The 71,200-nt window shown below is 46.8% G+C and overlaps 1 protein-coding gene and 1 long non-coding RNA gene across 3 annotated transcripts in view; one reads left to right on the forward strand and one right to left on the reverse strand.

Moving 5' to 3' along the window:
• Window positions 1-21,532: 21,532 nt before the first annotated feature.
• Window positions 21,533-29,851, forward strand: Smim20 (small integral membrane protein 20). Of its 2 annotated transcripts, XM_078021163.1 has the most exons (4): window positions 21,533-21,762; window positions 22,436-22,482; window positions 28,384-28,440; window positions 29,213-29,851. In XM_078021163.1, the coding sequence occupies exons 1-3, from the start codon at window positions 21,654-21,656 to the stop codon at window positions 28,399-28,401; spliced, it is 174 nt and encodes a 57-aa protein (XP_077877289.1). In that variant the 5' UTR covers window positions 21,533-21,653; the 3' UTR covers window positions 28,402-28,440; window positions 29,213-29,851. The 2 variants fall into 2 exon arrangements, with proteins under 2 accessions (XP_077877289.1, XP_005318969.1); XM_005318912.5 differs by lacking the exon at window positions 22,436-22,482 and having other exon boundaries at window positions 21,541-21,762.
• A 40,321-nt stretch (window positions 29,852-70,172) lies between these two features.
• LOC144366644 (uncharacterized) overlaps window positions 70,173-71,200 on the reverse strand; it is a 5,471-nt gene continuing 4,443 nt past the window's right edge. Inside the window, exon 2 of the long non-coding RNA XR_013425743.1 lies at window positions 70,173-71,200. This exon is cut by the window's right edge and continues 1,321 nt beyond it. This is a non-coding gene — a long non-coding RNA (uncharacterized LOC144366644).

Genomic DNA, 71,200 nt, shown 5'->3' on the forward strand with positions numbered 1-71,200 from the left:
GGTTGCTTGCCCTTGTTCTAAGTGTCTTTCCCTGCATAGAGATGCAGGTTTTATGTCCTTTGAGAGTCAGGAATGAGGTCCACCCTTCCCAGCCTCCAGCACAGCACCCTGCACTTGGAGCAGCTCACATCCATCTGCTAATTTATTCCCTCATTCTTCCTCTCCCCTGATCCAGGATAGAATGTTCTAGAGAGATTTCCTCCGGGCCAGGGGTAATCACCTATGAACACCTTTGTGTTTTAGAGAAAGGGACAGGAAGGAAAGGAGAAAAGGAGAGAAGCATAAGGAGGAGGTGCAGGCGGGGTGCTGGGGAGAACGGTGCATGCTCAAAAGGCAGCGGTGGAATTAGAGCTGACCTCCTTCTGGTCCCTGCCTCCCGGGGAGCACCAACCCCACCACCAGTGAGCGGCTCTGAGCGCCCGACCAAATGCAGGCTAACTCCACTGATTGTCTGTAACACGATTATCCCTCTTAATCAAAGTGATGTCATTCTCTGATTTCAAAAAGTGAAGGATGGCAAAATCAACGATGGTTGGAGTGGGCTAATGGTTGCGGGCGGCCGAGGGGCTGCGGGCTGCAGAGCTGCTGCATTTCAATGATGTGCACCGGGATTTCTTCGCTAACAAGGGTGCCATAAGTCTTAATTACCCAGAACTAAGGCCTCACCTTGCTGCGTGTCCCCTGGGAGTCCCTGTGAAGTCAGTGGGAGCTTTGCCTGCAGTTCAGCCCCGTGAAAAGTTGCCTGCAAATGTTTGCAAATTGCCTTGAGTGCCTCTGAAGGAAACAGGAGGGAATTATTTATTTTTAGACTGTTGGCATAGCCCTGTCCCTGGCTTGCCTGTCACAGACTCCAGTGTGACTCAAATCCCCATTCCCTTTGCCTCTGATTAATTCTGAACTGCGGGCTTCTTCTTCATGGTTGATGGAGACACCTTGGAGGTCCTGCCCCCAGCCAAGCCATGGAAATGTCCTGTTGCTCCTGCCTCGGACTTAGCAGACACCTCTAAAAAGCCTAATGCATTTTCCATTAGAGAGGCTGATTAGGCCTTCCCTTCTCAGCAGTGGAAAGCAATCTCCCCCTTGCAGAGGACATCAGGAGCCCCTCAAACAAACCAAACCTGTTTCCCTCCAAACGTAGATGGTGGTAATGCCTCTGGGCTCCTGCACCCATCCCCCCTGCTGTGATTGTCACCTGCTAACAGAACACAGCTGTTCCCTTCTCTGGAGACTTGCCCTGGGAGAAAGGCGTCACTCACCTGAAAATGCCTGGGAATGGGGGTTGTCTTCCCTCCAGAGACAGCTCACGGTCACATCTGCCTGATTGGAGGGCACAGAGGGGCAAATCTGCAGCACCGTGCACTCTCCAGAGCTCCCCTGGGACCTGGCTGAAGCCAGACAGCATGGTAGCCTGCCCTGTTTCCCTGGTGCTTTTACAGGCTGGCCTGAGAGTGCTCCCTCAGGAACCCGCCTGCCAAAGAGCCCTGCTCAGACTCAGGGTCTGGGCAACTCACTCAAAGGGGCCTCCCTAACCACCCCCTGCAAGCAAAGTAATCCTTCAAAACCTAAAGGCTTCAGTGCTTTCCACCGCCCAGACTCTAGAGCCTGGTTCTGTTTCTCCTTCCAGCCTCACCTCCACTGGACCTGGGGCCTCACTTTCTCCAGACATTCCCCCACCCCTGCCACCCTTGGACCTCCCTGCTGACCCGTGCCACAGATCCCACCGTGCTAGAGCTGTGGCTTCCTTGTCTTTCTTCCCTCCAGGTTGCAAACTCCCCCGGTCTTCCCACAACCTACTGCGCATCTGGCGCACATGAGAGCTTCAATAATTATCTCTTGATTGATGCAATTGAACCCATGAATGACGGAACCAGATACTTCATAAATGTTTCATAGTAACAGCCAAATTCCAACTTCAAATTAATATAATATCAATATTTGTCTCCTTGTGGGTTAAAGCTCTCCTAAATAGAAAAATTCAATGGGAATATATTAAAATAATTAAATGCTTTCCATACAGGCATGTATGTGGCTTGGTTGAGATGTCCAGTACAATTATGTCCAAATGGATGCTGATGCTCCCAGTTTTTGTTTCTTCTGGACCCTGAGCTGACAATCAGAGCCTTCCCAGCCCCCACTGACTAGGAGCAATCCTCTATTGAATTTGAAACCCCTTGCATGCTCCCAACGACAATAACCAAACAATCAGAAAACACGGTGCAATTCCAAGTGGCAGAACAGCTCTGCTCATCTGAGGAAGAAACCCTTGAACGTCAATGAACCGTGCTTCAAATCTGCCATCTCACTGCTCACTCTTCAGAAAAAGCATCACCCTGCGAAGAAGTTGCTCTTGAATGTAAACTTGGTGACGGCCAGAACCCTTTGAGGTTCCGACTTGCCCGGTGGTCCTCACTTTGGCTTTGGGTGCCTGGCCGGTGGAGGTGCATTAATTCTCCGCATGACAGCAGGCTGAAACACAAGCGGCATGAACAAATTACCAGTGATAGATATGCAAATGAAACGAGGACAAATATTAAAACAGCCCTATCTCGCTGTGCTGCTACAGTATCTTGTCCAACATTCATGGAAATATTAATCCTTCTGGAATGCTTAGTAATGCATATAGGGGACCGTTCTTGAGGAAGCTAATAATTATCCCTTGTTAGCGAGATCAACTAACTGCAGTCTTTCACTGCGGGGACAGAAAAATATTGTGACTTGCTATGCTGAGTGAAACACGGCGGCAGAATAAATTAGATCATTTAAGCTAACAATAATAAAGACACACAGCTCTACCCCCCTTCTACATATAATTGACAAAATTAACAGAATATAGATGCAGCATTAATAGAAGAATGTATTCTGGATGATTGGTGAGACACAAAGGGACAGATCATCGTCCACAGCTATGTCGGTAGAGCTAATATTTATTAGACAACCACTGTGTACAGTACGACTCTTATCAGGAACAAGGATAATAATAAATTACCAGCTGTCAACCACATGTACAATAACTTCATTAGGTGACTAAGCAGCTCCCTTATTAAGTCTTTGCAATCTATTAAATGTCTCATTTTGAAACAATGAACCAAGAGGAATTTATGAATTGTAGATCCCCAGTATTAACCCAAAGGCTCAGCCTTAAAGAGAAAAAAAAAATCTTAGGGAAAAAAAATTTCATTTCTGCCAAGGAAAATCTAAGAACATAAGTTAGCAGGCTCTACCAGATGCCTCCGGCTGTGCCGTAACAGAGATGAGACAAATATCTAATTCTGCAGGAAAAAATTTATAGACTAGACTTTGAATCAGGCAGAGTCCAAACACCTTTCCTGCCAGGTTCCCAATCAAATGTGAAAGAAATAGCCATGTCCTCACACATCCCAGATCCCCCTCTGCTCTCTGGGTCTGATCAGTATCGTGTCCATCACTTCCAAGGGTGTATCCAGACGTAACTCACCGACCCCATCACTGGCTTCATTTGCATAGTGGATGCGGTCGAGTGTTTACAGAGCTGGCTGTCCTCAGGTCAGTGTACGAACAACTCTCCACCATGTGGCTTCGCACTGCCTCCCGTTAAGAGGTGGGATCTCTTCCTCCTTGCCAGGAATCTGGGAAGGTTCTTTAAGCGCTTTGACCAAAAGAAAGCCACCAAAGTGATGTTGTGGCGACTTCTGAGCCTAGGCCTTGAGAAGTCTTGCAGTATCCATTCCTATGCTCTCAGAACACAGGAAGCCCAGGCTGGCCATCTTGAAGATGAGAAGCCTCACTGAGAGAGAGAGAAACCCAGCCAACAGCCGCGGTACCAACTGCCAGCCGGGCCAGGCCATCTTGGACCATCTCGTTCCTGTTATGCTGCCAGGTGAGTAACTGACTCCAGAAAAGACCATCCAGTTTCTCCCAGAGCAAGCTGCTGACCCTCAGAACCACGAACAAACAATCGTATCCTGAACCGCTCCAGTCGGGAGCAGATTGTTAGGCAGCGATGAGGATCAGGTAATGGAGAACGTGGTGGACGCTGTGGCGTTCTGCGCGATGCTTAAAACAGTGAGTCCGCTCTAAGCCCTTCTGCGGAATGCCAGCCTCCAGGACTGCTGAATAGTGAAGCGAAGGAACTTCTTCTCATTGCTTCCCCATCACCTCTCAGAGCAATTCACACCGAGACTGAACAGTTCAACCTCCCCTTGCCGAGGGGATAAATAAAAATTAAGGGCTCAGAAATGCCCGTTTGGGGGTTGATGGATAGTTTGTTGACAGTAGATGTGTTCCGAGGCAGCCTCGGGTCTGCGTGAGGTCTACATGGAGTAGTGCCAGCTTTGACATTGCCGTAGCACCAGTGCCAGGGCCCTGGGCCTACAGGAGCGTCCCTGGGACCACTGGATGCTGTATTAGTAGGAATCACCAGAGAAATGAGATCGAGAGAATGGATACAGATACCCACAAGGGATGGGTTCCAGGACCCTCCCCACCACACCCCAGGGATATGGAAATCTACAGAGGCTCAAGTCTCTTATGTAAAATGCCATAATATCTTTATATAACCTACACACTCTCCCTTGTACTTCAGGTCGTGTCTAGGTATTGCTTGTAATACCCAGTACGATGTAAACACGATGTAAATAGTTGTCAGACTATATTATGTAGGGAATGGTAACAAGGAACGTCTTTACAGTACTGACGCCGTTCCTTCCCTAAACATTGTTGATCTGTGGTCGGTGTGGACTGTATGAAACCCGTGGGGCGGGCTGGCGGGGCGGAGAGGCTGCCCAGGGTTTCAGTTCAAGTTCAGAGGCAGTCTGTGGGTAGGATTTCCTCTTCTCCAAGGGAGCCCGGTCTTTGTCTCTTGAGGATCATTGGCTTCACTCAAGGTCTCCTGGTTTATGTGTTCACATCACCTAACACACGGAGAGTCTTCACAGAACCACCGAGAATCATGTCTGACCCCGTTTCCCGGTACCGTGGCTCAGCCAGGTTGATACATGAAATCAACCATCCCAGGTGGTCTTGGGTCATACTGTGCCCCCCCAAAAAAAGATGTGCTGAAGTCCAGCCCCTGGGGCTTCCGGAGGTGCCTGGTTTGGAGATAGACTCTTTACTGAGGAAATCAGGTTAAAACGAGGCCATGGTCAGATCCACTATAATTGTGTACCCTGATGAAGAGGGGAATGTGGGCAAGAGCAGACCTGGCAGAGGGCAGACAGCGTGAAGACACCCAGGGAGAGATGCTCGTGACCTGGAGAGATGCTCGTGACCTCGAGAGATGCATCGGATGGCGGGGAAGCACCCAAAGCCACCAGAGGCAGGGAAGGACCCTCCCTCCAGCTGCCGTGAGGGCCCAGCCCTGCTGACTCCTTAGATCCCAGCCTCCAGAGCCGGCGACAGACTTCATTTTAAGCCTGGAGCATGGGGAACTCTGTTAGGAGCTGGGAGCCTGCGTCCAGGTGGGGTAGGAGAGCACAGTCACCTGTATGTACCTCGCTGGGGCATGCAGCTGGGGAGAGACCTTCTCCTCTCGAGCCCACGCCACGGGCCTTCGATGAGCCCCAGGAGACAAGCCCAAAGGGCGTTTGGAAAGCTCCTATTTCCTCCCAAGAAGCAAGGACATTCCCTAGATCTCTGGGCCAACTGGGTGGGAGTTTGGGGTAGAGACCTCTGCCTGGGCAGCTATGGAAAGACTGAGCCACGTCCAGCACATGGCCACTGGCCCTAGATCCCAGCTCCTTGTGGGGAGAAGCCCCCCTTAGGAGCAACCTAGCAGAAGTCACCCTGAGCTCCCCAAAAGAGCCACTGCCTGGGCTCCGGAGGCAAATGAACCCGCGCCCCTGCTGGCTGGGTCAGCCAGCTGTTGATGATAATGGTTGTCTTTTTATTGAATGCTAAGTGCTTCAGTTACACCATCCCCTTGACTCATTCTAACAGCTCATTTTACAGTTCAAAGGACTGAAGCTCAGAGAGGTTAACTGAATCCCCAAAGCTACACAGCCAGCTATGATTCTAATCCAGGCAGTCTAATCACCAAGCACTCACGCCCAAATTCTTAATCACCATACCTGATAAAAGCATGCCAGGGACATCATGACCCACTTTCAACTCTTGTACTTAGTTAAGCCAACCAGCAGGCCAGAAAGTACCCACACTGGTAGAAGTGATTTAAAAGTACTCAAAACAGCAAGATTAGGGCTTTGCCCTGGGGGTATTGACAGTCTAATTGGCAGGAGGACACCCACTTGGGGATAATATCGAGTGGCATTGCCCCCTTCTTAGGCAGTATGGAAAGTTTAAGTTCACCCACGGGGAAGGCTTTAGCTACTAGGGACTTCACCATTTTTAATGAGTTGGCATTTTACCCTCCAAATACATCTGCAAGTGAACGCATTTTATTAAGAGAGTTCTCCCAGCCCCGAAAGAGAGTGGAAAACTAAAGGAAGTTGGGCCATTGCTTAAAATGCTAGGCGGCAGGTCTGAGTCGTAGCTAATCACTACCCTAGGCAAATCACTGACTAATTCAGATTCTCCCTCCCCTCACTCGCTGCCTCTGCTACCTACCGGACTCGCAGGAATCGGGGTGAGGGCTGGTCAGATAAAAGTGCTGTCACCGTCAGCAACCAAAGCCCGAGCGTCTGCCTTCACCGAGTTATTAAGACAGTACATCAAGAAATGGCTTCCACATTAATCACAGAGGAGAAGTCAGGAGACCTGCATCCTGGAAACAGGACAGCCTCAGAACGGAGAGAAAGGGCCGCGCCCTGGTGCTGGCTGCCCTCTGCCTCCACACACCTGCTGTCCAAACATCCAGAGCAAACAGTGGGGCCCAGAAGCCACTGGCACCAGGCTGCGACTAAGGAGACAGCTGTCAGACGGGGAAGGCCCGGGGTCAGGTTCGCTGGGACCTGGCAGCCTCACGTGGCTCAGGGGACAGTGGCCCAGAGGATGCCACCTGCGAGGGATGGGCGGGAGGGTGGGACCGTGGCTGCAGAGGTTGTCTGGGGACTGCTGAATCTGGCTCAGCCCGGGCTCCAGGAGGCCTCGCGGTGGAGGCTGAGGAGTTTCCTAGGGCTGCCGCGAAACAGTGCCACAGACTGGCTGCTCAGGCTGCAGACTGGAAGTCTGAAAGCCGCCATTGGTGGGGTGGATCCTCTGAGGGCTCTTAGGGGAACCTCTCCAGGCCTCTCTCCTAGCTTCTGGAGAAGACCAGGCGTCCTTGGTTCTCTTGCCTTGGGGATGCCTCCTTCCAAACCTGCCTGTTTTCACGTGGCCTCTGGAGCAGCCTAGCAAAAGGCTGCCTGGGTCTCAATTCCCCTCGTCTTAAAGGACACTAGTCACACGGGAGTAGGGTCTGCTAGAGCTTGGGACTGAAATGCGCCCCCCAAAGGCCCCTGTGTGTTGCAGGCTTCGTCCGTCTACAGGAAGGCACTCCTGGGAGGCTGTGGAAGTTTGAAGAGGTGCAGCCTAGCAGAGTGTCATTAGGTCACTGGAGATGTGCCCTCCAAGGGGACCGTGGGACCTTGGTCCCTTCTTCTTCTCTTTCAACTCCACCCTTGGCTCCTGCCGCCATGTGCTGCCTCACTACAGGCCCAAAGCCATGGGCCAACTGATCGTGGACTGAAGCATCAGAAACCATGGGCCAAAATAGCCCTTTTCTCTTTATAAGTTGATGATCTGAGATATTTGTTATAGTGACAGAAACTAACACAGGGCCTATCCTGATGACCTCATCTTGACTTTACGACATTTGTACAGAACTTGTTTCCAAAGAGGGTCACATCCACAGGTACTGGACATTAGGGCTTCAACATGTCTTTTTGGCAAAATTCAACCAGGAATAATGACCCTAACTGGGCTATTAGACCCCCTGGACTGAAGCATGGTTACTATTTTATTCATCTCATATTTCCAGGGACTGGCACCCTGCCTGGACAAATAACTAATGCCCAATAAGTGCTAAAGTAATGAACGGGCAATATCTGTTTCATGGGTTACTGGGTAAAAAACCTGACAGCAAAATCCTGACTCTGCTATTTCCTTCCTCGATGGTCGCTGGCAAGTCATTTAGCAGCTCAGGACCTAGCTTCCTCCTCTCTAAAATGGCTACAATTTGACAAGAAGCCAAGAGGATCTCACATATAAAATGACTGGCACATAGTAGGATGTTCAGCAAATGGGAGGTATTAGTTTAAAAGGAAATTCCAAATTTAACCTTGCTTTGCTACCCTCTATTTTTTTGGGGGGGGGCCATATTCACTTCATCATATTAATTTTTCAAGGTTTAAAACAACCCCAACACATATTAGGCAAATCTAACTATATTAATCATATAAATGCTTTCAGTTTGCAGTAGCAAAACCCCCATTTCAATGCCATAACTTGCATAATGCCCTACGACACTAGCTTCAGGCAGGGCTTGATCCAGAATCCAAAATATAGGATTTCCTCTGCCTCTTGGGCAGCCGTTATCAGACTGAAGTCTTCCCCTTCTCACAATGCCAGGGGAAGGAGATGCCTTTTTTATTGCAACATCAGAAAAGATCCAAGGAAGATCCTGGCTTGAATCATGCACCTATCTCCGCGAACTGGTTATTATGGCCAAGAGCCTAGAACGTGTGAACTGGTCCATTCTGGGTCATGTGAATGGGGAAGAACAGAGTCAGACTTCTGTGCAGTGGGTTCCCTGTGGAAATGAAGAGTTCTATTTCCAAAAAGGGTACTAGAAAGATTTAAATAGGAAACGCTCTGACCCTTGAAACTGCCCACAGGCCAGAAAATAAATGAGGCTAAAAACAATCATGTTTCTGGAAAAGTACTCAGAGTAATTTTCAAAGTAAAAATAAAAATAAAAATGGAATCCATAACTTACAAACAGTGACTTGCTGCTTCAATATAAAAATGTTTCTCTGCCTCTGTGACCCTTGTAGCTGGGTCAATAACTGCGGGGGAGTGGGAAGGGCTAGCGGGTGTCACATGGACTGAGACAGCCTATCAATATCTGAGTGGAGGTCCCAGCAAGGGAGACCGGAACACGGCCGAGCACGATATTTCTTGTGGATATACTGAGGTCCCTCCAGTTATAAGTGGGGGAGCAGAGAAGGGAGTCCAGGGGCGGGACACCCACGTGCCCAGGGGCTCCTACCCAGGAAGGAAGAGCCCTGTCCGAATCCACTTAGCCGGGCCTCTGACTGGTTTTCCACTTGTTAGTTTTTACTATGGTTTTATGAAAAATAACCCATAACTCAGGTTTAATTTCCCTTGGGGAGACGGCTTTGAAATAACTATCAAATCTTTTTTCTTTTCCCCTCTTTTTTTTTGCTACTCTAAGCAAACTGGGAAATATTTCCCCCTGAGGGACCAAAGTCCAGCTATTCATGCAATAATCATTTTAACACTATTTGTTTCTTCTCCTTTTAAAAAAATAAATTCCAACACTGTTAGTGTACAGTCCTTCTCATTCTATATTTCTGTTAGTTTTTTTTTTCATGAGAGACTCAGATAACATGCCTATATTTCGGTTTTTGGAAAAATTCGACTTAACATCCCAGCCAGGGATAGACTTGCTAGCATTTGTTCAGTGTTTGACCACGGGTTTGGAAGTGTCATTTCATTGACAACCACAAGAGGCATCGTGCCCACTTTATAGAGGAAAAACTGAGTCCCAAAGAGGCAAAAGCTTATGAAATTGTCCCAAATAGACTTGAGCTTAAATCACCTGACCAAAGAAAAATACCTGACATTTCCTGTTCTGAAACCTTATGCAGTGTCTCATTTAATCTTCTCAAGAAAACCTGTAAGCTAGATAGGACCATCATCCTCATTTTACAGATAAATCAAGGTTTAGAGGATTAAAATAAATCAGTAAGTCTTATACCTAGATCTGTCTTTCTGCAAGTCTGCATTTTTTATCTACTCTTATTAGTTACACATGGGAATCAAATGTACTTTGACATACTATGTGTATAAGGAGTATAATTTCTCGTTCTTGTGGTTGTACCTGATGTAGAAGTACATTGGTTGTATAGTCATATATGAGCATAGGAAAGTCATGTCTGATTCATTCTACTGTCTTTCCTATTCCCATCCCCCCTGTTCCCTTCACTCCCCTTTATCTAATCCAAAGTACTTCTATTCCCCTACCCCCACCCCTGCTTGTGTGGGTTACCATCCACATATCAGAGAGAACATTTGGCCTTTGGTTTTTTGGAACTGGATCATTTCACTTAGTATGTTTGTCTCCAGTTTCATCCATTTACTGGCAAATGCCATAATTTCATTTCTCTTTATGGCTGAGTAATATTCCACTGTGTGTATGTACCACATTTTCTTTATCCATTCATCTGTTGAAGGGCACCTAGGCTGGTCCCTGGCTTACCTATTGTGAACTGAGCTGCTGTAACCATTGATGTGGCTGTGTCACTGTAGTACGCTGACAGAGAACTTGTCCCCAGGTCTCACTTGATGAGAAAGCTTCAGATCTGGGGGAGGTCATAGTGAGGGCAGGACCCCAGACACTGAATAGATCGTGGGCAGGCTGGCCTCACCTTCGGGCCAGCTCTGCGGATGGACTCTCAGGCTGTGGTCGCTCAGGATGCTGAGGTAGCCTGGATGGGAGCCCAGATGCTGGATGAAGGTGCCCAGTTGACAAAAGGCCAGAGTGAGCTGCCTGCCAATCCGACCTGCTGCACACTCGGGGACCCTACGTGCACCGAGGTCTTGCAGGCCAAAAGAAATGTCTGGTAAGCAGGGAAGTCCCAACAAGTCCATCTTCCACTGCAGCCTGTAATCGTGACCGGGCTCGTGCCTTGCCTTCCCCTGTGGGGAGGGAAGGATGTGGGGCAGGCCCCCCAGGCAGCCCCGGCATCCCAGCAGCCCGCGGCACCCTTCCCCCACCTCCTGGAAGTGACAGAACTCCCACTTACAAGTTAATCAGAATCCTGACAGTGAATGAGAAAAAAAAAAATACTGTTAATTAAAATCTCCAAAGATGCCAAGGGTAACAGAGTGCAGATGCTTGCTTCCCGGGCTAGTCCTACGGGAAGACCAGGCCTCAGCGAGCAGCGTGAGGATCGCAGGGGCTGTGATTAGGCCTGAGAGCATGTAGCTGCCACAAGCGGTTAAGGAGGGTTTTTAACCTTCCTGCAATCACAGGCTTTGGAGAGAATTATATAATTAACGAGGAGCAGGACTTTCCCTTCCTTCCACCCTCTCTCGTTTGTTTGGACAACTTGAGAAGTGAGTATCTGCAGTGATTCAACAAACATTTGTTGAGCACCTACTATGTGCCAGGTACTCTTCAAGGTGCTGGGGACCCAGGAGGGAGGGAGACTCATTGAGCTTACCTACTACAGTGAGGGACAGCAGTGGACAGTTATAAAGGTCGTTGAAGGGTATTGGAATAAGAAGACAGAGGAGGGTTAGAAAGCGAAGGGAGGAGAGGACTCCTTTAGACCTGCGGCCAGGGCGGGCCCTCAGACGCCCCTGTCTTCTGCTGCTGTAACGGAATAGCACAAACTGAGCGATCCATAAAGAGTAAAGATTTGCTGGGCTCCTGCTCGTGAAGACTAGGAAGTTCAGGATTGGGAGGCTGCACCTGGCGAGGCCCTCTCCTTGTTAGGGACCCTCTCCAGAGTTCCCAGGCAGCGCAGGGCATCGCAGGGCAAAGCCGAACACCTCTGCTCAGGTCTCTCCTCCTCCTCTTCTGGTAAAGCCACCTTCCCCCTGGATCAGGGGGCCACCCTTATGTCCTCCTTTAATCTTCACGACCTTCCAGAGGCCCCGCCCACTGACTGCTTCACGGTGGGGATTGTTTTGGGCTTTGGTGGGGACTTGAACCCCAACTGAACAGGTGCTGGCATAACAGGTGAAACCAGGCCAAGGGCCAGAGCACTCCCTGGAGAGGAAACCGCAGGGCAAAGGCCCAGAGGCCAGGGCAGACTTCAAGGTTCCAGGAACAGCAGGAAACCTGTGAGGTGGGGAGCAGATGGAGATGGAGAGGGAGGCAGGGCACATCTCCTAGAACCTTCTAGGGCAGAGCAAGATGTCGGAACACGATTCAGAGTGATCCAGAAGCCTTCGAGCCAAGGGCCCTATATCTGATTTCCATTTCTTAAAGGGTACCCTGGCTGCAACAGGGAGAACGGCCATGGGTGTGGGTGGCAGAGAAAGAAGGCACAAAAGTATTTCAGGAGGACCCACAGTCCATGTGATGATATTGCACCTGAGGTAACCCTGGTGCCATTTTTGATTGATCTGAAAATACACAGTAGTTGGTATTTTCAGAATGGATTTCCTCTAGTTCTTGGCAAAATTCCATCATTACAGACTTTCCGGGGTCTCGAGGCAGTATTTTTAATACGTTCGCATACCATGTTAGCCTCCCAGGGGCTATGGAGTGGGCTCAGAGAACTGGCTATAAAGTCTTAAGAATGTCGGCTGGACAGACTGAGCAAGTAAACATTTTCCTAACCCCAAAGATGCATAGAAGCTGTGTAACTGCCATTTAAATACGAAGGACGCACTTGTTTTGTAATGTCCAAGCACAGGGCCACTATTCACAAATGGTGTCCTTCAGGGATGGTGTGGGTAGGGGTGGGGCGTGATCCTTGAGTACGGAAGCCACAGGGGAGAGGGAAAACAACAAAAAAAACAAAAAAACAAAACCCATGCCTCCAGTTTTTTCACGACTGTTCCAATTTACATTGCAGAGCTGAAGTTATTTTTCCCACTTTGTGCCCAACGATGCCCGTATATTCATAAAAGGACAGGAGAAGAAGAGGCTGTTTAATGTAAAACATGTTGAGATTTTATTTGCTATCTCCTTGGACATGAAGTTTCCACTTATCTTAGTATTGCCTTCTTCACAGAGCGTGGCCTTGTGTGCGCAGATTGATACTCTCACGCTAAAAACAGAATCTTCTAAAACTACCACCTCACCAAGTGGGGAGATGGCGCTTGTTCCTAATGGCAACTAAATCTAGATTCACTTCTAGCTGGGAGGAAGGAGGCCAGAAATACAGAGTGGTTAGGCCCTGGCCCCGGTAGATGTGCTACGTGAACCATAAGCCTCCATCACTTATCTTGGCAGAGAGAAAATTGGAAGTTTGGAGGAAAGTTTTGCATCAGGCGCTGAGATCCAATAAATACTCCCATTCCTTGTGGAGCTCCCAAACGCGGCACAGATTAGCGGACTGCCTCGGGATGTTCAGCACTGAAACTCTGGACAGGGCCTGGACCGCAGGCGCCTGGAGCAAGGGCTGATAACTCCAGCTCCCTCTCGCTCTCCCTATTGTGGTCTTTGTTCTTCCGCCCAGTGACACTTCAGTAAATCCATGTAGGCTGACTTGTGCACACAGCCTTGGTGCCTGCTATGGCGTGAATGTTTGTGTGTGCCCCCTTTTCCCCAGTTTTCAGAAGTCTTAGCCACCCCCCCCCATATGATTCAACTGGGAGGTGGCCTTTTAAGAGGTAATCAGGGATGTGGGTGGAGCTCTCAGACCTGGATTAGTGCCCTTAAAAAAGAAAACAGGAAAGAGCTCTTTTACTCTCTCTCTCTCCATCTCTGCCTGATGAAACTACAAAGAGACAGTGGCCATCTGCAAACCCTTTACCCAGCGTGGGATCTAGCAGCACCTTGACCTTAGACTTCCAGCCTCCAGAATGGTGAGAAATAAACCTCTGTTATTTAAAGGCAGCCAATTTTGGAGATTTGGTGTTGCAGCCCAACTGACGGGGACAGTACCACAATGTGAGAAAGCAGAAGAGCGAGAATAAGAACCCAGGGTTCAAATGCTGACTCTGCCACTTACTTATGAACTTTGTGGATCCGGGCGAGGCTGACTCCTCGGTTCTGTTTCCCCATCTGTAAAACAGTGCTCACGTCTGTCCTTCAGGGTGGAGATTGGAAGCGATCGTGTGTGATATTAGTTGAGGTCACCGTGCAGGGCGGAGAGACTTCATTACTGTCTGCTGTTTGTGTGGTTATTACATTGGAAGCGTTGGATTAAATAAAATACGGTGTCTCATCTGGGGCTTAAAACCTTGTGAGACAGACACTAAATAACTGCTATACAAGGCGAACAGTCACAGTCACCGTAACTGGAATAATGGAAAAGGCACCATGAGCCATAATAGAGTGAGGACAGAGGCCAGGTTCCCTGTCCCTGCTCCCCTTGAGAGGGGGTGTCTCCTTCCCCTCCCCTTGAAACTGGTCTGGTCCCTACAGCATGCAGTGGTGGTGACTGTGGATGACCCCCAGGGCTAAGCCATCAGGCTCCTGATTCTCTGAGGTGCCCCCTCTTAGAAGCAAGCTGCCTTCCTGAGACATGTCACCTATGTGTGATACAGGTGACACCTCAAGTGAGCGTCAACCATCAGTTGCAGGAGTGAGCTCAGTTGGCCAGTCCAGCCAGCCGAGCCCCCAGATGACTTCAGCTGTCCCAGCACCCAGCCACACTTTGTGTTTTGGAAGAATGTCCAGCCAGTCAACAGAACTGTAAGAGACAATACATTATTGTCACTTTGTTTGTTTGTTTGTTTGTTTGTTTTGCACCAGAGATTTAACCTAGGAGCACTTTACCACTGAGCCACATCCCCAGCCCTTTTTTATTTTTAATTTTATGAGACAGGGTCTTGCTGAATTGTTTGTGCTCCTCCTGCCTCGGCCTCCCGAGTGGCTGGGATTACAGGCGGGCACCACAGTGCCCAGCAGAATTGTTGTTCTTTTTAAGCAGTTAGTTTGGGGCAGTTAGTTATGCAGCCGTGGATGATCCAAATAGGAGTTTAGGAAAGAAGAGTTGATATCACATCAGGTAATAATGGGATGGCTCCTAGGGAAGTGGGATTTGAGAGCGTCCTTGGATAGGAAGGTGACTCTTGGAAGGCTCTTGGGAGGAAGTTATTCCAGAAAGAAGAGTGAGCCTGGAAACCCAGAGGCTGGCCTCAAACAGACATGAGCTGCCGGGGTGGACCATGTTCGCTGAGAGGAAGGAAGGAAAGCTGGGAGGTGGTCAGGCCAAACCGCGTGGCTCTCAGGACCTTCTCTTTTGCTATCAGTAAGCAAAACCTATTCTTGCTCTTCTGGGTGAAGGGGTCTTATGGGAAACAACGGGACATGATGGGTTAGGGAAGCAGCGAGCTGTGGAAAGAACACAACCCACAAAGCATCTGGACCTGTCCCAAAGACGCCAGAACCAGAAGGTTGCTGTGGTCCCCTGGTGGCTCCCATCTCAGGCACCAGGAAATCCCAAGACCTTCACGTGGTTCGTGAGGCCCTTGGCAATGGGTTTCCTGCCCGGACCTACTGTCCTTCGGTGTCCCCTTTGCTCACTCCCCTGCGGTCACCATGACTCCTTGGTCATCTCTGAAGAGCAAGCACATTCCTGACTCCACGCTGTTCTTGCCCTCATAGGTCTCTCCATCTGGGTCCTAAACATCCACGTCACCATTTTGCTTAGCTCAGAGAGCGGATTAGCTCTTCTCCATCGGGTACTCTGACATCTCCTAAAGGCTGGCCGCCCCCCAGCCCCCTGGCCTGCTCCACTTTCTTCCCAGAAATTAGGACTCCCTATTATTGACCTTTGAAATCTCTACCGTTGCCTCCCCAGCTGGACTGTGTACTCCGCGATGGTGACGCCTTTGTCTAGTGCCTGGATCAGTTCTTGGCATGGAGCAGTGCCCGACACAAATGGTAGAAAACCATGAATGAATACATGAATCACAGGCAGCCGAGGGCTTAAGGTATCCCGTTACTCTCCGGCAGGAGGAATTTGTGGATCTTCATTTTAATTCTCCTCCATCGTTCTCTGCTTCCTGCTATTTCCAGACAATCCCGCGCCATCAACTCAACGAGAGCTCTTCCCTCCCAGCTCCTGCTGACTCATAACCCGGCTCTCTCACAGCCCCTGCACACTGCTCCTCCTCTCCCTGCATCTGTCCAACTTCTGCTCCTGCGGCCTCCTCCTCCTCCTCCTCCTCCCTGGCTTTCCAGGTGAAATTCCAAGATGGAGACTCCGAGTGCATGGGCCACTCTCCATGGAGCCCGAGGTTAGGCCCTTGGACAGTGTTGTGGGTCAGATGCCCATGCCTACTCAGTCAGCAGTGGCCCAGGCCCAGAGATGGCCGCCTAGCTGTGGAGAAGTACTATTGCACTCAGCAGAGGTGCATGGAGGAGCAGGAGTCTTCATGACCTGTGGGCTGCAGCCTGGCAGCCATGCCGAGGGAATCCTACCCTGGAGAGATGCTTAAGTCTTCTGAGCAGGGCAGTCATGGAACAGGTCTGTGTTTTCAAAAGATGACTTTAGCTACTGCTGTGGTTTAGATATGGTTTAACTATGTTTCTCGAAGAGTCAAATAGAAGCGTGGTCCTCATTGTGGTGATGTTAGGTGGTAGTGAAAGTTTGAAGAGGTGAATGGTCATTGGAGACATTGCCCTTGGAAGAACTGATAACTCTTGAGAAGTGAGTTTAGTAATAGTTGTAAAAGAGTGAGACTTGCCTCTCTCCACTTTCTGGCTTCTTGTTTCACTATGTGGTCACTTTTAACAGGTCCTCTCACCATTGTGACGCTCACTGGAGCCTAAACTGAATTTTTAGTCTCCAAACTATGAGGTAAATGAATCTATTTTCTTTATCAAGTCCTCAGTCTCGGGTATTTTGTTAGAACAGCAGAATACAGACTAACACAGCTACCCAATGAATAATTTAGTGATAGAAGAAGATGGTGTGTACAAGAATGGTTAGGAAGTCATGACCAGGGAGAGCAGATAAGGCCACCAACCATGCTGGGATCAAACCTGATGGGGAAGAAGGAGCAGGAGGAAGTGGTCTTGAACCTGAAGCTGTCACTCATGTGAATTCAGCAGAAAACTGAGTCTGAATTCTCTGGACTCCTAAAGGCACAAGTTAAAGCTAGGGGGTGCATAGCATGGTAGGAGGTTAGTGAAGACAGACACCTGGGGATATCTCTTACATGGAAAAGGCAGGCAAAAGAAGAATAACTAGACAAATGGTCTAAACTGGAAATATTTTCACAGATAAATAGAGACTCAGGGAGCCACAGCACCCCATAAAAACAGGTAAGCAGTTTCCCTATTTCTTATTCTCTGGCCTGGAGGGTCTTGCATGAGACCTTGCTGTTCCGTATCTGAAGCGTCCAGGCTGTTTTCCCACAGCCAGGAAGGATTCTTCTTGGGAATCCACAATATTCTAAAAATATATCTGCAGGGCTGCAGTGCCACAATTAGTGTATCTGCTGTCCCAGGAAACCCTCGTCACCATTTTGCTTAGATCAGAGAGCGGATTAACTTTGATGTCTGTCTGCACCCCTTGCAAGACACCACCGGCGGTCTGCTCCCTGCAAGCATTCAATCTTCACATCCAAGGGAAGAAGGAGAAAGTGCTGGGTAGGAGCCCAAACCAATTTTTTTTTCAGTGATTGAGATGAAAATATGCACCCTAGGGGGCCTGACATATTTGACTTACATCTTCTCTCCAACTCTCCCCCTACACAGAAGTACCTCCCCCAGACCCAAACTTCCTTTGGCTTTACCAAACATTAGCACAGCTCAGAAGCCCCGAGCCAGCATCTGTGCCATATGTCCTAAGTAATCGTGTTGATTTCTGTCTCTGTTAGGGCTCCTGGCGGCGTAAACAGAAACTGGCTCTGACCATCTTAAGTTCAAACAAAGTTTACTGGAAACACATGCGAGTCCTGCAGAGCATCATGATCACTGGAGAATCACCCTGCAAAAGAGGTTTCAAGGGCCTAGGCAGGCAGGAGAGGGCAACAAGCTCATCAGAACATTAGCAATGGGATTAATCCGCTGTAACAATGCCACCTATTTTTGTGTCACTGTCGTCTGAATTCTGGGAGAAAGAGATGAATAGGACTTGGTTGGGCCATGCCCATACCCCACAACACAGGCTCACTGACTGTGCAAGGTAGTTTAGATAAGTGGTCAAGAACTGGTCTCTGCAACCAGGTTTGAACCCTCACTCTGCCACTTACAAGCCATGTGACCTTGTGCAAGCCACTTTCGACATGCCCCAGCCTCCTGCTCTGAAGGAGTCAATTATCCTAGTGACTGTACAGGGCAGGGGTCCTGCAAGTCCTGACACTAGTACTCTACTGCAAGAGCAGTGCCCTCAGTGCCGGATTTGCTGGCCAACTAGGAAGGCCGGCCTGAAGAGTCATTCTCCAAAATACACCAGGAACTGCTACCCAGTGAGGCAGAGGGCCAAGCAGCAGTCACTAGGCTGGCACATCTTCTCCCTCCACCAGGCTGGGATGCCACGTGGACAGCAGACACTGCTGCTTTCTTTGCTGCCTCCCGCAACACCTGAGCCTCTGGCACGCTGGATAGGGCTCAGGGAGCCACTGTAGAATTCGAGAATGTTCCTGAGCTGTCTTTGTGAGAGATCAACTACTCCAGGGCTCTGCCCCGAGAAGGCACACAAGAACTACTTGCTGATGGAATTGATAGGATGGAGGTGATGGAAAACCAGGGGAGTGTGATATTCTAAATAAACCTGTGCACATTGGGATCAAAGAAGGGAAGCTGCGTTTGGGGATCTGGTGGCAGGCAAGTGGTAAGTAACGGTGTTCTGGTGTGATAAGGCTAATGAAAGATTCTAATGACAGAGGGGGTACTCATTTCTGCTGGACAGTTAATGCTTTCAGGTCATTATGATGGAGACAGAGAAGCCACTAGTCACTTGCCACATTACCTTGAGAGGGGGTGGCTCATCTACCACAATGTCCTGTCTCAGCCTCTGGTCTCTATCCTGGTCTCTTCCATTCTGACTGGTTGGTGGGAGGCACTTGATTGGTTACTCTGCCAAGCTTGCTCACAGAGGTATCAGGAATCCCTGATCTCTGAACCCTGGAAGAGCTCCATTCTCCAGCTCTCAGTGACTCAGTCTAGACAATAGAGCAACCTTTGCCTCGAATTCTCATGGAAGTGTGAATCAAGTGGAACCACATCCATGGATATCTCATCTTCTGTTGGAAAGAGACAGCCCAACTTCAACTGGCTTCTATAAAAGGGGGATGTGACAGCTCATCTGAGCAGCCTAGGGGTGGCCTGTTTCAGGTACAGCTGGCCCAAGTGCAAAATGAGCATCTGGTTTCTGTCCATCTCTCAGCTCTCCTGTTGTATCGATTTCATTCTTAGTCCCTAAATTGTGCCCTCATTCCCTTGTAGCTACTGTGACTCATGCCCTCAAGTCAAGTTCAGCTGTCTAGTAGAGTTGGGATAGAGTATGGTTGGCTAATGTGAGTCGTATGACCAGGAAGATGAACTGCATTGGCCTCCATCCTGTGCCAAACAATCCATGTATTATGGAGTTGGGGGTCTCCCAAGAAACTGAGGCAGAGCAAAAACTCTCTTCAAACTCTGATTCTTGGGATCAAGTCAGAAAGATTTCAGACATGTCACTCAGAATAATAGGAAGGAGTTTATTGAAGGGATCAGGAAATGGGAAAGGGGACACTCAAGGGAAAGAGTGGGTCCTCTCAGAGAGGAGGGTCAATGTGCCTCTCCTGTGCTCCAGTTTCATTGGGGATCCCAGAGAAGTTTCCAGAGAGTCCTGCACAGGTCCACCTCCTGACTTTTGACTGACAGCGGTGTGCCATCAGACTTTCAAGTCCCCACTGTTGTAGCAACTCTTGGTCACCTGGTCCCATGCTGAATCGTTCTAATTGGATTCTTAACCATACATTCTTAAAGATGTTTGTGGTTAGGAGAAACTACTATCCTTCTCTCCCAGAGTTTCAGGATCTGGTCACAAAAGTCTCCTTCAGGGTAACTTGGATTCCTCTTATCAACCTTACTTTGCGCCTGCATTTCTCCTGTAGATAACAAGTAATTTGCTGAGGAATGTGACATCTCCTGCCCACTGAGTCCAGGCAGGGCTGCAGGTAAATTGCTTCTTGAAAAAGAAAGCATGTGGAGGTCAGCACAGTGGGCCCATTTTATGAAATTATTCTCTTAACCTAATGTTCCCACCATCCTCATCTGTCTGTTCCCTACACACAGGCAAGGAAGAGTGGTTGGGCTTGGCAATGCACTTGCTTAACTTTCAGACCCGGGAAGAAGTAGGATGGTGGCAGTGGGGGGTGGGAGGAGCAGACCAGGAGTGTGAGGGGAGTGGTTTCCCAAAAGATATTGGGGCACTATTATTGGGAAAACGGGAGGTGGATCCTGGGTGCTAAAATGACAAATGCCCCTTACACCTGGGTGTTTTCTGTCATGTGATGTAAAGCATGTGTCACAGCTTTCCTCTTTGCTTGGAAGTCTTTTCTCCGCATCCAACAAGCTCGCGCAGGTGCCTGAGGAGCAGCCACCTCACTACACAATCATCTGTCTTCCCCGTCTGCACTCCGTAGCCCGCAGGCCTGTATCACTCATCGGCAATGGGCTGTGTTGATCATTATTTATCTTTTCATGTATATGTTCTGTGGCAGCATCCTGGAAAGCAGGGGTCACATCTTATTCATCTTGTGTCCCCCATGGCACTTTGCCTGGTGTTTGGGGCATAGCAAATAGTCCATAAATCTGCCAACAGATCAAACAGCTGATTTATAGGCTTCCAGAGCTACAATGGTAAATGGTAGCTTGATTCAACTACCAAACTTTAAAGAAAGAAGAAACTATAGATCTCCACACCATTTCGGAAAGATGGTGAAGTCTACCATGAGCTGGACGATCTCTCAGCTCGCTGGTCTAATCCTCGAATCAGTTCACTTTTCTGGACTAAATAATGGGGTCAAGATAAATATCCCCTGTGCTTTCCAGCCCCAGCTGCTGGCATCATGTCTATCTACAAAGGATTGGGCGAAGGCCCCTTGGGCAGGTCGTGTTCAGATACAGCCCATCTGAAAGGGGCACAGGTGCAGAGGATGGCAATCACAGAAGAGGAAGCAGAAGTCTGTCCTCAGTGGACCCCACCTAAGGCAATGAGCCAGAGCCCCATGGTCTCATCCTTAGGACTGGCTGCTGGCTCTCTGCCCTTTTCAGATCCCCATTTATCTCCTATCGTCCTCAGGAATCCTGATATCTCAGTACAGGGAACAGGGAGAGCAGGGGACCCCCAGGGAAGCCCAGGGACTTGTCTGAAGCTGTGCATGCAGCCATGGTCCCCTCACCGGTAAACTGAGCCTGCTGACTTGAGGATTAAACCAGAGAGCTGTAGAGATGGTCCAGCTCGTGGTAGACGTCCACTAAATGACAGACAAGTGGGGAAGGACAAGAGGGCGTGGTTGGTAGTGGAGGGAGTGAGATTTGCAGGTGGTGAGTGGAGCGGTGGAAAGCGGAGCCCGGCCCCCGGCAGGGAAGAGGGCCGGTGAGATTCCGCGGGGGAATAAAGCTCGACAAGAGCCCTGGCAGCAACCCAGCCCTGGCGCTCGGCCCGCGCCAGGGGCAGTCGGGCAAAGAAGGGAGGGCGGCGGCAGGCCCGAGGCCCCGCCCCGTCCCCGCCCACCCGAGGCCCCGCCCCGGCTCCACCCCGTCCCCGACCCCGCCCCCCCAGCTCCGCCTCCACCCCGCGCCCCGCCCCAAGGCCCGGAAGCGAAAGCCGCTCCGCCTCTTCCGAGCCGGGTCGCGGCCTGGGCGGGCAGAGCGAGGCTTCCGAGGGTGAGGGTGCCCTCGCGGGTCAGGGCAGACCCCGCCGGGCAGCATGTCCCGGAACCTGCGCACCGCGCTCATTTTCGGCGGTTTCGTCTCCCTGGTCGGCGCCGCTTTCTACCCCATCTACTTCCGGCCCCTAATGAGGCTGGAGGAGTACCGTGAGTGACCTCTGGCCCCAGTCACTGCCCCCTGCACCCCCACCCGACCAGTCGGTTCCACGTGGTGTCTTGGAAAGAGCTTGGGCTGAGTCGGGCAGAGCCAGGTTCGAACCCCGCAGCATGCAGCTTTGTGACTGCGACCAAGTGGTTCGGCCTCTCAGACCCTCAGCCTTCTCTTCTGTAGTGCCTCTGCACCATCAGTAGTAAGCTTCTGGGAGCTTCAGAGGTGATGAGCTATATGAAATCAGTCTGCACATAGTAGGTCAACCTAATGTTAATTCACATTCATAGTTAACACAAAGTTTAATATGCTATGTCAGATTAGGTGTAGGTTGGATCATTTAATTTGTACAACCTCCCTTGAGGTAGAAAGATGGGGAAACTGAGGCCCAGAGAGGTTGTATAACTTGCCCAAGGTCACACAGTAAGTGGCAAGGCAGATATTCTAACCCAGGCTTCTGTTACAACCTCTTCCGTACACCCAGGCTGGGAATGGTGATATAGCAGGGAGGCAGATCGAACTCCCCTCATCCTGAGCTGAAAGGTGTTGTTATTGCCCTTCATTTCCATTCCCAAAGATGTTTTTGAGTGGAAATATTTCAAACCTAAGCTGCTAACCTGGTTTTTTAGTGTTTTTTTTTTTCTCTTTTTTTCCCCTCAAATCGTTTTTCAGATTGCACTGGTTTCCTTCATTTTAAGCTGGTTGCTCACATGACAATGGTGAATATCCTGGGAGTAATTTTCCTCCTTAATCATTCAAGTCCTATCATTCTAAAAGCCAAACTCTCCTTCCTTGAGACCTATACCTCAGCAAGGATTAGCACTTTGATACATCTGAAACCATCTGTCAGAGAGAAAATATTAAGCATTAGAGGCTCATTCTGTTCTCCAGGAAACCTGAATCATCTTGAAGATGGAAGAGGGCCAGCCCTGCCCCTGGAGAATATTAGTGGAGGCTGAAAGCTTGGTGATTTGAAGGCGAAAGCTCCATGTAAATGTTCGGCCCATTACAGATGCTACAGCATTTGATTTCTGGAGGCAGAGCATTTAGTACACACTCGAGTTTCCTTGTAGCTGCTTTCATCGGCCAGGTCTGAAGTGGCCTCTGTATGTTCTGCTTTCCAGCCTGTCTGCATGCCCCTGACTGGGGGTAAATATGGGTCTGCATAATCTGCTTCCGTTTATTTACATCCTGTAGAATTGAACTTGGGACAAAGCGTCTGCTTTGGTCCCATTAGAAAGTTTCAGAGCCAGCATCGTGGTGCACACCTGTAATCCCAGCAGCTTGGGAGGCTGAGGTAGGAGGATCGCTAGTTCAAAGCCAGCCTCAGCATCTTAGCAACTAAAGTTGCCCTAAGCAACTCAGTGAAACCCTGTCTCTAAATAATATATGAAAAAAAGGCTGGGGATGTGCCTCAGTGGTTAAATGCCCCCGGTTCAGTCCCCAGTTCCAAAAAAAAAAACCAAAAAGTGGTTTCCAACTGGGAATGATTTTGTCCCCGAGGACGTTTGACCCTATGGAGAGACATCTTGGTCCTCTCAACTAGGGGAGGAGTGGGGGAGTGTACTACAGGTATCTACCGGATAGAAGCCAGAATACCCTTCTGCAGTGCACAGGACAGTCCCCTGTGGCAAAGGATTACCTAGCCCAAATGTGAAAGGTACCTTGATCTAGGGAGAATGGTTTTACCTCCACTGTCGCTGGGAGGGATGGGGAGCCAGGAGAGACTGGGTCAGGGAAGGTACTGGACAGAGACAGTCCTCGAGGGGAGTGGGTATGAACTCCTAATCTCATGCACAGAACTGTCTTGGCCACCTCTTCTACTAGCTCCCTCTGTTCCTCAGGGTTGGGGCGTATGAGGAGAAGGCCACAGTTCTTGGAAGGTCAGGGCAGGAGCCCAGTACCTGAAAACTGGATTACTAGTGAAAAACAGGATTTGAAGCCAGAGCTTGCAGAGAACAAGCCCCAGCCATGAGCTGGAACATCAGGTCTCTTTGGATCCTTTGGTGGGTCCAGTTGGAGCATGGGGACAGGAATGTTCCAAGCTCACTGCTGGAATAAGCAGAAAAGAAGCAAAAGAGTACTTGGGTAAAGTAAAGCCAAGGAGCTTTTCCGTGTTTGCTAATCAGCAGCCACTGTCACAGCGTGCCTTCCAGGACTTCATGTTGACGTTCAGTGTCATCCGCAGCTCTTTCATTAACTCAGCAAGACTTTGCCCAGTGTTGCATGAAGAACATGGTGGGTTCTGTAGGTGATACTCAAGTACTGCGGTGAGCACTGGGGAGGTGGCAGTTGGCCTTGGGGGTCAGTGATCCCAAACCAGAAGTGTGGTTCCAGTCTTGCTGTTCTCTGGCAGGAGCCCTGGACGTTGCTTTCAGCTTTCATCCTGTTGCATAGTGTGGTTTGTCTAAAGAGCACTTTTAGGGAAGGGTGCAGATGGCTGAACTAGAAGCCTAATTTGTTTGAATTCTAGAACCAGGCGGTGATTCTGAACATGGCCTTTTAGAAAGAACATGCATTTTAGGCATTGAGACCAGCTGGTAAACTGAGAATGAAAAATCATTTTCATGACCATGTTCATTTTTAATCTTAATTAGATGTGCATAAGCATAAAATCAGGGTTGGTGTTTTTTTTTTTTTTTTTTTTTTTACCAGAAGAAGCTTTAACTCATCCATTCCTTCATTTAGGTGACTCATTCAAGGTCACCCAGCATGTTAATTGCTGAGTGGACACCAGACCCCAACTCCCCCACCCTTGGCTGCTAATGCCTTGTCACAGTGTCTTTGAGACAATGAAAAATGTTCCAGAGTCAGTCCCATTCCCGGGTTGTACCCTGCTGCCCTGTTTCAGAACAAGGTGCAGGAAATCCATTGATGTGGAAATCTTCTTGCCTTGCAAGGGCGTTTCCCATCACACGCTAGGGCTTAGAAAGTGCTCTTCATTCCTCTTACCTTATAACCAGCGGACACAGACTCCAGCTTTGGATTCTCGCTGGTGTTGCGAAGCCCGCCCCCCCCCCCCCATAGTTCACACTGTAGAAGGAGCCGGTAATTCAGGTGGCCCTTTGGCTCCCTTCACCCAGCTAGTTCACACAGCTATCGTGGCGGGTGGATTCTTCTCAGCCTCTGGCTCACAGGTGCTCTTGCGGCCATCTGGGCTCTTGGCCTCTGGTTCACACTTGCTAGTACTGCCATTTGGGTCCTGTTAGCCTCTGTTCTCATTTGCTGCTGTTGTGGTGTGGTGTGTCCCTGGCTTGTGGTTCACACCTGCTGTTAGGGCCACTTGGTTCCCCTTGGCTTCAGGTCACGCTTGCTTCCAGTTCTGGACTCCCCCGCAGCAGGGTGTGTGCCAGACACTGCAGCAGAATGGGAACACAAAGTATCTTTTCTAAAAATTTGTATTTTTAAAGGATTACTTTGAATTAATCAACATGGAACAGTCACACTGTTGTTGGGCTTTATTATATGTGTGTTTTGCTCTTGCTTTTTTTTTTTTTTCCTAATAAGAAAATTCCAAACTGACAGAAAAGATCCAAGAATAGTACAGTAGGTTCCTCTGTCCTTGACCGAGGCTCTCCAGTAGTTAACATTTGCTGCATTTGCTTTCTCCCCTATAGGTAATACACACACACATACAGGTATTTACACACACAGTTATAGTTACGTATATATTACAATTACTGCTACTGTTTTGCTTAACTCTGTGAGACAAAATTGAAGACAGTGTGAGCTTTTGTTCCTAAACACTTTAGCCTTTCTAAGAACAGGGACCTTCTCTTACCTAATCACAGTAGTCATCCAATCCAGGAAATTCAATATTGATAACAATGTTAGCATCTAATGCATATCCATATACAAATTTAGCATTTTTTCCAGTGATGTCACATTATGAGTTGCTTTATTTCAACTCATAATTGGCAGGAAAAGATGGGGGGAGAGAGATTGCCAAGGTCTTATTTTGTACCTGTTTCTGTCTGCTTTTTAATTTTAATCTCTTCCCACTACTCTTCCCTTAGAGCACCCCTAGCTATTGGCTCCCAGGTTGCTGAGGGAATTGGCCCTTAAATATATTGCATTTGTTTGTAGGACTGTCAACATTAAATACAGTAACAAGTCACACACTAGATTTATTTTCTAATATGGACATTTAATATAAGGATATGTTTTCATTTTCAAAGACTTAGAATTATTAGGTGGATTCTCTTACTACTGTATGAAATCAGCCACCTGCATGTGTAAACAACTTTAATAATAGGGCTTGGCCCTTTGACTAGAGATTCTCAATTAAAACTACAAATCAAACCACTGCCTTAGCACCAGGGGGCAGAGTCGGGCTTGCTGAGACACCAGAGTGGGGGATTTTCCAACCCAGAGTCCCATAGTTGGCTTTTAATCATTTCACTCAGGATAGAAACATGCTCATGACTAAAGTCAGTAATTAGCTTATTTGTCCACGCCATTAAATCCCTGGCTTTCACCATTGCCCTTTTCCTGTGGTTTTTATAAATTTGCGATTTCTCCAGTGATAATAGAAATCTGTCCACCTCATCAAGTTGTACTGGCTAAATCCTGAGAGAACGAGTTTGAGTTTCTGTCTTCCTTTTAGCATATTCTGCATTCACAAATAAGGTGTCTTTGTGTGGAATCATGAATTTACATAAGACTGCTTTGGCCTCAGAGTATTTATAAAACATTAATGGATTAAAGAACCAGCGGATGTAGATAGGATGCTAATACCTGGGTATTGCTTGGTAGGGACTGGTTGAAATGCCTGTCCAGGCCAGACTGCAGAGGTGTCTGCATTAGGACAAGGATTAGAAAGAGATTATGGTCTATTTAAAACAAATCCTCGGCCTCTTTCCAGCCTCATTAGCAGTTAGCAAGAAAGTGTGGAGACAGGGATTCCTTTCTCTTCACTTGATTCTCCATTGCATCATAAGAGGTTAAAACACAATTAGATATTCTGTCCCTGCCACCCGAAGTTGGCTTCCTCTCATGCTTGGCAGTCTGCCAGCGTGTTTGGCGTCGCAATACCTGCTAAAGAATGTTTCGGTGTACCAGGGTGACTGCTTGTCTTAAATTTGTACATCTCAAATACCTTCTGACAATTATCTTTCAAAAGGCATCTCTGCCCTATTTCATTATATCAGAGAATAGGCCTTTTAGATCTGGAAAATTATCCAGTTTTGTTCCTGGCAAGACTGATGACAGTGTGTGTGATCTTTTATGAGTTGGCATTTTCTCAAGCATGTTTGGGACATCCATACTTTGAGACTTACATATGGACAATGTGGTCGGGCTCAGTCCTACAAGGGTTGCCATCTAGGCAATGAGAACACCTTTTGTGTTATCTCAGAAAGCCTAACACCTTAGAGGCCCCTTATCACCCACTTGTGTCGGAAAAAGTCTCTTGGCATATCTAGGTTCACAAGGTCTTAGTTAGCCACCTGCTGCTTTCAGAGAGGTGGGAAGGCAACCAGGCCATTGTCTCTAATTGGCGTCTTCTCCCTGTCCTTCTTAGAACTGGATACCAAGATCCCCATCAGCTCCATTGCCCAGTGTTTTATTTGCCAAAGCAATACTTAGCGCTGATAAAACTATCTGGTCATTTAGGATTGGCTTTCTGTCACATCACTTAGAAGCAAGTTCAGTGAATCTTAAGACTGGGGAAAACCCTGCTTCTTGTACCTTTATGCTTGTGTAACTTTATGAGAATCCAGAGGCCAAAATAAAGAAAATAGCCTAATATTAAATAAGAGCTAAATGTGGACTAAAGAAACGCTTGTCTGTCTGATTAAAACAGAGGTCTGATTACAACATTTAATTACTATAATTTAGTAGTAAACATTCTTTGGCTCCCCGAGTCTTTCTTCTAAAAAGCTCCCATTTGTTTGTCAAGATACTTAAAATAATAAGTCTTTTGTTGTCACAGTCCTCGGGTTTATTCTCAACCACTTAGAAAGATGTGTCAGAGCTCTTGAAGCCCACAGTCGTAAAATGCCCAATTTCTCTTGGCCCTGGCCTGTTGGACATCTCCAAAGAGATCGGCTTCGCCGCCTAGCTACAACGCGCTTGCTAATTGGCACAGCACCTGCAATCAATTAGGGAAGCTTCAATTATCCAAACCAAAGCCACCCACCCAAAGATTAATTTTCTGCTCTATTTCCTATCAAAAACATAGCATATTTAGCTCTTCGTCTAGTCCTTCAGTGGAGTGCGTTTTAGACATACAAACGACATCGTTTTCTTGTTAATTGTACTTGTTCCTTCATTTCAGCAGCCTTCCGCTTGTAATATCACGCCCACCAGTTCTTTCAAAATTGTTCTTTTTCTGTTGTTTTGTTGCCTTTCCAAATTGCTGAGATCACAGGAAAAAGATGTTAGTTGGGAGCTTTTCTTTTGAAGTTGGGAGCTTGCTTTTTTTTTTTTTAAATTGAAAATACCCCATCTTTTTGCATTATAGGACCTTACTTCCACAACCTAAAAGCCTTGAGTAGCATCTCTGAATTTAATATCACATAAATATTGTTGCTAATTGTCCCATGTCATAGGCTGATATAAATACAAAGATTTCTCCCTCTCCTCCTCCTTAAGAGTAATTGTTCTGTTGTGTTTCTCAGAGAAGGAACAGGCCATAAATCGGGCTGGTATTGTTCAAGAAGATGTGCAGCCACCAGGTAAACTAAAGAAAAACCAGTCCCCTGGTCCCCCTGGTCCCCCTTGTGCTGTGTGGTTTGTGTGGGCTTTGCCATGGAGGGGCGAGAAGGTGTAGAAACTAGATTGTGATTTTGGTACTTATTTCATAATAGTTGCCATTTTTTTTTATAGCTGTTATCTAAGACTTCATTTTCAGATTTCACTGCAGAATACTTATTGCAAGTTTGGGGGTCCCTCTGTTGCATCTGATAAATAAGCATAAGAATGTAACAAGTATACAGTTAAACAGGAAGCATGAGTAGCTGTTTTGCAGAAGTATTTACCAAGTACCTATTTAAACCCTGCCCTCACAGGAAAATCGCATTTACTTGTGAGCTATTTTAATTGATGTGGGATTGGGCTTTATGCAAAAGCCCAAAAAAGCTCCCTTCATGGCTGAGTAGGTCAGTCCTTTAAGATGATCCAAGTTGGCTGAGAATGAGAGGTTTCCTGCTTATTAACCAAAACTCTCATAATCTGTGGCAACATTCTTTATTTATTTTTTAACTAGGCCAGATCTGTATCTTCCTGTTATGGGGCGATTTCTGAGCTGTTTTGATGCCCCTTGTGGCTGCCGTGTGACTGGGTGGCTTCCCAGTCATTTCACACCTGGGTTCCAGCAACTGGCTCTCGCTCTCAGACCCCATGGGAGTCGCACTACTCAGTGCCATGGATGTCATTTTGTTAGTTTGGATTTGAGGGGTGCTGGGACATTTATAATATATCTTGAGGTATTCGTGTTTCTTCCTATAGGGTTGAAGGTGTGGTCTGATCCCTTCGGCAGGAAATGAGAAGGCCACCACCAGCTTCGATTGTGGAATGAGACATCTGCATGCTTTTGACTCAGTATTGATAGAGTAAACCACCTCACTAGAGAGATGGCTGGAGGAGAAAGTGAAAGCTGTCGGTAAGAGGCCTGTAATAAAGACCGTGCACAAGGACTGACATTCCCTCAAGAATCAGAAGAATCCTGGAACACACTACACCATTAGGAAGGTTTTCATGACTCGGCTGACTTTGTTGCACTCTTGCAAGGCCATTCGCAGGAGATTTGCTCGTCACTGAGTCTTCATCATTAGCCAAGTTGTGCTACGAATGCATAGAACCCGTGGGCTTAAGGAGGTCCACGCCTCTTTGCCCCTCCAAATGAGAGATTTGAACTGCCTTGAAAATGGTCAAGTTGATAAAGCTCTTTGAGGGCAAGGTACTTTGTGCATTTTTAAAATACCCCATTCATCTCAACCATCTCTTGTTAAAAGATTATTCCATGTTAGAAAAGAAATAAATACAAAGTGAGTCAAACTAGACCAGTGCGCATGTGTAGAAGAAATCAGTGGTGAATTAACAGAAGTGAAAATGTGTCTATTAAAATGATTTATTTTTACTTTGCAATGGTGTATTTTTTTTTCATAAATCTTTTTGTAAACTAAATTATACACCAAGAAGTACTGTTTGATTAGACATTTGTGAAGTGTTCACCTGTTTGTTTGCATTATATGTGAACATTTTAAAGGTAAATAGCACATTTGTTGAGACAAACATTGAATTCTCTGCAGGTACCTTCCCAGGTGCTGCAGTAATGAAAGTGAGAATTGATTCTTTTTCCTTCTTTCTGCACTTCCCTCCTTCCGTTTCTTTCCTTCTTTCCTTTTACTTTTAGTATCCTGTCCTTGTGCCCTCGTAGCCCCTTATGAGATTGCATGCTTCTGAAGAGTCGTGGTGCCTTGCATATTATTGTAGGCTCTCCTCAGAGGAGATTCTTGACGAGGTTAATTTTATGATTGTGAACTTAGCATTCTCTTAACAGACAACTGGCCCAATTATGTAATTATTGTCAAAAAGAAATAAGATTCATATGTCCAAAACCAAAATCATCATTTTTGGTAGACATTCCCCAACACTTAATTGACTTGCAGTTAACAACTCAAAAGAGGAAGTTGACTAATTAGGGGTACATTTGCTCTGTTTTCCTTGAAGGGGTCACCAAGAAGTTACAGAACTTAAAGCCAAACTTCTGCAGATGCTTGAGATTTTGTTGTGACTAAGGCAAGTGCCTGGTACCATCTGCTTTGAAAGATGTCTAAGCTAACATGACTGTGACTTCTGCAGAGGAGAGCTGTGGGGCCTTGATTGACTGTCTTTGAGGAAACAGACCTAGATTGGTTTCCTGAGTGGGATCTTTGTCCTGGCCTGTCTCTGCCCTTAATCCACCTCTTTGCAGAAATAAAGGAGCTGTGTGTCCTGCCCAGTCGTTTTGATGTTGGTAACAGAATCACTCTTCCTGCTGTCAGACATGTAACTTCAGACTGTTATCCACACTTGACAGAAGCCGAGTTGTAAGAGATGCTGTTCATGAGGATTGACTGAGGGCCTTGCCAGTCATCTGTGAGTTCCCAGGTGCACCCTGAGGATAATAATAGAAGCACTTGAGAGGTGTCTTAGTCAAGACCATTCAGGAAACAGAATTATAACACTGGTTAGGTTTATTGGCTTCTAACTTGTTTTCCAGGAGAGGCATAATATTTCCCAAATATATTGGATCACAGACCATTTTCCACTTTACCTTCTGGGATTTTTGACAAGCAATATCCTTTGGGGAAATCTTCCATTAAACTAGCATTTCTTCAGCTTTTTAGCCTTGGGACACCTTTTCATTCTTAAGTTTTCAGGAACTCTAAAGTGATTATTTATGTGAATTGTTATGTCTATAGATATTTACTATATTAGAAATTAATTTTGAAAAATTCTATCATTAAAAAAATATAATAACCCATTAGGGCATATTTTTGCTTGAAAATTTTCTTAAGACAGAATTTGCAAATCTCTTAAACATCTAACAAGACAGCCGAGTTCCCACATCTGTTTCTTTACCGATCTGTTGCAGTATCACCAAGTGGTCTCTAGAATATTCTGCTCTCCTAAGGGGATGAGAGCAAAAAAACCCAAAACCTTTCTCAGTACCAAGAAGATGGTCTTGGCCACGCAGATGCTCTGAAAAGGTTCCAGAGACTCCCAGAGGTCCTTGGACCATACTTTGGAGTCCAGTTTTCCCCAACACCTTGTGTCTTAGGGTTTTAGAATGTCCATATTGGGGGAGGTTATAACAGGAGGGGAGAAACTGACATTTCTTATTGTTACTTTTGAAATAAAGTTTGGGCCTTTACTTTTTAATGCCCAGAAGACTTAGATTGACTTTTTTAAATCCCACTTGGTACTTTAATCCTGTGAACATTGAATTATGTAACTTGATTCCCTCTCTGCACTGGCTGATGGGAAGCACAACCGCACTTGTGGTCCAGCTTTAACAGTAGCTACAGCTCTGTGAAGTATATTTGGGCCATTGTGTTCAATTCATCCTTCTCTTTATCCTATCAGTTTCCTTCCTCTTTTCTCACTTCAGTTTTCTGTCTTATGTTTTAGATCCCTCATTTTAAGATGAGGGAGAGCATAAGTAATATGTATTTGATCAAAAAGCCTTTATAGTTTAGTAGAGCAGATGAAATAAATTCACAAATAAGATTAAAATAGTGCAGAATATTAAAAGTAGTTAGCATCTACTAACCCTGGACATAATGCAAACCCAGTGTTGCATTGGTTCCTATTGCCAGCTATTTATGCAGCATAAATGCGTGCCCAAGTTCACCAGCAGACATACGATAGAATGTTTATAGCAGCACTGGAGACCACCCAACCACCCACCTAGAGGACAACGAATGAATAAACGATACACTCAGGCTGGAGTACGATGCTGCAGTGAGAGTGAACAAAGTTGAATGAATGAACAAAGCCAGTAACAAGAGTCAGCTGTACAGCTGGAAGCCAGGGTAGTGGCTGCTCTTAGGGAAGAGGAGTGACAGGAAGTGTCGGAGGAGGTGTTCAGGGTGTTAGGTTCTCTTGTGATCTAGGAACAGGTGCATGGTCGTGTTGAGTTTCTGAATATTCATACAGCTCTGCAAATAGTAACTTTTCTAAAAACGTATTCAATTAAATCATTGAATCATTTATTCAATTAAAAGGTTTTAAGAAGAGGTGCAAAGATTGACTTTAGAAGTAAAAAGGTTGTGTCTAATTGTGGAATCAGAAAACTTTCTAGGGAACCAGGTTGTTCAGTGGCAAAGGAATGGCCAAGTCCTGTGGGGTTGCTGGAAAATTAGGAACACTGATATGGTCCTGTCACATTATCTAGAACATGGCAGGGGACGGATTAATGACAGCTACTACCATAGGGGCTAGCTGACATTTGAACAGATCCATTGCTCTGGTATGAGTGTGTTCCCCAAGGTTCACATGTTGGAGACTTGGTCCTCTATGAGGAAATGTGAGGTGAAGGATCCTTTAAGAAGTGGGGCCTAATGGGGGTCCCATACATCACTGGGAGCGCCATCCTCAGAAGGGGTGAAGGTACCTCTTTGGGGCTCTAAAGGTCAGTTTGAATAGTCGCGTTGATTGGATTAAGAGATGCTGATGATTAAGAGGCTTCTGGGTCTGTCAGTGAAGATGTGTCTAGGAATGATTGGCATGTGGGACAGTGAACTGAAATGGAGACCCTCCCTAAGTGTGGGCAGCACCGTCCAATAGGATGGTGGCTTGGATGGAGTGACAGTTGGAAGAACAAGGAAGCAGCTGCAGATGCAAGTTCAATACTCTTGAACCAGTTCTTGATTGCTGCTGCGATCACCTGAGGACATCAGACTCTCGTTCCTTCACTCTTCTACAGCAGACTCTGCCAGTGATTCTCCAGAAGCCTTTGGTCTCGGACTGGGGTAGCATTGTCCATCCTTCTTGTTCTGGGGCTTCAGCCTCTTGGGCTACATAGCTACTGGTTCCTCCAGCTGTCCAGCCTGCAGATGGCCACTGTGGACTATGCAGCTTCTGGTCAAATAAGCTAACCTAATAAGTCCTCTTTTTATAATCATAGCAACTGTTGATTCTGTTCCTGCAGAGAACCCTAATGCAGGGACCCTGAGCTCCAAGGGAGCAATAGGAGTGAGCCTGACCCTGACTTGCTCTCAGGCTTCCTGTTTTATAGTATGTGCTCCAGCCATGATGCTGTTAGGCCCTCCCCAGAGGCCCTTCAGCCTCTAAAACTGAGCTAATAAACCTCTTTGTAAAGTTACCCTGCCTCGGATACTTGGATATAGTACAGAAAAACAGATTCATGTAGCCATGAGAAGGTCCTGGGGCTCCGACGTGCAGTGAGAAGGCTGTAGAGTCTAAAAGTCACGCACACGTTTGAATGATGGTTTGCTTTAGGTGGATATTTTTATGAAGTGAGCACTATACAGTGCCTCAGCTTGTACCTTGCACCTAGTGTGGTCTTGTCATGTAGTAGGCACTCAGTAATGGTGGCTTGCATGATCAGCTGAAAGAATGAGTGAATGAAAGCATGGCAGGTAGGACCACGTGGTGGACACCTTTACACGCCAAAATGATGGTTTTGACATAATTTAAGAGAAATGAAGTATTTTAAGTAAGAATTAAAAAAAAAAAAAAAAACAACACTTCAAAACATAGCCCAGGGCTGTCCCCACAGCTGTTGTAATGAGCTGGTAGCCAGAGCAGTTGGAGATGTGCTCCACATGAGGTAAGTACAGAAATGAAGACACACTTAGAAACTTTTGAATCTAGTAAAAACTTGGGCTTACATTTTGTGTTTCCTGTGTTTTCAAATTTCCAGTACAATTAATTTTTGTTACATTTTTTAGTAGTCCATGAGAGACTGGTAATCAGACAAACACAAAACCGGGTTTTGGCCCATGCAGTTTGAGAGCGCTGAGCTCAAGGCTGGATCTATGAGGTGTTCCTGGGCATTCACCACTGGGGCTTGGATGTCCTGAGAGCTCACACTCTGGAAGAGTGCCCTGTGCCCGGAGGCAGCCATGTTTTGAAGCATCAGCAAACAAAAACTTGTTTCTCAAGTCTCAACAGGACTCCACCACGGACGGGCAATTTCACTCTCGTGAACTTGGCTCACACTGCAGAGGGCAGCGATTCTGCCTGTTGTACTGTGTGCAGCTCATTGGCACTGAGGACAGTAGGCAGAGCACCTGGGTGGGCTATGTGCTCATCTACCTTCTGGGCAGCTGCAGGCAGGCATGAACCCTGCACCTCTCAGGAGCAGGGATCTCAGCCAGGAGAGGGCAGCTGGGTCACCCTTCCCAGGATCTCCCAACTGATTGACAGCAGCAGAGTGCCCCTCCCCCTTCCACTTAGACTCAGCTGTGTGGTCTTCCCCCCACTGTATGGTCTGAGCACATTAAAGAGAAATGAGGACTCACTGCTTCTCACCAGACTTGGGGGTTCTCAATACAGAAACTCAAAAGCAGTCTCTTCCTGGGGGTCTCTCTGTCAATACACATGACCAAAATAAGATATATATATCTTATTTTGTGTATATATATATCTTATTTTGTGTGTATATATATATATATATATATATATATACACATATTTTTTTTTTTTTTAAGGAACACATTTCCCAGACTCTTTTAGTTACAAGCGACAAAAAAACAAATCCCAAATAGTGGTGCTAAGGGAGAATTTACTTGTATAATTGAAAACTCCAGTCACTACTAACTTTTTATTGTCACAATCATTTGTGAATGTAAAAAATAGTTTCACTGGTATCAATAGTTTTTAAATATTTATATTTTCAAACTTCCTCTTTTAGGACTGGTTTCACAAATTGATAAGCTTAGGTACATTTTTAAAATGTATATTTTTAAAAATGTACATTTTTAAAGGTACATTAGGTACATTTGGGTACATTTTTAAAATGTACAAAAATGTTTATAGAATAACAAAAATGTGGAAATAATTGAAGTAGAGAACTATGTAAATTTGATAGTCTATGAGACAGTCCTTTAAAATTGTGTTTCAATTTTACATATATGTTCTGTTTCTTATATTTTTAGGTGAGTATGTATTATTTATAAAGATATACATATAGCTATTCTTATATGCTGACATGGGAGCATGTGGGCTTGGAAGGATCTGAAAACATTACCAATTACCAATGAATTACCAAGAACTCCTTTATTTATTAAGCATTCATCACGTACCTAAAAAGCAAGGGCTGGAGTTGTGGCTCAGTGGTAGAGCACTTGCCTGGCATGCTTGAGGTACTGGGTTCAATCCTCAGCTCCACATGAAAAAGAATTAAAGTTATTTAGATTTTTAAAAAGCAACAAAAATAATTTATACCCAGAGGCTTCAAGAAAAAGTCGTGCTGTATATGAGGGAGGTTCCCCGTTTTCCCTGTCCCGGTAGCCATCTGCAACTCTTTGCCTGACATCTTGTCCCCTCTGTCATGATATCACCTTCTCCCATCATCTACCTACTTGTGCTTCCTGGTCTCATTCTGTCTCTCTGCTATGAGTGCAGCTGACTTCATCCCCTATACCAGGAGTAGGCATATAGTCCAAGGTTCGCCAATCAGAACACCAGGCATACTCCCGACCACGGGATAGGATCCAGGATGAGTACAGGTTAAATTTACCTGTCCATTTGTGTGGTCAGATTAGAGGAGGGTCTCTTGTTTATCAGATTTGGAGCTACTGGTAGCCATCTCTACACCATGAGGCCAGAGTCAGTCTGAGACTAAAGGTGGAAAGGATCAACAGGAGACAGAAGCCTGGTCCTGACAGTGTTGTTCAAATCTTCTGGATTCATTTGTGTCTGAAGCAAGAATATCTCTGGATTAATAAATAAAGTGAAATTCCTTTCTATACCAATTTTTTTTAATTACAACAGTACAGTCTTGACATGGCATGTCAATTTTGTATTTTACTTTAATCATTTTTCTGAAATGTATTCCACATGTTATTTCCACTTTAAATAAAAGACGTTAGGGGCTGGAGTTGTAGCCCAGCGGTGGGGCATTTGCCTTGCATATGTGAGGTACTGGGTTCAATCCTCAGCACCACATAAAAATAAATAAAGATATTGTGTCCATCTACAATTAAAAAAAAATTTAAAAAAAAGATGTTAAACTGGTTCAGCCTTCTCATGACTTGGGCGTATTGTTATTGTACCTCTGTGCCTCAGGGGCTGTTGGGGAGGGTCACTTACCGGTTCCTTCCCTGGTGGGAGACACTGTGCTGTGAGATTTCTGGTTTCTTATCTGTGCCCTGCCTCCCAACTGCAGGGACAGGTTCTAGCTTCCTATCTGATTTGCGGCTTCTGGTCCACAGTGAGCCTGGAAAGCAGTTAGCCAAACACTAGAACCTGGCATCAAATGAAAGTGCAGGCCTTTCACGTGGGTTTAGAGGCTGTGGTATGGATAAATAGCAATGGCTTTGTGACATTTTGGCTACCCCTGGGGTATTTTTGGTATTTTCTATCCCTTTCTACATTGTTCTGGATAGATGAGGTTTCCTAACGTTTCTGATAGTTGAGGGTTTTTTTGTTTTGGTTTTTGGTACTGTAACAAGATTTTCACACAAAGATTGTGCAGCATGAGCAAAAGGACTCAAAAGAGGTGGAGTTGAAATGTTTTGTAATTTAGCAGAGTTATTTAGTTTTCTTCAAAGAAGGACCAGTAACCCCCAGCAGTACTCTGAACCTCAGGTTGATCTTTAGTTTATTTTCTTCTTTTCTAAAAAAGCCCTTTTATTTCTCAACCTCTAATAGCATACGCGGTCTTGCACAGGATGGGTGGGGGTGTTGCTTGTACTAGCGGGAGCAGCTTAGTTAAGGCAGATGTGGAATCAATTTGGGGAAATGCGAGTCGTCAGCTTCTGTACTGTTCTGCTAAGTACATTCGCCCTGGAATACATCGGGGCCATTAAGCCTCATGAAGGCGATGCTGGAATATTGGGTAAACACGTGGAAGGGGCACGCAGCTGGCTGCCTTTGCTGTATTGAAGGAAAGCCCAAAGGGTGCCCTCCCTCAGAAAGGCTCAAATGAAGACAACCATGTTTAGGAAAAAACTAACCAGTGTCTGGTTTTGAAATTACTGGGAAAATGGCAGCTCTGGTGATTTATCACGTGAAATAAGCAAAATCGACTTTCTGAAATGGTTATTTTTTTCATTTGTTTGTTTTTCCTCTCTCTCACTGTGGACTCACATGACCAGACATAAAATGTCCAAGCACAAAACCACGTATTGTTTTTTTTTTTTTTTTTTACATTCAAGAGAGTGGCACTTGGGTTTTGAAAGTAAGGTCTGTGGCTTTGGGGAACACGTTAGACAGGGGCCTGAGAATCCCCAAAGGGTCGTCCCTATTTGTTGTCTGGCTGAACGTTCACTCCTCGGTCATTTGTGGATCTCCATTAATTCTGCACCAGCTCTTGCCAGTACCGTGGCTTTCTGTGACAGTGTGAGTAATTGCAGGGAGTGAGTGTCAGAGGTCTCAGTGCAGCGAGTCCCCAGGGCCCTGGCCTCCTGGATGCATTTCCAGTAAAGGAACAGGAAGGCAAACGAGAACAGGGCTTCTCTAGTGCCCAGCACGACTGCAAAACATGGTAGGTGTCCTGGGCTGCATTGTGTCCCTTTAGAATAAGCATGTTGAGGTCATAACCCCAGAACTTCAGAATGTGACTGTATTTGAAGGCAGGATCTTTAAAAAGTTAATTAAGATAAAGCAAGGTTCTAATCCAAGAGAACTGTTACCATTACAGGAAGAGGAACTCGGGGCACAGACACATGGAGGGGCGACCTTGTGAACACCCAGGAGGAGGCAACCTCAGGAGAAACAGCCTGCTGACTCCTCGATCCTGAACTTCTGGCCTCCAGAATTGTGAGAATATATAGAATAAATATCTGCTGCTGTGATCCTTTGTCACTGCAGCCCCAGCAAACCAATCAGCAGGTGCACAGTAATGTCAGCCAGTAATAAAGTCACAACCCAAGGTGGTCATGCTGTCTTCCAGGAGATGAGCCAGAAAACCTTAAAAAAAAACGGAGGGAAGTGATTCTCTTAAGCCAGTAAGATCGAGGGAAGCCATTTGTGAAGGATAAATTTAAAAGAAGTGTGGAAATAACTGTGGTGTCTAGAGAGGTGAGGAGAAGGGGTGTCGGGGATTTCAGGTGGGCAGAGGGCTGGAGAGCACAGGGCGGCTGGAATGGGACTTCAACAAGCGTGAGTGCATTGGCTAAAACACTTATGTCATTTTTAAGCTGTTAAATTTGCAGAAATCTGTCACACAGCACGGGTACCTGAGAGAACCCCTCCAGTCTCTTCTTCTACAGTAGTCAGAGTGGTTATCTTGGGGCACAAGGTAAATCATGTCCCTCTTCTTCTCCAAACCCTCAGTGAACCCCATTACTCTTGCCATAAAAGCCAAACGTCCTGGACATCTCTGCGATCCTGGCCTGTGCCCTCTGCTCCTGCCCAGTGGATTCCTGACCATTCTGGGAAGACAGCAGGCAGCCTCCTGTTGCACCTGAGGGAGTTTGTTCTATCTGGAATCCTCTCTAGCTGGGTTTTCCCATGGCTCATTTCACTCTTCTTCAAATCTTTCCTCAGTCACCGTATTTAAATGCAATATCCTTGACTCTGAACGACTAATTTTCATTCCCTTCCCCTCTTCTGGCTCTGTATAGTTTACATATTTATTGTTATTATCATCCTGTAACACCGTGCAATGCACTTATGTATGTTACACATTTTTCCTCCTGTTAGAGTGTACACTCGACAAATTCAAGGACCTCCTTCTCTTCTGTTCGCTCATGTATCCAAGCACCTAGAAGAGTACCTAGCAACCAACGTTTGCTAAACTAATGGATGGATAGTCATTGTGACTTTGTATGGTGACATGCTCTCTATTTAGTCTCTGTGGAATACGTGTTGATGTCCTGCCCACTTCCCCTTCACCTATCCTGGAGGTCATCTATTGATAGTTCCTCACAAGCAGATGTGTCCTGGGTCTTTGACTGTGCACACCTGGGGTAGGTCTGAAATATGGGGGAGTCAGCCCAAGGGGCAGACTTCAGCTGGCTGGGACTGGAGGTGGAGAAGCACTCTCACGTCCCTGCCCCAGCGGTCACAGCAGTAGGCCATGCACCAGTACTCCTGAACTAGCTCACTCTTCCCTGTCTCTTCTTATCTCACCTTCCAAATAAATGACACATACTAAATCCTTGTTTGGGGGTGTGATTCAGCCTAAAGGAGCCTTGACTAAGTTAGATTCCCATCTGAAGCATTCAGATTGCAAGTCACATTCTTAAAAATAGGCTTCAAGTTTGATCAGCAGATACAACCTCAACTATTTATCTCTGAGGAAGCTTATGGAATTTATCCTGTGTTAGGCTCTCCAGAGCACAGAATCAACAGGAGATATGATTATAAAAAGGAGGATTTTTAGATTGGCATACACACTAGAAGCTGGATAGTCCACAGTGGCCATCTGCAGGCTGGAGAGCTGGAGGAACCAGTAGCTGAGCAGTTCAAGATGCTGACACCTCAGAACAAGAGGGATCAACGGTGCTACTCCCATCTGAGACGGAAGGCTTCTGGAAACTCTCTGGAGAATCACTGGCAGAGTCCACTTTGGAAGAGTGAAGGAGTGAGAGTCTGATGTCCTCAGGTGATCGCAGCAGCAATCAAGAACTGGTTCAAGAGAACTGAGCTTGCATCTGCAGCTGCTTCCTTGTTCTTCCAACTGTCATTCCATCCAAGCCACCATCCTATTGGACGATGCCGCCCACACTTAGGGAGGGTCTCCACTCCAGTTTGCTGTCCCACATGCCACCCTCAATAACACACCCAGAAGCCTCTTAATCATCATCATCTCTTAATCCAATCAAGGTGACAATTCAAATTAACCGTTATACACCCCCTTAAGAATTTTAGAACCTGAGGGACTGTAGAAATCTTTTTGCCCAGTAGATCCCAAGACTTCTCGGAGTGGGCTAGGGACAGTGCTCCCTCGAGGTAAGGATGGAGGGCAGAGAACTGTTCTCAACATTCTGATAGCCCGCCCGAGAGAATTCATCCATTTATCTATGTCAGAGCCAAGTGGGCTGAACGTTAACGCTCTCTGTTGGGGCTGGAGCCTTGTCTCCCTATGGCTTGCTGTTCTGATTAAAAGTTATTACAGTTATGGATGTGTGATTAATTTTTACAAAGAAGGGAGATAATTAATCAAAGTGTTGGTGTTTGCAGGATCTTTCTAGGCAGAGGCTTTTAGTGCAAGCACGTTTAGAAACCACCCACCTAATTCAATCCCTTCATTCTGCCCAGGAGGCCTGAAGCCGGGGAAGGTGGAAGGACTAGGCTGAAGGTGCTCTGTCAGGGTGCAGGGCTGGGACGAGCACTTGGGTCCAAGACTCCTGAGTCCACGTTCTTTTTGCTTTACACCAGAAGGGAATGACCTGCCTTGGAGGAATCTGGAGTTGTTGTGTCATCTGGAGAATATTTTGGTAGAGCCAAGTTTTTCCTTGAAAAGCACAGTGAGCGAATTTTACCCATTAGGAGATGAATTAGCTGCAGTGCAAAAAATGCTGAGTATTTCCAACATCAAATGAGTTTCTCCGTGGGAAACGGCTGCATGGCATATGAAGAACAGCATAAGGACACATTCAGTCGCTCGGGAAGCAGTGTGGCATAATCACACACCTAGCATGGTGCCTGGCATGTGGTTCGCCCTCAGGGCCCAGCTCTCCTACCTAGGACAAGTCACGTGGTCCCCCGGCCCCCTTCCTCCTGGTGCCTGACATGTGAGGATGTGCAGCTCACAGTCTGCAGGGGAGACTTCGAGGCTGGCTTTAAGGCTCAACTTTGCTGTGGGATCCTGGGTAAGTCACTCCTTCTCCTGAGCCTCAGCCTTCACCTTTGTAAATGGAGAATTGCTTACAAGTCTCTAAAGTCCCTTTTAACTCAAAAATCCCAAGTTTCACAGCCTTGACCTTCTCCGGTATCCTTTCCAAAGCTTTGAGGAGGGGGGACAATACAGGGGATGACCAAGAGGCTTGCAGATCTGGATTCAAATCGTGAACCCACACCACTTAGGACTTGTGGGAAACTGGAGCCTCAAGTGCACAACTTCTCAGAGCCTCAAATAATGTAGCAGAACGTGGCCTCCAGTGCTCTCCCAGCCATGGCTTTAGGCAAGGTGCTCAAGTGTCTATTTATGTCCACAACCTCTGTGTCAGACATGTGCAAAATTCAGTGTGTAGGGGGGGCCCACAAGGGCTAGGAAAACTCACACTCAGGTCAGTGATCGTGTGTGGAAAGACGGGCTCGGCCACCAGGCCCGAGTGTTGGGGAGTGTGGCCCCACACTGGACCTCAGCCCCAGCCTGGCCATCAGTGTCACTGCCCTGGAGCTTCTGCAGCTGACTGGGGGAGCCACCTGCCCCAGGTCCCGCTGCCACAGAAGGCAACACACAGGGGCGTTCTCTTTATTTCAGGGTGCCCCTGTCTCTGGCGTTGAGGCCCAGGGAGTTCTCAGCTCTCATGATACCCAAGAAAGGGAGGCAGAGCGGAGCCCGTCAGCCTGGGCCACCTCTTCCTGGAACACTGAAGAGCAGAGGGCACAGCGGGAGACCTCACTCTGAGTCATGGAGGGACAAGGACAACCAGGTGGAACCCATGGAAAGGTGCAGGAGGCCCTGAGTTTTCCCAGAAATGTCTGAGAACGACCCACTGAGTATTGAACTTCCTACAGTTAAGGCGGGAGGGTTTGGTGCTAAAGAAAATAAAATGAGCGAATCTCAAGTGAGCAGCTCAGAGAAGAGCAATGTATGTTCCACAGACAAAAAGAGGTGAGGGCGACCACGGCAGAACACATTCTGAGTCCTGTTTGCTTTCCACCAAATGTGACCCCTGGGCATTCACCCTCCTGGTGCCATCACAGGTCCGGGACGCTGAGCGGGACCTTGCTCTACAGACGTAAGAGAAATTGGGAGCAGGAGTGTTGCTGAAGCCGGTACCCATGGAGCCAGGTTCTGAGCTTCCTTTCTAAAGGGAGGAGGCTGCCTTGGGGCCTTAGTTGTGTCCACTCTAGAAGTTTCAGCAGGTCCCATGTCACCATACTTTCCTGGCTTTCTCAAGGGAGATGCACCAAGGGCAGCCCAGGAACGCTAGCTACAGAATGAAAGCTTCTGTGAATCTTGATCATTCTTGATCATGTGTGTGTGTGTGTGTGTGTGTGTGTGTGTGTGTGTGTTAGTAAAATAGTCCAACCACTTGTTTTCAGCAGAACTTTTGGAAACTTTATGTCCAAATGATCAGGCACCTTGGTTAGTCAGGGATACTCTAGGACAAAGATCACACCCCAGTGCAGTCACTTGCAAAATTTCCCTCTCAGTCTTGTTTTTGGAGTCAAAGGCAGTTTGGAGAAATTTTCTCAATGGTAAGGAGGTCTTTTCGTGTTGAAGTAGAGCTCAGGAAATTGTTCTAAGTCATTCAGAACAAAGACATGGGGATAAGGTGCGCTCTCTGGCTGCTTAAAAGCAGATGAAATTCCCCTGCCTGGGGTATGTGGAAGGAATGGAAGAATCAGAACATTGCCATTTTGCAACTCCTAGAAACAATGGATTTGGACAGCGATCACCAAGGAAGAATATGATAGGTGAGAGGCTGATGAGCAACTTGACCACGGAGGGATCAGCCTGCCACTCTTCAAACCAGTGATCAATCTTAATGTCATTAAAAGTAGGATGTGTGCTTCTCTTAATGTCATGCAATAAGCAGCGCAGGATCACCAGGAACTATTCTTGCCTTCAATGCCAGTCATGCTCCTGGAGCTGACTTCCACTTACAGTGAATAGGGAGGGACTGTGTACAGGAAAATGACAAAGATGTGAATGGACAAAGGCAGAGTATGGGTAATTCACAGGATGACGGCAGGTTTATACAAATCAGTGCTGTGAAATAGCGTGGGGTCTTCAAGATTAAGAGAATGAAGAGACTCAACAACCAAATGGAACATAAACCAACTGCAAATAGAAAAAAAGGACGCTTTTGAGACAATTGGGGAAATTTGCTTATAAACGAAATATAAGACAATGTCAGAGAATCACCAACTTCATTAGATGCATTGTGACTGTTGTCTTGTGAAAATAATGTTGACATGCAGTGATGGCATGACCTGGTGTCTGGGCTTTGCCTTAAATCAGATAAGCCAGAGGATCCAAGATGGCAGTCTAGAGGGAATCTTGTTTCTCCACGACTCAGGATTCAAGCAGAGGAAATACTGTTTTTCTGTGAGGCAGTCATCACTGCCCACTGGTCCTCTGCTGTTCGCCTTCCGTTCACCCTCTGCTGTTCGCCCACCATTTGCCCATTTGCCTGCCTTTTGCTTTCCCTTTGCCCTCTGCTCAACATTCAACTATACATCACCTGCCATTTGCCGGCAGATCACCCGCTGTTCACTGCTGCCTGGAAGTCCACTGTCAGGGTGGGGTGCTGGAAGCCTTCAGGGACACTATCAGACCACAAGGTGCAACTGTATTGCCTCAGATCTATACCACTAGATGCAAAGACACACAACATGAAAAAAAAAAAAGGAACAATGTGCCACAAACAAACCAAGATGTTCCAACACAGAATCCATAGACAACAAAGTAGAGAAAATGTCAGAGAAGGAGTTTAGAAGGTACGTACTTAGACTGATTGATTGTCGAAACAAAGGATGGTATCAGAGAGGAAATACAGGAACTGAAACATCGTGTCAATAAAGAGGCAGAAATTATAAAAAGGAATCAAGCAGAAACCCTTGAAATGAAACAATAAACCAAATTAAAAATGTAATGGGAAGTATCACCAACAGACTAGACCACGTGGAAGACAGACCCTCAGGCAATGAAGACAAAATATATACTCCTGAAAATAAAATTGACCACAGAGAGAAGATGGTAAAAAGCCATGAAAGGAACTTTCAAGAACTATGGGAAAACATGAAAATACCAAACTTAAAATTTATCGGGATTAGATGAAGGCATGGCGATACAAACCAAAGGAATGCACAATCTTTTCAATGATATAATATCAGAAAATTGCCCAGATCTAAAGAATGAAGTGGAAAATCAACTATAAGAGGTTTACAGAATCCCAAATGTACAAAATTATAGCAGACACATACCAAGGCACATTATAATAAGAATTACTAACATGCAGAATCAAAAAAATCAAAGAGAAAAAAAATCAAATTTTGTATAGGGGAAAACCAGTTCGGACATCAGAGGTTTTCTCACCCAGACCCTCAACACCAGGAGGTCATGGAAAAACATGACTCTGAAGGAAATGGATGCCAACCAAGAACTTTATATCCAGCAAGACTAAGCTTCAGATTTGATGACGAAATGAAAACCTTCCATCATAAACAAAATTAAAGGAATTCACAACTAGAAAGCCTGCACTACGGAATATTCTCAAGAAAATATTCCATGAGGGTGAAATGAAGAAAAAAAAAATGAAAACCAGCAAAGAGAAGAATTGCACTAAAGGAAAAGTCAATAAAAAGAAAAACTAAGTTAAAAAAACAAAAAAATAAACCACCAATGGCTGGGAATACAAATCATATCTCAATAAGAACCCTGAAGGTTAATGGCCAAAACTCATAGACCAAAGGACATACACTGGCAGATTGGATGTAAAAAAAAAAAAAAAGACCCAACAGTATGCTGTCTTCAAGAGACTTACCTCCTAGGAAAAAACATCCACAGACTGAAGGTGAGAAAAACGCACTGCATAAACAAGCAGGTGTTTCCATCCTTGTATCAGATAAAGTGGACTTCAAGCCAAAGTTAGTCAGAAGAGATAAAGAAGGACATTTCATAATGCTTAAGGGAATCATACATCAACAAGACATAGCAATTGTAAATATTTATTCCCCCCAAAATGGAACATCTATGCATATCAAACAAACCCTTCTCAATTTCAAATAGACCACACCATAATAATAATGGATGACTTTAACTCACCTCTTTTACCACAGGATAGATCTTCCAAACAAAAACTAAACAAACTATAGAACTAAATAATACAATCAATAATTTAAACTTAATGGACATATAGAGAGTATTTCATCCTTCAACGAGCAAATACACTTTCTTCTCAGCAGCATGTGGATCATTCTCTAAAACAGACCATATGTTATGCCACAAAGAAACTCTCAGCAAGTACAAAAAAATAGAAATTCTACCCTGCATTCTATAGGATCATAATGGAATGAAATAAGAAATCAACAATAAAATAAAAAATAGAAACTACTCTAACACATGAAGACTAAATAACATGCTATTGAATGATGAATGGACAGCAGAAGAAATCAGGGCGAAAATAAAAAAAATCTTAGAGATAAATGAGAACATATCAAAAGACAAAAGGAAACGTATCAAAATCTCTGGGATACCATGAAGGCAGGGCTTAGAGGAAAGTTCATTGCATCAGACTCATTAGTTAAAAGAATAAAAAAGTTAACAAATAAATGAACTAACATTGTAGTGGCACCCTCTTCTCCACAAAAAGCCTTAACTGGGCTTCTCCAGAAATCTTCAACATGGCTGATTTTAGGACTATCAGCAAAAGAGTCTCTACAAAAGAGTTCAATGTAGATAAACTTCCTATTTTAATGTTGCCCTATTTTACTTGGCCAATGGCTAGGAGAAAATCAGCACTCCAGGTGCTGGACACTCCCTTACTAGTTTCTCACAAACATCTATCCAGTATAGTAGTTTGTAGAAATGTGTAAACAAGGCCTCTGACCTTGAGCTGGGGCTTCACAGAGATGTCTACATTTCTAAGATAAAGAAGCTACCAATTGGGCTGGGGATATGGCTCAAGCAGTAGCGCGCACGCCTGGCACGTGTGCGGCCTGGGTTTGATCCTCAGCACCACATACAAATAAAGATGTGTGTCCGCCGAAAACTGAAAAATAAATATTAAAAAAAAAAGAAGCTACCAATTGGGCTCCATGGTAACATCTGGCAGGGGGAGGAAAGAAAGGGGAGAAGAAGTTCTCCCCTTCTCAGGTGTTGTCCTTGAAGGGTTAACTTGCCCAGAACAGTGAAAGAAAAAGCTGCTTTTGTGTGAACTTCTGCAGACTTTGAACTTCTGAGCCCTTCCTCTTACATGCTGGGTATAAAATTCTGAAACTCCCTGAACTTGGGGTTCAGGGGATTGATTGATTACAGCAAAAGCTGTGCCCTCTGAAACTGTCTGCAGCCAAATAAAGCCATTTCCTGCTATCTTCGGTGCCTTGTCTCATCTGTCCCTACAACATTGCATCTCAAAGTCCTCGAAAAAGAAGAAAAAATCAACACCAAAAGCAGTAGGAGACAGGAAATAGTCAAAATTAAAGCTAAAATCAATGAAACTGAAACAAAAGAAATAATTCAAAAAGTTGACAAAAATGAAGAGATGGTTTCTTTAAAAACTAAGTTTTTTTAAAAAAAAAACTAAATAAAATTGATAAACCCTTATCTAGAATAATGAAGAGAAAGAGAGCAAAAATTCAAATTACTAAAATTAGTGATGAAAAAGGAAACAACATGATAGACACTACTGAAATACTGAAGATAATTAGAACCCTTTGTAACTTTGTACCAGCATTCCAGGTGCTTCCCACAGTCAGGGGAATGGAGCCACAGGACACATTCGGGCCAGTGGTCTATGTGCAGAAATGTCACCTGTCACCTACCAGCTCAAGGACTTAGAGCCAGCGCGCCTCTCCATCCCTCTGTTCCTTTCACATGGTGGCCTCAGAGCCCAGTTTCAGGGTAGCACAGCTCCAGGATGCGCAGATGCGCTCGGCTCCCGGTAGACTTAACAGAAGGGAGAAGAAAACCTTTAATGGGGTAGGCTGGGAGATTCGTGGACATCTCTGCTCCATCATGGCCCAGCCCGCCCCGAGCCATGCAGAAATGACCTGGGCCTGGAGATGCCCTTGGCAGTGGAGGAAGAGGCCCTGCTGGATCTGGAAATAACTTAGGAATGATTTAAAAGTAAGAGACAATCACCACTCCACACTCCCCCTCCCTGGGCACACTTGGGAGTTGAGAATCCTGGTTTCAATCCTTGTTTCCTGAGTGTCCTGCTGTGTCACCTAACATGCATGTGGTCTCAAGGAAGAGCAGGGAGCAGGGAAACCAGCAGGAGGTGCAGCCAGGCCCAGAACCAGGACCTGGAGCAGGGCGAGTGGGGGCTGGGCCAGGTTTGCAGCCTCCTCAGCTGGGAAAGGTGCTCTTTAGGAACAGTGCAGTTCTGCAGTGAGCGTGCTCACTTCGGAGCTCTGCCGTGGAGGTAACCAGTACACTCTTTGATGATCTGCTTGCACTGAGAACATCAAAGGGTAAGGAGGGTCCTTCTCTGAAATTTAGATGGAAGGCTTTACATCTGGCTGGTGTTTTAAATGAAAGCCTGAACATCCTCTGAGTCTCAAAGGGGCAGAAAGGAAGCAGAAGGCCAGACCTGTGGGCTGGACCTGAGAGGCATGTGCTGGGGCCTGTCCCAGGGGAGTCACCACACCCTGGGCCCTGTGGGATGCGGAGGGACAGTTGGTACCAGGTCAGGTTGGAGTCTGCGATATCCAGGGGTCAGAGTGGGGCTCCTGGCACAACACAGGGAGAGATCAGGTCCTGAGACACAGTCAGTAGAGGACCTCCCATCTGTGTCCCCTTGGCCTGACCACTGTGGATAAGGTTCTGGGTGGGGAATTTCCAGGACCCCAGCATGGCTGGGCCTGGCTGAAGGGGCAGAAGTAAGATGAGACTGAGGAAAGGAACCAAGAGAGGACAAGTTTTAAACTGATGGGAGCCAGACAAGGTGTTTTTCCAGGGAGCTGCATGCAGAGCCGGCAGAAGGGCTGGCCTTATAACTGGCCCAGTGTCCTTGGCCTCACACGGCCATTGGAATTGCCATCCTCCACCCGTTGCCATGGGAAGCTTTAAAAATGTCAACGCCTGAGCCAAACCCCCAACACTTTCATCACAATCCTAAGGGGTCGTCGTAAGTTCTCTGGTGACCTTAATGTGTGACCACAGCTGGACACTGTTGCATGAAAACAGTGCTTCTCCTCCAAGTGCGACCCCTCACCAGCGGCATCGATATTATCTGACTGCAGCTGTGTTAGGGACTCAAAATTCGTGTCCCCCCACATTGTGATGGTGTCGGGGGGAATTCTTTGGGAGGAGATTAGTCATGTGTTTGGAGACCTTGTGACTGGATCCGTGCCCTTATGAAAGAGACTGGAAAGACATCTGGAAACCAGGAAGGGGACCCTCCCCCTATAATAGGTCCACCAGGACAGATCTCGAACCTGAGACCCCAGAACAGTGAGAAACCCATGTCTAAGCCTCCAGCCCATAGTATCCTGTTGAAGCAGCCTGAAAACATTCAGACAGGAAGGGAACAGGAGGGAGGCACATCTCACATTAGCCACTGTTATGGTGTAGATGTGGTGTCCCCTAAAAGCTCACAGATGAGACAATGCAAGAAATTTGGAGGAGAAATGATTGGGCTATAGCCTTAACCTAATCAATGAATTAATACCTGATGGGATTAATTGAGTGTTAACAGGAGGCAGGGGAATATGGCTGGAGGAAGTGGTTAATTGGGGGCATGGCTATGGGTATATATTTGTACCTGGAGAGTGGAGTCTCTCTCTCTGCTTTCTGATCATCATGTGAGATGCTTCCCTCCACCACACTCTTCTGCCATGATGTCCTGTCTCACCTCAAGCCCTAAGAAATGGAGCTGGCCTTCTATAGACTAAGACCTCTGAAACTGTGAGCCCTCAAACTTTTCCTCCTCAATAATTGTGCTGGTTTAGACCCTTTTAGTCACAGCAACGAAAAAGCTGACTAAAACAGCCACTAACTGTGATAGCCACTTTAATGGCAAACTCCAATGCATTAACATAGGATCTTCTCTTTTATTTCTGCTAAAACTTTTTGGAGAAACTCATAAAGAATCTGTCATGATTGCTGAGATCACTGAGCCACACTATTTTAATATCAAACTGAGCATGGTCAGAAGTATTCATGTCTGCCATCTTTGTGACCCTGAATTGAGTGTCATTTCTAAGGGTTGGTGTTTGCCATTTGAACCTTTACCAGGTGTTCTATGAACTGGAGCTGAACCTGACGAGAAATGCATCCACCTTATTCTTTAACTTTGGCCCTGAGCTGAGCATGCTCAGGAAGGCACCTGCCCCTAGAGTGAATATGTATGGACTCCCAGAATAAACCCCACGCTTCCCTTCTTCTGGGACCACATCTCTGGCTTTCTTCTTACTCACCGTGGGTCAGGAATCTTTCTCCATTTTTATCTTCTAGTTGTGCTCACTGCCTTTGCATTTCAAGGAGCAAATCCTCTGCATTGATTTGCAACACCAGGCCACTGATTTCACCTGCCCTCCAGGAGAACCCCATGCACACAGCAGCTGGAGGATGACTGCCTTTGCTCGCCATCCCCCATCCCTGCAGACCTGCCACCCTCTGATGCAGTCATTGCCACAGTGGGCCTGGGAGCCACTGACATTTGTCAGGACCCTACTGTGAAGCAGGCACTGTGCTGTGTAATGCACCTCAAAAGGAACAGCCGGTGATCCCTAACCTACCGAGGGAGAATCTGAGGTTGCCAGAGGCAGCCCCAGGGCACACCAGCTGCCCAGACAGGAAGCTGGGTTGTTGCTAGGTCTGATCCAGAATGCCAAGGGTCCTAGCCACTCTGTGGGGACAGGGACTTTGTTTTCTCTCACAATCCGGAAGTATTCTGAGCATGTGATGGTGCAAACGAAGGAAGGGATGAAGCAGCTGGGCTGCTGTGTGCTGCTCGGGTTTTTCTTCTCCTCAAACCCTGTTGACTCTGAAAAAAAAAAAAAATACAATACAAGCGCGGGGTGTGTTGCTGAGAACAACTGGACCGTTCTGCACTTCCCCAGGGTGGCCTTCTGAGAGCCACCAGCTGCTGCTTTTCATCTCAGCAGCAATCTCCCTCCCAGCCTCCCTGGCTCCCCCGAATTCTTTGGGACAGATGTTCCAGAATGGGAGTTCCACGCACCTTGGCAGCACCCAGGCTTCCTTTGTCCTCTGGGTGGGCTTAGCATCATATCCCAAGGGGCAAGCAGGTGAAAGAGGGCACCTCCAAGGGTGGGAACCTGGGAAAGTTCTCTCACCCTCTCTACACACTGAGCACATCCTGACACAGGAGAAGGGGCTGGAAGGGAGGTTCTAGGAATTCATCTTCTCAAGAAACTTCTCTGGACATTACTGACAACTTGGCCTGGATTTCTCTCTCTCTCTCTCTCTCTCTCTCTCTCTCTCTCTCTCTCTCTCTCTCTCTGTGTGTGTGTGGGGGGGGGGCTGCTGGGAGCATAGTAGGATGCTTAGCAGCATCCCTGGCCTCCACCCACTGGATGCCAGAAATCTCACTTCCCCATCTGTGACAACAAAAATGTCTCCAGACATTGTCAAATGTCCCCCAGGTACAAAAATTGCCCTTGGTTGAAATAACTACTGTGTAGAGCCCTGGGTTGGAAAACCAATCCTTTTCCTTGGTCTTGTTCACTCATGAGTGTCCCTCTGCCTGGCAGGGAGTTGCTCTGGGCGGAGGAGGGTGCTCAGGGGACTAGAGGTCATTTGCTGGCACCTGATGGGAACTACCTGAGGTTATCAGACAGTGTTGTTCCAGTTAGGTCACAGTCAGACCAGAGTTCTGTGTTTTCAAGGAACATGGAAATGGCAAATTTTGGTGGTCTCTTCACCCAAAGGATACTCCTGGGATATGGTCACTCTCTGCTACTGCCCCTCTTCTTCTGGTCATGGACCCTAGGTCCTGGCTGCAGGGTCGGCCATGAGAGTTAAGCTAAGCCAACCAGACCCCCTTGAGCCTCTGGCCCCCAGGGATTGGTCCAGGTCATCATCAGGTGACCTGAGTCAAGCCAATGAGAGTTCTTCCCCAGGACTTTTGCCCTGAGCTGGCAAAAGGAGCGTCTTTTTTCCGTGGATGAAAATGTATGAGAATGTAGGTACCAAGTTTAAGAGCAAAATTGTCTCTCGCTTGTCTGAGAGAAGGATATGGAAAAATGGAGAAGAGAGAAAAGTCAGAGCTCTGGTGTTGGAATCCTGTCCAGGAGCCCCTCCATCTTGCTACTTCTGCCCTCTTTGTGGTTTTACTCTGTGAGGTAACAACTTCCAGGTTTTTGCTTAATAAGCTGTGATTCCTAATAAGGTAAATGTGTTTACATCTCATCCCAGTTTCTTGGCATATAGCGCCTAATGCCCTTGGAATCTCTGGAGTGGTCAAAGTGTCCTGCATGCTAATGAGATATCCTGTATGCTAATGAGATATCCTGTATGCTAATGAGATATCCTGTATGCTAATGAGATGGTTGGTGCCTGGCAGCCCCTGGGGAGCTTCAGGATGGGGGCTGGCCACAGGAAAGTCAGAATGGCAGGGTGAAGTAAGGTTGGTGTTCAGTCCCACCCGGCTCTGCCTCCAGGAAGGGGAGTGGGGCTCAATGGCTAACTTGATCACCAATAATCATGCCTATGTAATGACACTTCCATAAAAACCAAAAAGGGCCAAGTTCCAGGAGCTTCCAGATAGCCGAACACAGGGAGGCTCCTATGTGCCCTGAGGGGCCTGGAAGCCCCCCCCTCCTTACCCTCATGGCTTGCCCTGGGCAGGTCTTCATCTTGTTGTTCATTTGGATCTTCAACAATATCTTTTGCAATAAATGGGCAAACTTAAGATTCCCTGCGTTCTGGGAGCTGTTCTAGCAAATTAACAGCCAGTTGGTCAGACATTCCTGGGGCCCATGTGAAGTGGGGAACTGAGCCCTCCACCTGCGAGATCTGAAGACGGTGTCAGAACTGAACTGAACTGAAGGAGAGGACTCTCAGCTGGTATCCGTGGGAGGACCCGCTGCAGACACACCTGTGGTCACAGAAGTATTCTGCATCATGTTATGAGAGTGCATGTGGTAGGAAGAAAAAAGGTTATTTTATTCTACATATGAGTGTATGCTGGATCTCTGCTGCCTATGTCAAGGCAGGGATGAGTTATACAAGAGGGAAGAAGAACAGGGTCAGGGTTAGTGTGAAGCAAGCCAGGGACTGGGACCCCAAACTGAAGGAGGCTCTTACTCTTGGTCTCATGCAAGAGCAGGGTGGCCTCTGAGATGAATGGTCCTGGCACCACTCTTCCTGGGTGGCGATCACAGCAACTGGCCACAAAAGGAAGCCTTGTCTCTGCCAAGTACCTCGGGGAACTCAAAGCTACAAACGTCCCCTGATTCATTTGTTCATTTGTTTAAAAAAGAATTGGATTGGGTGCCTACTGGGTGATGCGTGCTGTGCTACATCTTGGAGGTGGCTGAAGATGAGGGTTCTGGGTCCATGAGATGGACAGTCTGGCCAGGAAGACAAATGTTGGAAAATATGATCACTTGGGGGACATGTCTTAAGAGAAGAACTGTGTGTGGTGGGTGTGTGGAAAGAGGACTTGGAAGAAGTGAAGAAGTGGGTGCTTGAGTTGAGAACTCAGGAGGAATAAGACTTAGATTGGGAGGATTGGGGGGAGGGAGAGAGAGAGAAAGAAAGAAATTGCTAGCACATATGTACAGGCACCAAAATAAAAAGGAAGGAAATCCCACATGGAGAGATGCATATGCTCAAGTTATCTCCATATTCCATCCAATAAACATTGTTCAAAGCCTCCTGTTGGGCACCAGACAGCTTTGGGGATTATAGAAATGAAAACCACCACCTTGCTCTTAAGTTATTGACCCTAGCAGTGGAAGGCAATGGGAAATGAAGGTCTGGACACCGAGATCTAGAAGCAACACTTTATTAGTGGCCATGGCCCAGAGGGATAATTCCCAAAGTCTGAGCCCTGAGTGCAGCAGGGCTTTTACTTTTATACATAAGCAATTTGGGGTACATCAAGGCAAGGGAGTTGGTGCGATTCTATTGGAGGGTGCATCTGACCTTCCCTATATGGGTACAAGCTTGTCAACAGCCTAGGGGCTTTCAGCTCATACATTTTGGGGACTTTTACTGCATTAAACCCGGAGAGGGGGGATTTCTGTCCCAGTTATTTTGTTTTCTGCTTTTGCTGTTGTGGTCATCTTATTATAGCTACCTGTCAGCTGCTGTAAGCCTTTGTGGTTAAGCCAGTAAGTAGAGCTACTGTGTGCCAACATGTAAAAGCAGAGCCCATCAGCTCTTAAGCTGCTAAAGTTTCCGTTTTGTTCTACCACAGGAGAACCAGACAAATTAGTGGCCCTTGGCTGTGCAGAGTAACAGTCCAGAGCCAGGCATCTAATTCAGCCAGCGCAGGCCCAGGAAGGCTTCCAGGAACCCAATGCCTGCCTGAGCTGGATCCTCAAGGATGAGTAGGTATTAATTAGCCAGGCAAAGAAGAGACAGCAAGGCCCACAGGGAAGAGAGGCCAGGGAGCAAAGCCCTCTGGCTGCAGAGGCACAGGACTGCAGCACTATACTCTTGAGTACTAGGGGCTAGCCCGTGCAGTCCAATACGAACTCTAAAATGCCTTGTCCTTGCAAAGAACGAGAGTGGAAATAATACTATAGTGGAGGCACATTTACCTCATCTTTCAGTATGTCCCTTGAACCAGTCTTTCTTTCCAGGATGAGAGCAGATAACTTCCTTAGCTGAACACATGATGAAGCAGTTGGCTTACACTTAAGGATTTATCCTGCATGAAAAGACACAGGTCTTTAAACTAGAATGAAATTCACTGCACTAAGATATCTGTTGCACCATTAGGTCTGAGAAGCTAGATGTGATTGAGATGGATACACATTTAGAACCTCAGATACCACACAATCTTTCTAGGGCCTGGCTAATTGAGAATGGCAGACAATTGCTGCACTTCTGTTCAGTTTCTCTCTGTCTGTCTCTGTCTCTCTGATTTTGGAGATCTGGAAGTCTGCATATGATGCAGTCCTCCCCAGGGAACACAGCTTCTTAGGAGAAAAGATGCAGCAGCCAGGTGCCTGGGTTTGAGTCTGAAGTCCTCTGGCAAGGTGCTTCTCTTTGCCTAATCTCCTCATCCACGACAGGGATAATACCACTGTTTGGAGAAAGCAACGAGTGTAGAGGTACAGCACTTAAGCTTTTAAAACATGAGTCGTTTGCATTGTTCTTATTGGGTGAATAGGCTCAGAGCAACCATCTTACCAACATTTCAGACTCTTTCTGTGGGAAAGATGGAAGGAGCCTCTCTCCCACCCCAAGAGCCACTGTTGACAGGCTGACGGGGCGTAGGACCCCAAGGCTGGGTTGAGGGTTGAGAACCAGGTGGGGAGAAGTGGGGCAAGGGAAGAACAAAATCCTAGGTTTCACCCCTATGCCAGTCGGTGGGTCAGGCCTCCAGTGCAGATTGCCAAGTCCACATGGCTCCCTAGTGCGACAGTGCCCGATGGGGTGGCTGAGGTCAGCTGGGCAGGTTACTACCAGCGACTCTGCAGCCCATAGCGGACTGGGGCACTTTTGCTCAGAACAAAACACTGAAAGTTTTGTCAGGCTGACCCCAAGTAACTGATAGGCACGTTTGTCTTTGCTGTGACCCCCACACCAAGTCACCAGATGCCGGCCTTCCTTTCCTCTTGGCCTCGGCCCGAGAAAGCCTAGGGCCTTTGCATCAAACTGTGTACCTCCTTTCTCCCAACCCATCAGGGACCCAGACTAAGTCATTCTTCCCCTCTCAGACCTCTTGAACCTACAGCTTTGCTACTCCAAGTGTGCTCTGCCACCCTGTAGCCTTGACACCCATCACCTACACACTTTTCAGAGATGCAGAATCTACTGAACGGAATCTGCACCTTGAGAGCATCCCCAGGTGACTGCACGCATGAGGAACGTTGCCTAAATCCACGTGGCTGCTTTGCTTGCTGCCTGCTTGCCTGCTATCCAGTGGCCCTTTCCAACTGTCTGAAAACTGGCTCCATCGGCTGAGCAGAGAAAATGGCTTTCATATTACTGTCCTGTCGGGGGCTGGAGTTCAGCACCCCACACCTCTGCTCTCCAGCAGTGTACTCTCTACCCTACCAGTCTCAAAACCCTCCTTTAAATTTCACAAAGCAGCATGCACCACTTTTACTGAAGGTTTGGCTATTATACTATAGCACAGAAAAAGATACACAAATGTATACTTAAAATTTATTTTTTAAGTCAAAATATCACATCAGAGTTTTAAAAGTTAATGGAGGCTAAAAAATACAACGTACAAACAAATGAAAAACAGCAGTGCCTTATTCACCTCTTTCCTTATTTTTCTCCGGTCAGGCAACCAATATTTTAGGTTTTTCTTCTGGCATAAACCTTGATATACTGCCGTTTCTTGATCCAATCAATTTTGTACTTTATCTCTTGGCTTCCTATTTTTGTGCATAAGGATTTAGCTTTTTTTTTTTTTTCTTTCTTGGTTCTGGGCATTGAGCCCAGGGCTGATCTAGCACTGAGCTACACTTCTAACCCTTTTTTATTTTTTGTTTTGAGACAGGGTCTTGTTAAGTTGCCCAGACTGGCCTTGCACTTGTGATCCTTCTGCCTCAACCTCCTGAGTTGCTGGAGGTATGTGCCACCATGCCCAACAGAGGATTTAGTTTTTTAAAATTCTCCTCTCAAATGAACTGAACAGATATTTCTCAAAAGAAGAAATTCAAGTGGCTGACAAATATATAAAAATAGTTCAACATCTCTAGCACTCAGGGAAATGCAAATCAAAACTACACTGAGATCATCTTACTCCAGTTAGAATGGCAATCATCAAAAATATAAGTAATAATAAATGCTGGGGAGGGTGTGGCGGAAAAAGGAATACTCATACACTGCGGGCGGGATTGTAAATTAGTACAACCGCTATGGCAAACAGTATGGAGGTTTTTCAGAAGACAAGGAATGGAACCACCGTACAACCAGCTATACCATGCCGCAGTATTTTTTTTTAAAGGAATTAAAGTCAGCATTCTATAGTAATGCCTGCATATCCATGTTTATAGTAGTGCAATTCATAATAACCAAGTTATAGAGCTAGCCTTGGTGTCTGTCAATAGATGAATGGATAAAGAAAATGTTACACACACACACACACACACACACACACACAATGGAATTTCATTCAGCTGTAAAGAAGAGCAAAATCAGGCAATTGGCAGGAAAATGGTTGGAACTGTAAAGTGTTGTGTTCTGCAAAATAAGCTAGACTCAGAAAGTCAAGGTTTGTACATTCTGTCTCATATGTGGAAGTTAGAGAGAAAAACATATATAACAAAGGGACCTCGTGAAAATAGAAGGGATACCAGTAAAATGAGGGGCAGGGGCAGTGGGAAGGAGAAGGAGAGGTAAAGAGGAGGTATGGGGGAATGAAATGGATAAAATTATGTGCAAATACATTACAATGTACCCCCTAAGATGCACAATCACAGTACACCAATCAAAAATAAAATATGCTTATAAAAAGTCCATTCTGTCCCTTTATTCATTAATTTTTGATCAAACTAATATTTGGTGTTTTCAATATTCAAGATATCCCTACAATCAAGAAATTCAAACTTTTTGATTTGGGCAAAATTTTCTGTTTCTGTTTTTTTTAATGTTTCCATTTACACTGAGTTCACCTTTGCCTTCATTTCTAGAATTTTTATTCACTCATCTTATTATAGTCTATTAATAATCACCCACTGCTGAGATATCCAGTGTCCCACTTTTGTACCATTGTTTATATTTCTGTAGGTAGTCACTGCATCATTTGATGACTTTTCTTTGAATATGACTAAGTTTCCCCTGTCCTACCCTGGCTCTGTGCGACATCTGGCCAAACAAATTTCCACTTGTTCATACATGCCAAATGGTTGACCGTCATTTTCAACCCCTTCCCTTAGACATTCTTCCTTTCTATCAACCCCCTGACCACAATTTTATGAAAAATTGTGCTCTATATGTGTATTATGAATTGAAATACATTCTGCTGTCATGCATAACAAATTGGAGTAATTAAATAAATTTTTTAAAAAGGGTATAATCCCTCCCATGCTCCCCCCACCATCTCCATTATGGATCTGCATCCACATATCAGAGAAAACATTCAGCCTTTGGTTTTTTAGAATTGGCTTACTCCACTTAGTGTGATATTCTCCAATTCCATCACTTACCTGAAAATGGCATGATTTTATTCTCTTTTAATGCTGAGGAATATTTCATTTTGTATATATACCACTATTTCTTATCCATTCATCTATTGAAGGGCATCTATGTTGGTTCCACAATTTAACTATCATGAATTGTGCTGCTATAAACATTGATGTGGCTGTGTCCCTGTATTATGCTCTTTTTAAGTCCTTTGGGTATAAACTGAGGAGAGGGATAGCTGGGTCAATTGGTGGTTCCATTCCCAGGTTTCCAAGGGATCTCCATACTGCTTTCCATATTGTCTGCAACAATTTGCAGTCACGCCAGCAGTGTATGAGTGTGCTTTTTCCCCAACATCCTCGCCAATACTTGTTTTTGTTTATCTTCAGAATAGCTGCCATTCTGACAGGAGTGAGATTAAATCTTAGGGTAGTTTTGACTTGTATTCTCTAATTGTTAGAGATGTTGAACATTTTTTCATATATTTGTTGATTGATTGTATATCATCTTATGAGAAGTGTCTGTTCAGGTCCTTGGCCCATTTATTGATTGGGTTATTTGTGGGGGTATTTTTTTTAAAGTTTTTTGAGCTCTTTATATATTCTAGAGATTAGTGCTCTATCTGATGTGTGTGTGGAAAAAGTTTGCTCCCATTTTGTAGGCTTGCTCTTCACCTCACTGATTGTTTCTTTTGCTGAGAAGGATCTTTTCAGTTTGAAATCCATCCCATTTATTGATTCTTGATTTTATTTCTTGCACTATAGAAGTCTTATTAATGAAGTCAGGGCCTAATCTGACATGATGAAGATTAGGGCCTACTTTTTCTCCTATTAGGCGCAGGGTCTCTGGACCTAATTCCTAGGTCCTTGATCCACTTTGAGTTGAGTTTTGTGCATGGTGAGAGAGAGGGGCTTAATTTCATTTTGCTGCATTTCCAGTTTTCCCAGCACCATTTGTTGAAGAGCCTATCTTTTCTCCAATGTATGTTTTTGGCGCCTTTGTCTAGTATGAGATAACTCTATTTATGTGAATTTGTCTCTGTGCCCTCTATTCTGTACCATTGGTTTACAAGTCTATTTTTGTGCCAATACTATGTGGTTTTTGTTACTATTGCTCTCTAGTATAGTTTAAGTTCTGGTGTAGTAACACCACCTGTTTCACTCTTCTTATTAAGGATTGCTTTAGCTATTCTGGGTCTCTTATTTTTCCAGATGAATTTCATGATTGATTTTTCTATTTCTATTAGGAATGCCAGTAGGATTTTGATTGGAATTGCATTTAATCTGTATAGTGCTTTTGGTAGTATGGTCATTTTGACAACATTAATTCTGCCTATCCAAGAACAAGGGAGATTTTTCCATCTTGTAAGGTCTTCTTTAATTTCTTTCTTTGGTGTTCTGTAGTTTTCATTGTGGTGGTCCTGCTTGGGCACAGGGACCGGAGGTCCTGCATGGGTGAGTGGCCCAGAGTCTGCGTAGGAGCAGCTGTCAGGGGTCCTCTGATAACCCACTACTAGAATCCCAGGTCATGGAGCAACACAGAATGCAGCCTCCTTCTAGCTCGCCATCTTGGATCCTCTTACAACCCTTTTAAGTAATGTATTTGTCTCATATTTTTAATTTCCCAGAGCTCTTTTTTTTTCCAATCTAAATATTCTGATGATACTCAACTGCCTGTTTTTATTTCTGAACACGGTTCTCAAAAGTTGATTATAACCTCAAAGATTATTAGACTCTCTTGTGTTCAAAGCAGGCAGGGTCCTCGTCAACTAGCGGGCTTTACTCAAGGGTGATTAAGGAATCGACTGATGAGTTCAGTGAGGAATATCTGCTGTGAGTGTCTGTAGGGCTGTTCTGGATCGGGCGAGGGACGGGGTCAGGGAAGTCGTCACTCCACAGATGTTCATGTTCTTACTGTTCTTGGTCCAGCATCTCAGCCCCACCCTCCTCTGGTGTCCTTGAGTCCAGGGCCTCTCTCATTTGTTTTTTCTAGAATTTATGACTCACCTTTATACTGGAGTGGAGATGGGGGTGGGTGCCTAAGTGGCCAACAGGCATGGGGACCTGGAAGTCCAACTGCTCCTCATTCATCCTTCCTGAGTCTCCTCTGTAGCTCACGGTCACAGCTTCCCTTCTGGGTGTGCAGCGCCTCCCATGCAGAGTGGGCAGACGGGCTGATTCTCAGCAGTGTCCCCCTCAGGCAAAATAAAACCTTTTCTAAAGTTCTAGGTGTATATGACTTCAGGGAGACACAATTCAACTCAGCAGAAGTGGTTCCGACAATGTTCTGCTAGAGTTTTGCCATTTCCCAAAGACTCCAGAAGACGGTTCTTTCCCTAAGAGGAACTCCTCTTCTAGTCTTCAACTTAAACATTTTTCCCTTCACCACAGTAATTCTTTAGTCTTAATCCTTTGTTTCTCCAATTATTTTGCAGTGACACCGGCTAGAAGTGGCCACTACTGTTTATCTCCCCCGAGTGCCTGGCTGAGGGCGGTGAGCATCCTTGGTGCTTAGTGGGGACCAGAAAAGAAGTTCTGTCCCGGTGTTTGCTCAGCGCCTAGCTTTACTGGGTGCTCTGGTGGGGAAGTGATGGACATTGTCTCCAAGAACTGAGGATCGTTACCCTCCTGGAGTTCTGGCATTTTAATAGTCTGGTGGATGACTATCTGTGGGTTCCTAGTGACCACGGTGTGATTCAAACCAGCCCAACACCTAGGCCCTTGACAGTCGGTGTGGGGGCTTCTCTGCCTTCATCTCCCATTCGGATGTCGCTGTCTCTGTCCATCCTCCCCACCAGCTGGACCCTTCCCTCCCTCAGCACCTCCCCATGCTCCTGCAGAACGGGCCTTTCTCCCTCCACCCTGGCTCCACGCCTCACTTTTCCCCGTGCCCTTGTCATTGGGCTTCTCTTTTCCTCCAATTGGTCAACCTTTCTAAAAAAATCGTATAGCCCTGCTTTCTCAAGTCCTTTCTTTATTCACCTTATACTTCTCCTTCCCAAAATGACAGCATCTGTAACTCCTTGTGGTCCTTACTTGGCTGGAGCTGTTTCTCCTTAAATACCAACCTTTTACTAGTCCCACTGCCAACTGCCCTCCTCTTTGCAAGTTTCTCAGTAAAAATCCACCAGGGAGGAATTGGATGGTCCAGCAGTTCTTTTTTTTTTTTTCTTTGCCCAGAGCATAAGCCAATGGGTTGGCTGCATTTGGGTCAGCTGATCACCCCTGGTCCAGTCAGCTGTGCTGGGAACAAGAAATGGGCAGGAGAGTGCCCAGTGGAGAAGGTTCTAGTCCCCAACTCCACTCTTCTGTATGGATGGTGGATGTGGTCTCAGTTGCTTGTATGTATGGGTGTATTAATGTATTTTTAGTACTGGGGATTTAATCCAGGGGTGCTTTTTTACCACTGAGCCACATCCCCAGTCCTTTTAATTTATTTTTTATTTTTCATTTTGAGAGAGCCTCAGTAAGTTGTTCAGGGCCTAAATTGATGAGGCTGGCCTCAAACTTGCAATCCTTTTCCTCAGCTTCCCGAGTCACTGGGATTACAGGCATGCACCACCCTACTCAACTTTAATTTTATTTTAACTATAACTTCATTTTCTCCTTCACAATTAGATTGTCCCCAAGTCTCCCGTACTGAAATTCCACAGGGCAGTGGGTGTGTATCAATTAAGATAGGGCTGAGAACTGGCCCCTTATAGGGCTGTGGGAAGTATCTTCCTTGGGAAAAAAAAAACCTGCGCATAAAAGGCCAAAAAAAAAACAAAAAAAAAACTGGCTGGTTAGTGACTTGAGATTTCTGTGAAATTTAAAAAAAAAAAAAAGTATTTTTTACATGATTACAAAAAGCTTGGTAAATATATAAAAGCACAAAGGAAGAAAATAAAAGTCACAGGAAATGCCAGCCTTCTGAGATAATCACTCTTTGAATTTTAGGGCCTTTGTGTGTGTGTGTGACTTTTAAAGGAAATACTTCTTCTCCATAATAAGAGGATCATCCTACATCCTGCTTTATATAACTGCTTTTTTCACCTCATCACTGAACATTTTTCCGTGTCATTAATTAAGCTTCTGCAGCCTCATTTCAGTGTCTGGCTGGAGTTCAGGTACGGGCTTCCCGCCCTGCTCAGCGGCTTCCTGGGCCCTGCCCACCCCAGGACACTCAGCTGTGAAAGACAACGAGTTATACAGGTAAATCTAATGAGCTCATCTTTCCTCCTCTACCACATTTCAGCTAATCCTGTGCCGACAGCTGCCACATAGGGCCTGCGTCTCTGCAGCCGGAGCCTCCCCGAAGGCCCCAGACTCTCGGGGGAAATCACCAGTCAGTGCTCTCCAGCTTCCTCATTCCCCACAAGCCCTCAGCAGCTCAGGACACCGTAAACTCAAGTCATCAAAAACCAGGGCTGGGAGATCCCTTAGGAAGCTGCTCCGGTAGCACGCAGAGTTAGAAAGGAGGAACCAGGGACCAAGTGGCAGGCCTGCTGTGAGCCAGGAGTCGGAGGCAAGGTCAAGACTCATGCTGTACCTGTGGCCCAGCCCCATGGTCTCTTCTTGCCACTACCCCAATGCCTGTCTGGGGTTAGGGTTCTCCCTTCCACCTGTCAGACCCACAGGACAGTCCACAGGGAAGTCCCCAGATGTTCCTGAACCACGGGAAAAGCTTGTGACTTAAAACCATGGCCTAAGACTGGGCCTGGGGGAACACACTTCGGCCCACTGCAGCCCCCTCCTGGATTGCACCCCAGTTTCACATTCCAGGACGTGGTGTGGTCACAGCAGCTGCCTTCCTGGTTCTGCAGTGGGCAAAAGACAGCAGTGACACTGACACCGTCACAGGGACCAAGTGGTGCAGTGTGCTGAGCTCGCAGACTCTCATTAGGCGGCCCCAGAGCCTTCCTTCAGCCTCAGGCCCTCTGGTTGGGGTGCAGATGGTGGTGGCTGGAGCAGCCCCAGGAGTCTGGGACACCCCTGCCTTTTTAATGCACTGTTCCTGGAGATACTGGGGGTGGGGGGGCAGACCCCAGCCAGTTAGGAGTCTCTGGTTCTCAAGGCAGCCTGGAGGCCACACTGTCCCTGTCATGATTGAAAGAGTCCTGCCCAGAGCAGGCCTGGGGGAGCAGCAGCAGCCGCTGAAATCATTTCGCTCTGCGGAAATTGGGCGAAGGATGATCCCTGCGCCCAGCGGCTGCAGTTCTGAGCAATCTTGGGCTGATTGCAGGAACCCCTGGGGCCTTGCAGTGGAGCAGTGTGAACTGAATCCCAAGGCCTCATTTCCCCCCCAGGGCCCAGGCCTCGCAGGGCTTGAGCTCTTCACCCCCCACTTCCCGTTCTACAGCCAGTGAAGCACCGGTCCCCTGCCCCAGCAGCTCTGCTTCAGCAAGGCAGGCCACTTTGGCCCCGTTGTCTGACTGGCATCTGTCCTGCACCGGCTGAGACAGAGTCTTCTCCACTGCAGACCCTGGAGAGCTTTGTCTCCATCACAAAGCACTTGCCGCCTTCTTGCAGCTTGACCCCACGTCCTTTCTCCTACAGATTTTCTTACTAGCATTCAGGACCCCAAAATTCCTGGCGGCCACTGTGCCTGCTGAGATCTAAGCCAGCTTCTTATCTTCTTGAGACAAGAGAAGTGAGACAATGGCCGACGTTGGGGAGGTGTTCTCTGGGGCGTGATGGGGGAGGGACACTCTCGTTTGCTGCGTGTTCATAAATTACTTTTTGTTTCCTTGATGATCATGAGCAAGGCCCAGTACCCCCGATGTGTCACTCAGACAGTCCTCATGCGGGATGCTTTGCCGACCCTCATGCCCCTCTTGTAGGCCTAGGAAGGTGGATTGTTGCTCCGTAGTCATTATGGATCTCCATTTTGCCAGAGTGTGCAATCTTACGTTCAGTCAGCGAGAAGACAAGTGAGGAGCACTTCTGTCACCAAGGGAGGAGAGAGAAGACCCTGAATAAGGAGGTGAGCCCTCTGACAACTGGTGTCAGGCGTACACAGATCTGAGTGTGACTGCTAAGCAGAAGCAGGGAGGTTGGACGGGCAGGGAGTGCAGGGGATGGGGAGGAGGAGGCCTGGGGGGTGGGGAGCCAGTAGCCAGCACACCTGAGCCCCAAGCCCACCCACCTGCTGCATGCAGGGGAAAATAGGACAGAGGAGAAGCAGGTTCTGTGGGTGGGGGAGCCCCCCACTCCACCCTGCATATGCATAAGACAGGAGGTCAGCAGCCAGGTGCCAGGGAGGGCCAGCTACATTCCTAGCAGGGCCCGTGTTCAGAATTCTAAGTTCAAGATGGAGACCGCAGAGCACTAAACCAAGAGTAAGCCCTTGAACCTGTGCGGGACCTTGGTCAAGACCATCACCAAAGTCCCATCCCGGGTGCTTTGGTGGGTTACTGGGCCCATCGAGATATAATTTGTTGAGGTTAAAAACAAACTTGGGGAGGGATATAATAAGATTAAACCAAGGAATGGAAGTCATATTAATAACAACTAATTATGGAGCACCTGCTATAGGCCAGGCTCAGTTCTAAGTGTCGTATGTTTTATCATATAATTCAAACCATATGACAACTACACGGAGTAGGTGCCATCATCACCATCACCATCATCATCATCGCCTACCAGCTAAGGGAACTGGGACACTGAAGGTTAAGGAATGTAACAACCATGGCCATTTGTTAACTGAGAGTAACTACTTGACTCAAGGACACAAAGCTCCAAAGAGGTGGCAGGGGATGCAGGTGCCGGGGTCCTAGCCAGTTGACCACGCTGCCTTTGCTTAAATATAGAGGACATTGCAGCCAATTTCCTGTGGCAAAGGATGTGCTAAACAGGGACTCAGAGAGTCAGGGCTGGCAACATCTGCAAATGGGCAGGAGGCCGCCTCGTGGAGGAGAAGCCAGAGCTGCTGGGGATTTGGACTAAATAACCATCCTGATAATGAGAGTGGCCATGTGCTCAGCATTTGGAATGGGTCAGGCACGGGGCTTGGAAGCACCTAGGATGAGAGCCCAGGATGTTAGTACCGTGTTCCATTTTATGGAGAAGGAGAGAAGCCCAGAGTCATGGAGCGTGGCTCTCTGAGCCAGGACTCCGCCCCAGCTCCCTCTGCCTCCAGATGCCATTGCTGTCAACAGCTGTCAGATCCAAGATGACTTCTTCAGCCCCTCTCTCCCAAGATGCTGTCATTGTTAACATCCACGGGGAAGTGATGCTTCATCTGCCTGAGCAGTTTCATTTTAGTTTGTGTTCATTTTTTAGTGAGTGCTGGGAGACGGTGGGGCCCGTGGGACCTGTTCCCTGCCGTAGGTCGGTCCTCTGGCTGTTGGACCAGACCCCAGCCAGATCGCTCTGATTCTGTGTCCCTCCCCTTTTACAATCTGGGTTTGGCTTAAAAGGCAGGGACTGTCCCTATTTCTGATTTCACCTGTGTTTACCGCTGGCTTGTAAGTACCTGCACGCTGCTCAGAGACCTCCGTGAAAGGTCCTCCCTCTCCTCTAACCCAGCACTTGTGCCTCTGGTTGGACCCCAAGATGTCCCCTGGAAATCATAGGGTTAAAAACACAGGTTGAAGGCTTTTATGAGGGGTCAAACCGGGGGCTCTCTCTCTCTCTCTCCAAACCAGCTCTGGATTCTGTTTCTGGTCCTGGAACCCCAGCAGATCCCTAAGGATCTGAGGATCCTAAAGGGCTCAGGCCAGGATCCAGGTCTCTGCCCGGCTAGACACGCAGCTCTTCAGAAGATGAGTCATGTCACCAGTATTCATTTTCCAGGGCTCCATTAATCAAATTCCACAAACTGAGGGGCTGAAAACAACAGAAGTGTGTCTTCCACAGTTCTGGGATTGGAAGTTGGAAATCAAGGGGTCTGAAGGGCTCCTCTCGGGGAGGACCCGTCCCAGGCCTTTAGCTCAACTCACGGTGTTGCCGAGAATCCCTGTGGGTCGTTGGCCCACGGCTGTGTCGCTCCAACCCTGCTTCTGTCCCCACACGGCTTCCTCCTGTGTGGCTGTCTCTCTCTCTTGTCCGTTCTCCTCTTCTTATTCAGGACAGCGATCATGTGTGATCAATGCCTGCCCCAACCAGATATTCCTCAGCTTAACTATATCTGCAAAGATTCTAGTTTCAAATAGGGTCACAGTCACTCAATTGAGCACTTCAACAATATCTTTTTAGGGGACATAGCCATACTTTGCCAGGGGACTTCTGTAGCATTTCCCCTGTGCTAGTCTCTTGCTCATTTAATCCTCACCCCTACCTGTGAGTAGGTCCTATGAATATCCTCATTTTACAGATGAGGAAACAGAGGGCCAGAGAGTTGTTAAGCAGTTTACCTGAAGTCATGCGTGGCCGAGCAGAGCTGAGACTCACTCACAGCCAGGCGTCAGAGCTGTGGAGTCACAGGTATCTCACCAGGGACACTGGCAGCCTGTTGTGGGCCCAGGGAAAGGGGAGCCTGTGTCCTCACTGACTTTGGATCTGCTGAGGCCGAGGCCCTGGGAAGCAGCCTGGCTGTTGTGCAGGGGAAGCTCGGGCCGCCCCCTTCAGCTTCAGAACTCCTTGCTTTTCCATCAGGTGACTCCTCTGAAAGCCAGTTTCTTCATTTACAAGACAAGCTCACAGGCGCTTCCCTACCCACCCCAGAGAGTGGCCACATCACGACTTGTGCTCCCTGCGCTCACGGCCTGAATCCTGTGCTGTGACTGCCCCTCCACCTGGCCCTCACCTCCTTCAGGCCTTTGCCCCAGCGCCATCTCATTAGCGGGAACCTCCCTGGCTGCTGCGTTGAGACTGCCATCTGTCCTACTGTCCCCCGCCTGTCTGCCGTGGCTTCACTGTCTCCCCAGAGCTCACATTTAAATTCACGCGTCCTCCTTGTAAAAGCAGCGCTAGGAGCTGGGCCTTTGAAGAGGTGATTAGGGCTCATCACGTCGGGATGAGCGTGGCCCCATTTCCTCTCACTTGAGCTCCGTTGGTTTCCCAGGACGTTTTGACCTAGCGTGGAGGCCCTGGCCAGAGGCCGCGCCGTGCTCTCAGACCCTGCAGCCTCCAGAACTGGGAGTCGAATACAGATCTGCTCCAGCTGCAGGAAACGGACTAGGACAGGATCTTTACCGGAACTTCTGACCACCGACCTATGTAGGAGGAAAACTCCACAGGTTCAAGGGTTTGTCCCCTTGGTTCCCTATTGCTTTCCCGGGACTTGGGCACCGCAGGTTCTCGGTCATATTAGAACAAGTGGACAGCGTGATGTAAGGTGGCGGCTCCTCCTGGATCACATGACGGGAACCGAGGGGTAAGTTGAACCACCAGCCTGCGAGCTCCACAAGAGCAGGAAATTGGCCATTTGTCATTGGTCTATTTCCAGGGCCTGGCATAAAACAGGGTAAATATTGATAAATATCTATTCAATGAAGGACTGACTGCTGGAGAGATAAAAGCCATGCTGTCCCTTTTCCAGGGACCTGAAAATTCAAAAAGGCTGTGGTTGGCCCTGAGCTGGGGGCTGTTGAAAGACGGGGAAGAAAGCACAGGATCCTTGTAGCCCAGCGGGGCTGTGCGGGCAGGTGTGGAGAGGAGGTGGCAGGAGGGGCGGGGAGCCAGGCTGGTCTGGGAAGTCAGGGACCTGCCTGATTTGAACAAGGCTGGCATCAAGGGGAGAGAGGCAGGCCGGTCGCATCGGATTCTGAATTTCTTAGATGCTGGGTGAAACGGAACACGTTTTCTTCCAGGCCATAAGCATCAGAGACTCGACTAATGAATGATTTTTAAGTGTGGCGAGATGAGAGCTGTTGAATGGAACTTGTCCTGCCCTGCCCTCTCCAGCATCACCAAAGATCTCACGGGCTCCACAAAGGCCAGGATGAATCTTGAAATAACTTCTTCTCAGGCAATTAAACCGCATCCAATTTCATAAGTCTGCATATTTCAGAGGATTCTGTTACCGCAATCTTCGGGCCCGGAGGCCAACATTTTCTCATAAAACCTAACTGGCTTGTAAGAGGAGCCGCCATCTGGGCGACGAAGGGAGCGCGTCCCCTACCTGCACCTGCCTCTTTCTGATTATTGGTTGCTAAGCAGCTTCCGCCAGTCTCTTGGGGGTGCCAGGATCTCAGAGACCCAGAGGTAGCTCCCTGCCCTGAGCCCCTCTCACTCCTGCTGAGAAGCCAATGATACCTTTTAACACAGATCAACATTTTCATTCCACTGCAGAAAGACAAGGCCTAAAATTCAAAATGCCTCAGGAGAAGTAAAGCAGGGGTTTAAATTAACACAAAAGTGCAAATGAGTGAACGCAGGCCTTTTGTCCCCGGAGGGCCGATGCTGATGGTGTGCAGAAAGCGAATGGACTCTGCCTGCCCACCCCACAACCGCCCTTGACTTTGAAGAAGTTCGCTACCCCTCATCTATAAAACCGTGAGAAGGAGTTGCTGTGCCTAGACCTGGCGGCACATACCTCCCCTCTCCAGCACCCCTCCCACCATCTCTGTGCCATTTCTTAGAGACCCCCTGGGCCTGGAAACTCACTCTCCCCTTTCTGCATCTGACTCCTCATCTTTCGGCTTCCTTGTGCACCTTCCTAGGGTTGGATGGCCAACTCCGGGCTCTCTAAGGGTTTGGTTTGGATGGAGTGTGTCCTCTGAGAATTTGTGTGTGGGAAACTTGGTCTCCAGAGATGGTGTTGATATGGTAGAAAATTTAAGACATGGGCCCAGGGGAAGGTAATTAGGTAATAGGGATTCTGACCTCATGTGTGGACTAATGCTGTCTGGACACAGTGGGTCAGATCCAACAGCACTGGATCGGTTCCTGGGAGAACAGTTGTTATGAAGCAAATTCAGCTGTGCCAGCCCACAGTCTTCTACATGTGCCCCTCCTACATGTGCCCAGTTTTCTTTCAGCTTCTCTGCCATGCTGTGAGAAAGCCAAGGACCTTTTCCAGGACACTAATTGCTAATTGGACCCTCCAGCTATCAGAGTAGTGGGGCAAAGAAATCTTACTTTGTAAGTTACCCAGTCTCAGGTAGTTTGTTGTAGCAGTATAAAACGGACCTAGACCCATAAAAAAGACAACTATCTACACGTGAAGCTACTCTCACTCTTCACCTCCCCCTAGAAGCTAGTGAGTACCTGGAGAGCAGGGACTGTTCCTTCTGTTCCTCCAGGTCACCATGAACAAATAAGCAAAGATCTCTTCAATAACTGAGAATGACTTCTGTTAAGAATTTTTTTTTCTAATCTCCAGTAACACAAGAAAATTTTAAAAAGAAAGAATTTCCAAAACTTGGATATAAAGCAAGAAAATGACAACATGCATTTTTATTTTTCATTGACAATAACTGTATGTATTTAAGGGTTTTTAATGTGAAGATTTGATATATGTTTACTACATATCCTTTCAATATCATACCAAAGAATCCAGGCTCACCAAGAATTATTTAATTCTCCAGGAGAACGTACCTATAATTGGCTTCACTATTTACTCTCGAATAAAGCCCAGACACTGAATGTCACATGTGAACATGCAGATTTTCGTCCTGAAGAAATGAAAATGATTTTTTCCTGGTAGAAAGGACAGCCTATTAGCCCATGGTTTACTGCCATGAAGAGCATTAACCACTTTGCACCTAACCTAGCAATTTTATTTCCATATTCATATTCTCTCTCTCTCTCTTGCCTATAAATTTATCAAATGTTATTTAAATACATCTTACTGCTTTGCCATCTTACTGGTTCCCTCATTATTTAATTAGTTGAGTAAAAAGACATTGACAAGTATTCTTTCTGTATTTTATAAGAGCCATGTTTTCAGCTTTTTAAAAACTATATTTTGATATCTTGCAGGGATTTTGAAAGGCCTGAACAATAGCAGCCCAGGATTGTTGTGTTTCCTTAACAGCCAAGCACTATACTCAGCACTTGCAATCTGTCATCTCATTTGATCCTCATCACAACCTTATAAAGCAGATAGTTATTTGTTAGTGAGAACTCTAAGTCCAAGAGAAACTGAGTCATTTGACAAAGCTAGGAACACACATCGTGGGCCAGGATCTTTATCAACTCTCTTTAATCCTCAGGACGGCCCTCGACCCGGTATCATGAATCCCCATTTTTAGTAGAAAACTGAGATTTAGATACTTGATTTGTAAACAACCAGGTTACGATTGCTGTAGAATTTCTCAAACCAAGTAATTTAACTTATGGGGAAGTCTATGGTGCCTAACCTAGCTCATTACTGAAAATGTTAATTTCTCTTTGTTGGAACGTGTGGTAGGGAGGAAGTAGGGTTGAGGTGTTAGCCCATGAGGATGTATCCATCTTCTCCTTGTTTCATAAAAATAAATCCCATAATTTTTAACTGTGCCCCGACCATCTCAAATAAAAATTATATTTCTCAGCCTCCTTCGCAGCTGTGTGTGGATGTTGGATTCAATTTTGGCCAATGAGAAGTAAGAAAAACAGTCCCATGGTTCTGTTAATGATCACCCTTTTCTCTGTGGCGGGAACCTGGGTGTGAGGTCTGGCGTGGCAGCTGTAACCCTGTGCTAGTGTAACAGAGCTGGGGCCTTCCAAGAAACTGAGGCAAGGCGACAATCCCCCTCAAACATCACCCTCTTCAAACCCCGATTCTTGCAGCAAGTCAGAAAGATTTCAGACATGTCACTCAGGGTAACAGGAATGAGTTTATTACAGGGATAGGAAAAGGGGAAGGGGACACTCTCAAGGGAGAGGCTGGGTCCTCTCAGAGAAGAGAGGAGCAATGTGCCTCTCCTGCGCTCCAGTTTTATTGGGGGAATCCCAGAGAAGTTTCCAGAGAGTCTTGCCCAGGTCCACCTCTTGGCTTCTGACTGACAGCAAGAGGACATCAGACTTTCAAGTCCCTGCTGTCATGGCAGCTCTAGGCCTCCTTGGTCCATGCTGACCGGTTCTAACTGGATTCTTAGCTCATATAGTCTTACAGATTTCATGGTCAGGAGGAACTCTCCTTCTCTCCCAGAGTTTCAGGATCTGGTCATAGAAATCTCCTGGGTCCCTCCCGTAGACATTATCTGGGGCCTGCATTTCTCCTGCAGTTAACAGGTAGTGTGCTGAGGGATGGGACATAACCTTCCACTTAGGCCAGGAGGGGCTGCGGGTGAATTGCTCTTGGAAAAAAACAAAAGCATGAGGGGCTCAGTACAGTGGGCCCATCGGATAGAACAATTCTCTTAACCTCATGTCCTCGTCATTCAGATCTGTCTGTCCCCTGACACTAGGAGGATGATCCTGGATGCAGGGAAAGGAGAGGCATAAACTGCAAGGAGTCGGAGACCCCGAGGGCTTGGTCAAGGCCCCACTATCCTGGGACTTCTGACTTCCGGGCTATAATGGGAGGGAAGAAAACAATCCCCTTTGTGTAAGCCGCTGTTGGGGTCTAGGGCTTGCTACCCAAAGTAACCCTAACTGGTAGAGCACAAAGAAGTGGAGAGGGAGCCTTGGAGGCAAAGTGGGCATTCACCCAAGTGCCCAGGGATGGTCCAGCACTAGAAGCCAATTGGAGCGCCCTATGGAGCTTTAGCGGGCGCTATCGGGGGGCAGAGGTTGACCGGGTCCTGAGGGCCAGGACTTGCCCCGACTTCTCAGCACCTCCCTCAGGCCTGCCCCACCCACCTGCTCATGGAGTTGGGACCCAACTACAAGAAGGAAAGATGC

Source organism: Ictidomys tridecemlineatus, chromosome 9, assembly GCF_052094955.1.
Source record: "Ictidomys tridecemlineatus isolate mIctTri1 chromosome 9, mIctTri1.hap1, whole genome shotgun sequence".
Lineage (NCBI taxonomy): Eukaryota > Metazoa > Chordata > Mammalia > Rodentia > Sciuridae > Ictidomys > Ictidomys tridecemlineatus.

What these genes read in the sequence shown, in the direction of transcription:
- Smim20 (XM_005318912.5), top strand. Translation starts at nt 21,654, where the DNA reads ATGTCCCGGAACCTGCGCACCGCGCTCATTTTCGGCGGTTTCGTCTCC. An exon ending in AATGAGGCTGGAGGAGTACC is followed by an intron (nt 21,763 to 28,383) that starts GTGAGTGACCTC and finishes TGTGTTTCTCAG; the next exon opens with AGAAGGAACAGGCCATAAAT. An exon ending in AGAAGATGTGCAGCCACCAG is followed by an intron (nt 28,441 to 29,212) that starts GTAAACTAAAGA and finishes TTCTTCCTATAG; the next exon opens with GGTTGAAGGTGTGGTCTGAT.